This window comes from Rhinoderma darwinii, chromosome 1, assembly GCF_050947455.1.
Source record: "Rhinoderma darwinii isolate aRhiDar2 chromosome 1, aRhiDar2.hap1, whole genome shotgun sequence".
In the NCBI taxonomy this organism is placed as follows: Eukaryota; Metazoa; Chordata; class Amphibia; order Anura; family Rhinodermatidae; genus Rhinoderma; species Rhinoderma darwinii.
In genome coordinates, this window is record NC_134687.1 from 602,439,447 (window position 1) to 602,497,998 (window position 58,552).

The following is a 58,552-nucleotide window of genomic DNA, read 5'->3' on the forward strand; positions in this document are numbered from 1 at the left end:
CAGGGCTCCTTTATATCCGAGGGAGCAAGTTTGTTTATTTTATTATCAGAAGTGCCCGGAATTGAAGAGGACTGCGGGGCTACACGACGACTTTCACCGCTACACAGGTCACGTGGTCAAAGATCATTGTGACCATGTTTCCACACGCGGGTTGCCGCAACCGCAGCGCCAGCATGGCAGGCGCAAGAGATCTGTTCCTGCTGGACTTTTTGCGACTGTTGAGGCAACATTGACTTTCATTACCTGCGATGCAGACAGGGCAACCCAGTAATCATAGGTCGCACGACCTGTGTTGCGTCCAAAATCGCCGTGTAGCCCTAGCCTAAGTGACTGCAGGCTAGAGTCTAGTCTGAATTTACCCTGGGGGTTTGAATTCATTTTTGGGTGCCATGAAGGAGTCATATGTACTACTTGTTATTCAAACACGTTAAATTAGGGGCTTGTCATATAGAATTGGGGAGGGGGTTATATACTAAAAATGTAGCATGCCGCTTATCACACCACTTCTCAGAATCTCCCTGATGCTCAAATGTAGGCGAGTTTGGTAATGAGGCGCCAATGTCGTGTTGTGCACACATCACTGCGCCCACCATGCGCCACACTCAGCACTGGCTGCGGCAGGAGTACGCTCTCCTCTGCAGCTGAGGCCTGCGTCATGTTACCCTGGTTACAGAGTCCGGCGGCTCCGTCCCACCCCTTTCTGCCGGCAGCCACAGCGGCGCAGCCTGTGAGTTGCGTCACCACCCCGCCTTCTCCTCCTTGTTCCACAGTCCTCCAGCTGTGAGGCGGCTCCCTGCTTCGCTCTGCCCGGGGAATCTGCCGACATCCGCCACCATGGTGAGTTCCGGCGGGGAGGCGTCCAACTCAGCGGGAAGACGAGACCCCTCGGCTGTCAGAGATGCACAGATTTACGGCTATGGGGGAGGGTGGTCCGGAGATGTAGAAGGGGACCAGACTCCACTGTCTGTGATGCGGCCATTTTATACATAGATCACCTGTCATTTCTGTCTAGCACCGCTATTACTGGTCTGGAATAGAGGGGTGCATGCTCTGATCCCCATATCACCCGACACTGGAATAGAGGGGTGCATGCGCTGATCCCCATATCACCTGACACTGGAATAGAGGGGTGCATGCGCTGATCCCCATATCACCTGACACTGGAATAGAGGGGTGCATGCTCTGATCCCCATATCACCCGACACTGGAATAGAGGGGTGCATGCGCTGATCCCCATATCACCTGACACTGGAATAGAGGGGTGCATGCGCTGATCCCCATATCACCTGACACTGGAATAGAGGGGTGCATGCTCTGATCCCCATATCACCCGACACTGGAATAGAGGGGTGCATGCGCTGATCCCCATATCACCTGACACTGGAATAGAGGGGTGCATGCTCTGATCCCCATATCACCCGACACTGGAATAGAGGGGTGCATGCTCTGATCCCCATATCACCTGACACTGGAATAGAGGGTTGCATGCTCTGATCCCCATATCACCTGACACTGGAATAGAGGGGTGCATGCTCTGATCCCCATATCACCCGACACTGGAATAGAGGGGTGCATGCTCTGATCCCCATATCACCTGACACTGGAATAGAGGGGTGCATGCGCTGATCCCCATATCACCTGACACTGGAATAGAGGGGTGCAGTGCTCTGATCCCTATATCACCTGACACTGGAATAGAGGGGTGCATGCTCTGATCCCCATATCACCCGACACTGGAATAGAGGGGTGCATGCGCTGATCCCCATATCACCCGACACTGGAATAGAGGGGTGCATGCGCTGATCCCCATATCACCCGACACTGGAATAGAGGGGTGCATGCGCTGATCCCCATATCACCTGACACTGGAATAGAGGGGTGCATGCGCTGATCCCCATATCACCTGACACTGGAATAGAGGGGTGCATGCTCTGATCCCCATATCACCCGACACTGGAATAGAGGGGTGCATGCTCTGATCCCCATATCACCTGACACTGGAATAGAGGGGTGCATGCTCTGATCCCCATATCACCTGACACTGGAATAGAGGGGTGCAGTGCTCTGATCCCCATATCACCTGACACTGGAATAGAGGGGTGCATGCTCTGATCCCCATATCACCTGACACTGGAATAGAGGGGTGCATGCTCTGATCCCCATATCACCTGACACTGGAATAGAGGGGTGCATGCTCTGATCCCCATATCACCTGACACTGGAATAGAGGGGTGCATGCTCTGATCCCCATATCACCTGACACTGGAATAGAGGGGTGCAGTGCTCTGATCCCCATATCACCTGACACTGGAATAGAGGGGTGCAGTGCTCTGATCCCCATATCACCTGACACTGGAATAGAGGGGTGCATGCTCTGATCCCCATATCACCTGACACTGGAATAGAGGGGTGCATGCTCTGATCCCCATATCACCCGACACTGGAATAGAGGGGTGCAGTGCTCTGATCCCCATATCACCTGACACTGGAATAGAGGGGTGCATGCTCTGATCCCCATATCACCTGACACTGGAATAGAGGGGTGCAGTGCTCTGATCCCCATATCACCTGACACTGGAATAGAGGGGTGCATGCTCTGATCCCCATATCACCTGACACTGGAATAGAGGGGTGCATGCTCTGATCCCCATATCACCCGAAACTGGAATAGAGGGGTGCAGTGTTCTGATCTCTGTTACCTGGCACTGGAATTATTGGGGCACCTTTCTACGGTCTGACCTTACACAGTTGTAAGGAGCAGAGACTGGTGCAGTGCTGGTTGTATCATCCGGGGGGGGGGGGGCACAGCACTGCAGTCCGTCTGTACCCAGATGCAGTGTTTTCCCATGGCTCTGATGAGGGAAGATGATTCTGCGTTTTGACCCTTCTGTATGGGGAGGGGAGGGGGTCGCTACAGTCCATCTTTCTCCAGTGTGTCCGGTCACTGACCTGCTGTTTTCTGGATCTGTGAAGATGTAATGTTCTGACTGTTATCGGTCCTGTCCATGGTACTGAAATGCTGAACTGATGAAGTCATGTTACAATGTATCTGTATAAAGCCAGAGGCAAATGACCTTTGTAACATTACTTAAAGGGGACCTGTCATCTTACGGTCCAAGCTGCGGGCAGCGTGGAATAGAACGGAGGAGCTGAGCAGAATTCTATATAGTAACTGCGGGAAGATTAAATAAAACTTGTATTTAAAGTCAATCTGTCTAAGCGCAGTATAGTATGGGGACAGATCCGCTGCACGATTAGCCCCAATGGCGCAAAAAAATATTGTGGTTTTACTAGTAGCAGCTAGCAACTTAAAATTTCATAGATCTGATGTTATTTTTACACATTTCTCCCGGATTCTTCATTATTTGTGTCAATCAGGAGATCACCCAAGTCCAGTAAATGTTCTGAAAGAAAAGGCAGAGTTTTACTTTTAAACGCCAATGGTCCCCGCAATATCACTTAGATGCGGGGACCATTGATCCCAACAACTTAGCGCCCCCTGGTGTGTAATTAGTTACGTGGTGAATGTAGCGCATGTCGGATGTGTATATGGCTCCCTCAGTACCGGGTCTTGTCTGTGCTCACTTCAATATTTCAGTCAAGCTTTGTGTAGTCTGAATTGTCTGCCTGGCATCGGCTCCCATAAGAGAGGATGTTCCCCATGTGTCTTGGGCGACAAGGAAACATTACTCTTGCTATAGTTAAAGGGGCAATTTCCACAATTTATATTTATGGAATATCAGTAAGACCCCCACTGACCACCAAAACAAAGGGGCTATGGTCACACACGTCGTTTCTCAGGAGACACCTTGGAGTCTGAAATCTTCAGAGCGCTATTGATAGCGGGCCGCTAAGCTCACAGAAATCTACAGGGGTCTTTTGAGTTTTATTATCATAAACCGCCAACGATCAGCGGAACGACGGCCCCGGTCCTCTCTAGGGCAGTTGCCCATAGTAATAAATCAGATTCCGTAATTCATGTTCCACTTTTTAAGTTTCACTCGACCCTAATGAAAAAAGTTTAGGAGTGTTGCTAAGACTAGTTGTAAAGTGCACCAAATTATTTTTACTGCGTATACCTTTTACTTTGGCAAAATTACACATGTAATGTATGCCGGCCAGGAGTTGGCCAAAGAAAGTGTCTACAATGTCTGGCAAGGTGCGGCAAATTTCTGATGCCGTGTCTTGATAAATTTGGCATGATTGTCCTATATGGCAACATTTATATATTTTCTGGCACTGTTGATTAATCTCCCCAATGTGTTCTCATTTCTCAGTATTTTCAGCCTCTGTGTTGTAAACCATCAGTTTTTGTTCACTGACAGCAAACGGATAATGGTGAGAAATTGATACATTGTCTTAAAACGAAGTTCTAGAACTTCTCATTATGTAATGATTGCACCTTGTTTACCTCATCCATTCTCAGGCATGCAATTATAATCTATGGCTAATCTTCCGCTCTCTGGAGGAGCTGACGGGGTGCCATTCACTTCAGCAGTTTTGTTTTAGTGGGGGGAGGGTAAGAGATGACCTATGAGAATGTCTGCTTCAAGAAGAATGTCAACATGACAGACCTAGTAAAGGGTTATTTCCAACTCACACATTTATGGCATATCCACCGCATATGTCATAAATGTGTTATAGGTGGGGGGTACCGCACTTATTTGGAGTACGAGGGTCTCCTGCTCGCTTGCTAGGCCTTTTCTGGAACTCTCATAGAACTGAATGGAGAGGGACCTCTCTGCCTGAATGCGTCGGCTGCCTCGTCCCTGTTTTCCACGTAGGTGCGGGTCCTATTTATATGCCATAAATGTGTGAGTTGGACCTCACTATGCTACCCCAATTGGGTTGTACTATTGGGTAGAATTAGATACACTCAACCGCCCCCCGCGGGGCTGAAAAGAAAGTACTTCCTGCTACTATGGGGTCACATGTCCTCTTTTAGCCAGTCAGCAGCTCAGGAAAGGTCATGTAGTGCAGTCTGTGACTCCTGTTTCTAGCAGGGATCATGTGATACACCATGTGACTCAACAGTACGTGGAAGTGCTTTCTCTTCAGGCCACGTTTATCACTTTAGGGGCTGGATGCAATAATTTACCACTCTATTAGGGCATCACGTTAATGCTCTTATGTGGAGTCGTAGTGACCGCTTCTCTTTTAGCAATATTTACGTTGTGCTGGAAAACCCCTTTAATGGGGTTTTCTCCTGACAGACATTTATGGCATATGCCGTAAATGTTCGATAGACCCGGATCTCCCCTTTGGGACCCACACCTGGACCCTGGCGGCCGTCCTTCCCTCTAATTGAGGGTTTTAGCAGGTTTACGACCAGCAAACTCGAATGTGCAAAATCCATCCATAACACATCTGTATTCACTGCTATGGAAGGTCGTAACATGGTACAATAGCAGACGTTGATCCCACACATGTTTTCTATAGATAAAATAGTCATAGATATGGGTGTTCTTGGGTCGACAACGGTCACCTCCCGACTATTCACCAATTAGCGTTTATAGTCCGCTTACATGTGTTTTTTTTTTTAAATATGGGGTAAGTGGCTACAAGGCACGCATGGCAACGCTTATCTCCAGAGTAATGAAAGCGTCAAAAATGTTGTTTCAATTCTACTAGTCCTTATAGACAGGTTGGCAGTCAAGACATTTAATAGAGTATTACCATGTCCTGTGAATAGCGTGGGCCCAAACGGCGGTGTCTGCCTAAACATAGATTTGTATTAAAAGGTGGAGAACAAACCGCTTTGCTGCCCCCACAGAAGACCATCCCGGTGTCAGTGTCCCCCATATTGTAGAGAGCTTGTGAGCTTATTTCTTGCCTTTTTGTTTCGTCCCCATTATAGGTGAACTTCACGGTAGACCAGATCCGAGCGATCATGGACAAAAAGTCCAACATCAGAAATATGTCTGTCATCGCTCACGTTGACCATGGCAAATCCACTCTGACTGATTCTTTGGTGTGCAAAGCCGGCATCATCGCTTCTGCCAGAGCCGGAGAGACGCGTTTTACAGACACACGAAAAGATGAACAAGAACGCTGCATCACCATTAAGTCCACGTGAGTACCGCAGGACGTGTCCGCTAAACCCTGCACTATTCTGCTGCAGCCCCGTTACTTCTGCGAGTCACATTACAGACTATAGAGGGGGAGAAGGTTAAATAACCGTTCCCTAATGCTTCAGGGTAATAAAACAAATTCCCTATTGCTTCTCCACAGACTATAGGCCAGTTTTAAATGTTTTTCTACACTTTTGCATCCATTTATATCACTCCAATTTTTCAGGTAGTCTGGAGTAAAAAATCTCCTACTGCCTCAGTTTACACAGCTCAAAAGGTAGACCTCGGTCTCCATGGTTACAGACTACAAACCCTGTGTAGTCTGATCCTGCAGTTATGTGCTTTATTATGGCAATTGCTTTTTAAGTATTGTAAGAGGAGTTCCCAAAGAGAAGCTATATGTTGCATTACGATCTTACCCACTGTTTTTTCCTATTTGTCAGCTTATTACAGCATCATAAATGGGGGAGCTTCTCTCCTCTTGGGTTCTGTGCGGACGAGCTGCTAAATCAGGATCACTTTCCGTCACCCTGCCCTCTGCTGCATTATTGAGTATCTCCGTGTTCTAGGATACATTTCGCTCTTGTAAATTTATTTTTGTAGCTCCCCTCGGCAGGCTGCAGCCAGAGCAATGGTGTCCAAGGCAATAAACATCGGGTATTTTTAGAGACTACTTTCAATTACGGAAAAATTTCACAACCGGGGGCTTATGTATCCTATATCTAGCAGAGGGGTTTATCATCAAGTGTGTTTTTGAGCAGTTATGTATAGGATTCCTTTAATCCAGCATCAATAACGCCTAACAAATGCCAGATTATCAAATATTCCTTCTAGATTATCTGAGCTACGAAAGGCATAGGAAAGTCTATAAAATTCCTTTTGCAAGGGTAAAGACCCTTCAAGACGAAAGACAAAAATTAAAATGTTACCTAAAAAATTGGCCACTATCAAAAATTTCAAAAGAATTTCCTAATTGGTTCTCTGCTTAATTTTGCTCTTGTGATATTCCACATTAGATTGCAGTTCTTTGCTGAAAACAAGTGCCGGATTAAAGGAATTTCACTCTACGTGAGATAACTGAACTCCATTCATCCAATAACAGTAAAGCAAAGTTACTTTTTTTTTTTTCTTCTAGTTTTAAAGTGTGATATTTCTATAGATCTGATTTTGTGACATGTGTTTGTAACTCTTCTACAGCACTTTTCCCCCTTATGTACTGCAGTGTGATCATTGAGTTAAATTATAAAAATCTAGATGATTGTACCTGCCACTAGGGGGAGCTTTCTGTATAGAGTGTTGTACAGCTCACATGGAAATTGGTAAGACCCTGTTCACATCACGTATTTTGTATGTCAGGAAAGCTCCTGATGTACATGCGCTAACATGTTCATAGAGCTGTATTGTCAAACGGAGGCAAAATAGTGTGCTTTTGTTCTCTGTCTGGCAGGTATGCGTGAGTATACCACAAATAGAAAAAATAAAAAAAAAGTATGGAATAACCTAGAACTCCATCCCGCAGAGTCCTTCAACCCGTTCGTGAACGTCCCATAGTGTTTTTACGGAGGCCACTAACGGGCTTTATTCCGATGCAATAGCCTTTTTACAGCGATGCATCGTAATAAATAAACAGAGCAGGGAGCCGTTAAATCTCCCTGCCCTCAGCTGCCAGAGATAACTGGGGGCATCCCTGCTCTAACGGGTGAGATCGATATCAGTATCGATCTCACCCGTTTGACCCCTCAGATGCGGGTTTTGGAGAGAGGGAGGGCGCTGAAAAACCCACTTTTCCCCCTTACAAACTGCTTTATTATTCAAAAACAAAATCAAGTAAAAAAAGTTACACATATTCGGTATCGCAGCGTCCGTAACGACCCAAACCATAAACTTATTACATCATTTAACCTGCATATTGAATGTCGTAAAAAATAAAATAAAACATGCAAAAATTGCTGTTTTCTTTGAATCTAGCCTTAAAAAAAAAATTTGATAAAAAGTCGCATTTACTCCAAAATGTTACCAATAAAAACTACAAGTCGTCCCACAAAACAAACGCCCTTCTACAATTGCATCGGCGAAAAAATAAAAAAGTTATGCTCTTCAAATATGGAGACACAAAAACAAATAGTTTTGAAAAAAGTGTTTTCACTGTGTAAAAGTAGTAAAACATACAAAATCGATACAAATTTGGTAGCGTTGCAATCGCAACAACCCGCGGAATAACATTATTATGTTATTTATACCACACGGTAAACGGCGTAAATTTAGGACGCAAAAAAGTGTGGGGAAATTGTTGTTTATTTATATTCCCCCCCCCCCCCCAAAAAGTTCATAAAATTGAATCATTAAATTCTATGTACCCCAAAATGGTGCTATTAGAAATCACAACTTGTCCCGCAAAAAACAAGACCTTATACAGCTATGTCGACGCAAAAAAAGTTATAGCTCTTGGAATGAGACGATGGAAAAACGTAAAAAATGGCTTGGTCATTAACCCCTTAAGGACGCAGCCTAGTTTGGGCCTTAAGGCTCAGAGCCCATTTTTCAAATCTGACATATTTCACTTTATGTGGTAATAACGTCGGAATGCTTAAACCTATCCAAGCGATTCTGAGATTGTTTTCTCGTGACACTTTGGGCTTCATGTTCGTGGTAAAATTTGGTCGATATATTCAGTGTTTATTGGTGAAAAATTGCAAAATTTAGAGAAAATTTTGAAAAAAATTGCATTTTTCAGAATTTAAATGCATCTGCTTGTAAAACAGACGGTTATACCACCCAAAATAGTTACTAGTTCACATTTCCCATATGTCTACTTTAGATTGGCATCGTTTTTTTAACATTCTTTTATTTTTCTTGGACGTTACAAGGCTTAGAACATAAACAGCAATTTCTCATATTTTTAAGAAAATTTCAAAAGCCTTTTTTTTAAGGTACCTCTTGAGTTCTGAAGTGGCTTTGAGGGGCCTATGTATTAGAAACCCCCATAAAACACCCCATTTTAAAAACTAGACCCCTCAAAGTATTCAAAACAGCATTTAGAAAGTTTTTTAACCCTTCAGGCATTTCACAGGAATTAAAGCAATGTGGAGGTGAAATTTGCAAATTTCATTTTTCTTGCTGAATTTCAATATTATTCCATTTTTTTCTGTAACACAGAAGATTTTACCAGAGAAATACTACTAAATATGTATTGTCCAGATTCTGCAGTTTTTAGAAATGTCCCACATGTGGCTCTAGTGCGCTCGTGGAATAAAACACAAGCCTCAGAAACAAAGGAGCACCTAGTGCATTTTGAGGCCTCTTTTTTATTAGAATATATTTTAGGCAGCATGCCAGGTTTGAAGAGGTGTTGAGGTATGAAAGCAATGGAAACCCACCAGAAGTGACCCCATTTTGGAAATTAGACCCCTCAAGGAATTCATTTATGGTTGTTGTTATCATTTTGACCACACCGTTTTTTCACAGCACCTATTTGAATTGGGCTGTGAAATTAAAAAAATGATATTTTTTCCATTAAGATGTAATTTTTGTTCAAAATTTCTTATTTTCACAAGGAATAAAACACCCCATTTTGTTGCCCAATTTGTCCTTAGTGCGGCAATACCCCATTTGTGGTGATAAACTGCCGTTTGGGCCCATGGGAGGACTCAGAAGGAAAGGAGCGCTATGTGTTTGTTGGAGTCCAGATTTTGCTGGATTGGTTTTCGGGTTCCATGTCGCATTTGCAGAGCCCCAGAGGTATGAAAGCAATGGAAACCCACCAGAAGTGACCCCATTTTGGAAACTAGACCCCTCAAGGAATTCATTTATGGTTGTTGTTATCATTTTGACCACACCGTTTTTTCACAGCACCTATTTGAATTGGGCTGTGAATTAAAAAAATGATATTTTTTTCCATTAAGATGTAATTTTTGTTCAAAATTTCTTATTTTCACAAGGAATAAAACACCCCATTTTGTTGCCCAATTTGTCCTGAGTGCGGCAATACCCCATTTGTGGTGATAAACTGATGTTTGGGCCCATGGCAGGACTCAGAAGGAAAGGACCACCATTTGGCCTACTGGAGCTTTTCTTGTGCTAAGTCATGTAGGCAGAAGCCCCTGAGGTACCAGTACAGTTAAAACCCCCGAGAAGTGACCCCATTTTAAAAACTACACCCCTTAAGACATTCATCTAGTGGTGTAGTGAGCATTTTGACCCCACAGTTATTGTGTAAAAGGTAATGCGCAGCAGATGGTGCAAAGTGAGATTTGCAATTTCCTATGCATATATGCCATTTCAGTGTCTGATATATTGTGCCCAGCATGTGCCACTGGAGACATACACCCCATAAATTGTAATGTGGGTTCTCCCGGGTACGGCAATACCCTACATGTGGCTGTTATTAGCTGCCTGGGCACACGACAGGGCTCAGAAGGGAAGGACCACCATTTAGCCTACTGGAGCTTTTCTGGTGCTAAGTCATGTAGGCAGAACCCCTGAGGTACCAGTACAGTTGAAACCCCCGAGAAGTGACCCCATTTTAAAAACTACACCCCTTAAGACATTCATCTAGTGGTGTAGTGAGCATTTTGACCCCACAGTTATTGTGTAAAAGGTAATGCGCAGCAGATGGTGCAAAGTGAGATTTGCAATTTCCTATGCATATATGCCATTTCAGTGTCTGATATATTGTGCCCAGCATGTGCCACTGGAGACATACACCCCATAAATTGTAATGTGGGTTCTCCCGGGTACGGCAATACCCTACATGTGGCTGTTATTAGCTGACTGGGCACACGACAGGGCTCAGAAGGGAAGGACCACCATTTAGCCTACTGGAGCTTTTCTGGTGCTAAGTCATGTAGGCAGAACCCCTGAGGTACCAGTACAGTTGAAACCCCCGAGAAGTGACCCCATTTTAAAAACTACACCCCTTAAGACATTCATCTAGTGGTGTAGTGAGCATTTTGACCCCACAGTTATTGTGTAAAAGGTAATGCGCAGCAGATGGTGCAAAGTGAGATTTGCAATTTCCTATGCATATATGCCATTTCAGTGTCTGATATATTGTGCCCAGCATGTGCCACTGGAGACATACACCCCATAAATTGTAATGTGGGTTCTCCCGGGTACGGCAATACCCTACATGTGGCTGTTATTAGCTGCCTGGGCACACGACAGGGCTCAGAAGGGAAGGACCACCATTTAGCCTACTGGAGCTTTTCTGGTGCTAAGTCATGTAGGCAGAACCCCTGAGGTACCAGTACAGTTGAAACCCCCGAGAAGTGACCCCATTTTAAAAACTACACCCCTTAAGACATTCATCTAGTGGTGTAGTGAGCATTTTGACCCCACAGTTATTGTGTAAAAGGTAATGCGCAGCAGATGGTGCAAAGTGAGATTTGCAATTTCCTATGCATATATGCCATTTCAGTGTCTGATATATTGTGCCCAGCATGTGCCACTGGAGACATACACCCCATAAATTGTAATGTGGGTTCTCCCGGGTACGGCAATACCCTACATGTGGCTGTTATTAGCTGCCTGGGCACACGACAGGGCTCAGAAGGGAAGGACCACCATTTAGCCTACTGGAGCTTTTCTGGTGCTAAGTCATGTAGGCAGAACCCCTGAGGTACCAGTACAGTTGAAACCCCCGAGAAGTGACCCCATTTTAAAAACTACACCCCTTAAGACATTCATCTAGTGGTGTAGTGAGCATTTTGACCCCACAGTTATTGTGTAAAAGGTAATGCGCAGCAGATGGTGCAAAGTGAGATTTGCAATTTCCTATGCATATATGCCATTTCAGTGTCTGATATATTGTGCCCAGCATGTGCCACTGGAGACATACACCCCATAAATTGTAATGTGGGTTCTCCCGGGTACGGCAATACCCTACATGTGGCTGTTATTAGCTGCCTGGGCACACGACAGGGCTCAGAAGGGAAGGACCACCATTTAGCCTACTGGAGCTTTTCTGGTGCTAAGTCATGTAGGCAGAACCCCTGAGGTACCAGTACAGTTGAAACCCCCGAGAAGTGACCCCATTTTAAAAACTACACCCCTTAAGACATTCATCTAGTGGTGTAGTGAGCATTTTGACCCCACAGTTATTGTGTAAAAGGTAATGCGCAGCAGATGGTGCAAAGTGAGATTTGCAATTTCCTATGCATATATGCCATTTCAGTGTCTGATATATTGTGCCCAGCATGTGCCACTGGAGACATACACCCCATAAATTGTAATGTGGGTTCTCCCGGGTACGGCAATACCCTACATGTGGCTGTTATTAGCTGCCTGGGCACACGACAGGGCTCAGAAGGGAAGGACCACCATTTAGCCTACTGGAGCTTTTCTGGTGCTAAGTCATGTAGGCAGAACCCCTGAGGTACCAGTACAGTTGAAACCCCCGAGAAGTGACCCCATTTTAAAAACTACACCCCTTAAGACATTCATCTAGTGGTGTAGTGAGCATTTTGACCCCACAGTTATTGTGTAAAAGGTAATGCGCAGCAGATGGTGCAAAGTGAGATTTGCAATTTCCTATGCATATATGCCATTTCAGTGTCTGATATATTGTGCCCAGCATGTGCCACTGGAGACATACACCCCATAAATTGTAATGTGGGTTCTCCCGGGTACGGCAATACCCTACATGTGGCTGTTATTAGCTGCCTGGGCACACGACAGGGCTCAGAAGGGAAGGACCACCATTTAGCCTACTGGAGCTTTTCTGGTGCTAAGTCATGTAGGCAGAACCCCTGAGGTACCAGTACAGTTGAAACCCCCGAGAAGTGAACCCATTTTAAAAACTACACCCCTTAAGACATTCATCTAGAGTGTAGTGAGCATTTTGACCCAACAGTTATTGTGTAAAAGGTAATGCGCAGTAGATGGTGCAAAGTGAGATTTGCAATTTCCTATACATATATGCCATTTCAGTGTCCGATATATTGTGCCCAGCATGTGCCACCGGAGACATACACCCCATAAATTGTAATGTGGGTTCTCCCGGGTACGGCAATACCCTACATGTGGCTGTTATTTGCTGCTTGGGCACATGGCAGGGCTCAAAAGGGAAAGATGAGGGGGATAAGCTGTGCGGAGTGCATCAGGGTAAATTAAAAATCAAGGGATGTATGGTACATTTTAAAACAATCTTTCATACAGAGCCCTGGTTTTTCGGGACACGTGTCGCATTGGTATGTTGTGTCCTTCCTTATCCCCCTCTTATAGCACACTTTGCACCTCTTTTGACTTTTTCCCTTCTTGCCAGTTTGGGGAACTTCTCCTGGAAAGTGTTGCCCTGGTACGATGCGTGTGGCCTCGCTTCCAGAAGTACTGGGTGCCCCTCCTTCCTGGTCGCCAAAAATTAGGTTCTTTATAACCACCTCTTGAAATTCCAGGAAAGTTCCCCTCTGGCCTGCACATCGACGTAGCACGTACGCATTGTACAATGCCATCTGTATGATGTGCACGGCCAGCTTCTTATACCACACCCTCGATTTCCGCGTAGCGCTGTAGGGCTTCAGGACTTGATCTGACAAGTCCACCCCTCCCATGTACCTATTGTAGTCCAGGATGCAATCTGGTTTGGGGGTCTCTGTACTGGTACCTCGTACAGGTACATGGGTACTGGTGTGGCCATGTATTGTTGTCAATACAAGGACATCTCTCTTGTCCTTGTACTTGACACACAATATGTTGCTACTAGAATGTGCCCTGCTCTCACCCCTTCTGAGTGTTTGCCCAAGCAGTGTTTTAGGGAGGCCTCTAAGATTTTTTCTAGCAGTGCCGCATGCCGCAGTCCTTCTGGAAGCGAGGCACTTGAAGAGCGGGACGCTGGTATAAAAATTATCCAGGTAGAGGTGGTAACCCTGGTCCAGCAGTGGGTGCACCAAATCCCACACAATTTTTGCGTTAATTCCCAGTAAGGGGGGGCATTCTGGGGGCTGAATACTGCTGTCCTTCCCTTCATATATCCTGAATTTATATGTATACCCTGATGCACTCTCGCACAGCTTATACAACTTCACGCCATACCTTGCCCTCTTACTTGGCAGGTATTGGCGGAATTGAAGCCTCCCTTTAAAATGTACCAGGGACTCATCAATGGAAATACACTTCTCGGGGGTGTATGCTTGGGCAAACCGGGCACTGAAATGGTCTAATAGGGGTCTCAGTTTATATAAACGGTCAAAACTGGGGTCATCTCGGGGTGGGCACTGCTCATTATCGGCATAATGTAGGAAGCGAAGTATTGCCTCATAACGCATCCTGGACATGGCCATACGGTACATCGTGGTGTGGTATAGGATGTCCGTGCTCCAGTAGGTCCTAATGGATGGCTTTTTAAGAAGCCCCATGTTCAAGAGCAGTCCCCAGAACTTGCCCAACTCTGCTGCGTTTACAGGAGTCCACCTCTGGGATTGGGCATAAAATGAGTTGGGGTTCTTGGTGATATACTGTTGGGCATATAAATTAGTCTGGGTGACCATTAGCTCTATAAAGTTATCAGTGAAGAAGAACTTGAAAAAGTCCATCTCACTGAACCCTGCCGTGTTAAATTTGATGCCTGGGCTGCCCGTGTACTCAGGGATTTGGGGTTCATAATGGTCTGGTGTGGGCGTCCAAATGGGGTCACTTCGCTCAGGGGTATCACTTGTTGTGGGGTCACTTCTCTCAGGGATTTCTACTATGGTGGTGGTCCTGGGGCGTCTCCTAGGGGGTCCCTCCTCTTCATCGCTGGATGAGGAGGTAGACAAATAAAATAGTGTATCGCCATCCGACGAGTCTGTGTCGGAGGCCAGAAATGCATACGCCTCTTCAGCAGTAAATGTCCGTTGGGACATGCTTGTTGTGCGAAGACAAAATTTATATACTGCAAAAAAATAAATCCCTAACTGGGAGCAATAGGATAGCACAACTAGCACAAATGTGTGTTTTGTTTTTAGAGAGCAAGTGGACTTCCCTGACACTAAAGCTAACTAGGGCGAGGGTTCCTAACACTAAACCTAACTAAATTTTATGTGGACTTCCCTAACGCTAAACCTAACTACGGCGACGATTCCCTGACACTAAACCTATCTAGATTATTTCAAGCTTCCCTGACACTAAACCTAACTACGGTGACGGGTGCCTGACACTAAACCTATCTAATTATTCCGAGCTTCCCTGACGCTAAACCTAACTACGGTGATGGATCCCTAACGCTAAGCCTATCTACGGTGACCGATTCCTGACGCTAAATTCCCTGACACTATACCTAACTACGCTTTTTGACGGTTCCCTGACACTAACTAACCCTAATACTAAACTAACCAGTTAAATTTTCAAAATTGGCTAAACTAACTATTTTTTTTTGTTTCTTTTTTTTCTTTTTATATTTTTTTTTTGTTTTATGTTTTATATAGAAAAAAATGAAAAAAAAATCCCCAGGGACCAAGAAATGTGGTCCTGAAGACTGAAAAGTGGTCAGTGATAGGAGATCACTGACCAAAAAACGTGGGTAGAACTCAAAGAGGAAGGGAACAGGAGTGGGTAGTGGATGGGGTGGTGGGAAGCAAAAAAAACGTTGTTTTAGAAACTTTTTTTCACTTTTTTTCACTTCTTTTCTCTCTGACTCTCTGCTCACAACCGATCTCAACGCCTCGCTAACTCCAACAGGGCGTTCAGGGCGGTTGCAGCAGGATGTGAGGTCAGAGAGAGGAAGTGACGAGAATGATCGCTGCTATTGGCTAGTTACTCACTGACTAGCCAATAGCGGCGATCGGCGAGGCGGGACCATAGTAAATGGTCCCGGCCCATTATGCTGTGATAGCATGCTGTCAGAAACAGCAGCTATCACAGCTCAGGAACGCCGGGCTCGAGCACTGCTGTGCTGAATGAGACCGATCGCTGCTATTGGCTAGTTACTCACTGACTAGCCAATAGCGGCGATCGGCGAGGCGGGACCATAGTAAATGGTCCCGTCCCATTATGCCGTGATAGCCTGCTGTCAGAAACAGCAGCTATCACAGCGCATGAACGCGCCGGGCGCGCGCACCGCTGTTCTAACTGCAAGACGTACTATTACGGCATGGAGCGCGAACGATAGAGCTGCCATGACGTAATAGTACGTCGAGGAGCGGGAAGGGGCTAATACTAAACTAACCAGTTAAATTTTCAAAATTGGCTAAACTAACTATTTTTTTTTGTTTCTTTTTTTTCTTTTTATATTTTTTTTTTTGTTTTATGTTTTATATAGAAAAAAATGAAAAAAAAATCCCCAGGGACCAAGAAATGTGGTCCTGAAGACTGAAAAGTGGTCAGTGATAGGAGATCACTGACCAAAAAACGTGGGTAGAACTCAAAGAGGAAGGGAACAGGAGTGGGTAGTGGATGGGGTGGTGGGAAGCAAAAAAAACGTTGTTTTAGAAACTTTTTTTCACTTTTTTTCACTTCTTTTCTCTCTGACTCTCTGCTCACAACCGATCTCAACGCCTCGCTAACTCCAACAGGGCGTTCAGGGCGGTTGCAGCAGGATGTGAGGTCAGAGAGAGGAAGTGACGAGAATGATCGCTGCTATTGGCTAGTTACTCACTGACTAGCCAATAGCGGCGATCGGCGAGGCGGGACCATAGTAAATGGTCCCGGCCCATTATGCTGTGATAGCATGCTGTCAGAAACAGCAGCTATCACAGCTCAGGAACGCCGGGCTCGAGCACTGCTGTGCTGAATGAGACCGATCGCTGCTATTGGCTAGTTACTCACTGACTAGCCAATAGCGGCGATCGGCGAGGCGGGACCATAGTAAATGGTCCCGTCCCATTATGCCGTGATAGCCTGCTGTCAGAAACAGCAGCTATCACAGCGCATGAACGCGCCGGGCGCGCGCACCGCTGTTCTAACTGCAAGACGTACTATTACGGCATGGAGCGCGAACGATAGAGCTGCCATGACGTAATAGTACGTCAAGGAGCGGGAAGGGGCTAATACTAAACTAACCAGTTAAATTTTCAAAATTGGCTAAACTAACTATTTTTTTTTGTTTCTTTTTTTTCTTTTTATATTTTTTTTTTTGTTTTATGTTTTATATAGAAAAAAATGAAAAAAAAATCCCCAGGGACCAAGAAATGTGGTCCTGAAGACTGAAAAGTGGTCAGTGATAGGAGATCACTGACCAAAAAACGTGGGTAGAACTCAAAGAGGAAGGGAACAGGAGTGGGTAGTGGATGGGGTGGTGGGAAGCAAAAAAAACGTTGTTTTAGAAACTTTTTTTCACTTTTTTTCACTTCTTTTCTCTCTGACTCTCTGCTCACAACCGATCTCAACGCCTCGCTAACTCCAACAGGGCGTTCAGGGCGGTTGCAGCAGGATGTGAGGTCAGAGAGAGGAAGTGACGAGAATGATCGCTGCTATTGGCTAGTTACTCACTGACTAGCCAATAGCGGCGATCGGCGAGGCGGGACCATAGTAAATGGTCCCGGCCCATTATGCTGTGATAGCATGCTGTCAGAAACAGCAGCTATCACAGCTCAGGAACGCCGGGCTCGAGCACTGCTGTGCTGAATGAGACCGATCGCTGCTATTGGCTAGTTACTCACTGACTAGCCAATAGCGGCGATCGGCGAGGCGGGACCATAGTAAATGGTCCCGTCCCATTATGCCGTGATAGCCTGCTGTCAGAAACAGCAGCTATCACAGCGCATGAACGCGCCGGGCGCGCGCACCGCTGTTCTAACTGCAAGACGTACTATTACGGCATGGAGCGCGAACGATAGAGCTGCCATGACGTAATAGTACGTCAAGGAGCGGGAAGGGGCTAATACTAAACTAACCAGTTAAATTTTCAAAATTGGCTAAACTAACTATTTTTTTTTGTTTCTTTTTTTTCTTTTTATATTTTTTTTTTTGTTTTATGTTTTATATAGAAAAAAATGAAAAAAAAATCCCCAGGGACCAAGAAATGTGGTCCTGAAGACTGAAAAGTGGTCAGTGATAGGAGATCACTGACCAAAAAACGTGGGTAGAACTCAAAGAGGAAGGGAACAGGAGTGGGTAGTGGATGGGGTGGTGGGAAGCAAAAAAAACGTTGTTTTAGAAACTTTTTTTCACTTTTTTTCACTTCTTTTCTCTCTGACTCTCTGCTCACAACCGATCTCAACGCCTCGCTAACTCCAACAGGGCGTTCAGGGCGGTTGCAGCAGGATGTGAGGTCAGAGAGAGGAAGTGACGAGAATGATCGCTGCTATTGGCTAGTTACTCACTGACTAGCCAATAGCGGCGATCGGCGAGGCGGGACCATAGTAAATGGTCCCGGCCCATTATGCTGTGATAGCATGCTGTCAGAAACAGCAGCTATCACAGCTCAGGAACGCCGGGCTCGAGCACTGCTGTGCTGAATGAGACCGATCGCTGCTATTGGCTAGTTACTCACTGACTAGCCAATAGCGGCGATCGGCGAGGCGGGACCATAGTAAATGGTCCCGTCCCATTATGCCGTGATAGCCTGCTGTCAGAAACAGCAGCTATCACAGCGCATGAACGCGCCGGGCGCGCGCACCGCTGTTCTAACTGCAAGACGTACTATTACGGCATGGAGCGCGAACGATAGAGCTGCCATGACGTAATAGTACGTCAAGGAGCGTGAAGGGGTTAAGGTCTAAAATAGGCTGGTCATTAAGTGGTTAAAACGACCTATACATTATATGTATACTTTTTTTTTTTTTTTTTTTTTAATGTGGTACCCCATGGGTGATGAATGCCACTGCATGGCACCCGCCACTTGCATCCATTAAATGGATGCCATTATAGCCTATGGGTGACTGATGCCACTCTTAGGCATTCGTTACAGCTCACGTTTAATGTATGTCGGAAGCTTTTTCCAACGCAAACGTCAAAGCTAAGCCAGAAACGTGCGGTGAGCATGACCTAATGAATCACTATGGAGAGAGTTGCAGGGATTTATATATGGCTATACAGGGGATTTAGATCTGTATTAAAAATAAAAGTTCTGCCATCCTGAACCAAGGAGTTCTGGGAAGTCCAAATTAGGGTCCTATGACCCAACTGAAATTGAGTGCTGGTATTCTTAATATATAAGCCCACTTCTCGTACAGAAAGAGGTATAAAGCAATGGCAGATTGGCATCTGCCCCATCATCCCATGGACACAACTCTCATCAGGTTCTGTTTGTTTTCTTTGTAGGGCGATCTCGTTGTACTACGAGCTCTCAGACCACGACATGGCTTTTATCAAACAGTGTAAGGATGGCTCTGGTTTCCTTATAAACTTGATTGATTCCCCCGGGCACGTAGACTTTTCATCAGAGGTGACGGCCGCGCTCCGTGTTACAGATGGCGCGCTTGTAGTTGTCGACTGTGTCTCAGGTAAGGAGATGTCCTACAAATATTTGGTCACCGCTCAATCTGTTTGGAAGTTACCTGATCTTTTTTCCACTGATAGTGAATCTGTCCTAATAATGGAGACCAGCTCACCATGTACTTAGGCTTGTGCTCCTAAATGGTAACGAATCTAAACAAGCAGTGCTGCAGTGTAAAGCCTTGGATAGGGACAGAGTGCCAGCCTCATCTGCAACATAACTCCTGTCTGACCAGCAAACTTTTAGACTGCATAAACCAATTCAGGTCGACAAAATAAGCACCACTAATAGGAATCCTGGTTCAGTAGCCTTCTGCAGACCAAACGTTTGATGTGACACCAAACTTGCCATAAACCTTCGCTTTTAATGCCACAGCCCATTAATTTTGTCAGGGCACACTGACAGAGGATTGTCTGGACTGGATACAATTGAAGCAAACCCTCAGCTGTGAGAAGCCTAAGATTTGATGTAACCATTCTCTGTATTGTACTGACTGTATCAAAAGGACAGCCATTGGGAACTCCTACACCAGGGTTTTCAACCTTCGGCACTCCAGCTGTTGTGAAACTACAACTCCCAGCATGCACTGACAGCCAATGGCCTTATTATGCCAACAAAATTGTAGTTTCACAACCGCTGGCGTGCCGAAGGTTGCTGAACCCTATAGAGGGATACTATACCACCACCAGCCTTTAACCCCTTCAGGACACAGCCAATTTTTTTCAAATCTGACGTATTACTTTGTGGTAATAACTTTAGAATGCTTTTGCCTATCCAAGCGATTCTGAGATGGTTTTCTCATGACATATTGTACTTTATGTTAGTGAAAAAATTTGGTCGGTAAATTCGGTATTTATTTCTGAAAAACACCAAAATTTAGTGCAAATTTGCAAAAATGTGTATTTTTCTAAATTGAAATCTATCTGCTTGTAAAACCGATAGTAATACCACACAAAATAGTTACTAGTTAACATCCCCCATATGTCTACTTTATGTTGGCATCGTTTTTCATGTCCTTTTTATTTCTCTAGGACATTACAAGGCTTAGAACTTTAGCAGCAATTTCTCATATTTTAAAGAAAATTTCAAAAGGCTATATTTTCAGGAACCAGTTCAGTTCTGAAGTGGCTTTGAGGGCCTTATATATTAGAAAGTCCCCCATAAATCACCCTTTTGAAAACTGCACCCCTCAAAGTATTTGAATCAGCATTCACATAGTGTTTTAAACCTTAAGGCGTTTCACAGGAATTAAAGCAATGTAGAGGTGAAATTTAAAAAAAATAATTTATTTTTTGTTTGCCGAAATTAATTTCGAATACATTTTTTTTTGTAACACAGAAGGTTTTACCAGAGAAATGCAACTCAATATTTATTGCCAAGATTCTGCAGTTTTTAGAAATATCCCACATGTGGCCCTAGTGAGCTAATGGACTGAAGCACAGGCCTCCGAAGCAAAGGAGCACCTAGAGGATTTTGGGCCTCCTTTTTTTTTTTTGAATATATTTTAGGCACCATGTCAGGTTTGAAGAGGTCAAAACGGTGGAAACCCCCAAAAAGACATCATTTGGCAAACTACACCCCTCAAGGAATTTATCTAGAGGTATAGTTAGCATTTTGACAACATAGGTTTTTCGCTAAATATATTGGAATTAGGCTGGGTCCACACGAGCACATTACGTCCGTAATGGACGGAACGTATTTCGGCCGCTAATCCTGGACCAAACACACTGCAGGGAGCCGGGCTCCTAACATCATAGTTATGTACGATGCTAGGAGTCCCTGCCTCGCTGCGGCACAACTGTCCCGTACTGTAATCATGTTTTCAGTACGGGACAGTAGTTCCACGGAGAGGCAGGGACTCCTAGCGTCGTACATAACTATGATGCTCGGAGCCCGGCTCCCTGCAGTGTGTTCGGTCCGGGATTAGCGGCCGAAATACGTTCCGTCCATTACGGACGTAATGTGCTCGTGTGAATCCAGCCTTAGTCTGTAAAAATGAAAATCTACTGTTTTTCTGAAAAAACATAGAAATTTTTAATATTTACAAGGAATAACGAAGAAAATGCACCCTAACATTTGTAAAGCAATGTCTTCCGATTACGGCAATACCCCATATGTGGTAATAAACTGCTGATTGGACCCACAGCAGGGCTCAGAAGGGAAGGAGCGCCATTTGGATTTTGCTGGATTGGTTTTCGGTGTCATGTTTGCAACGCCCTGGAGGGACCAAAACAGTGGAAACCCCCCAAGTGACCCCATTTTGGAAGCACCCTTCAAGGAATTTTACTAGGTGTATACTGAGCATTTAGACCCCACGGGTCTTCTGCAAAGTTTATTAGAATTAGGCCGTGAAAATGAATATCACAATTTTTTTTCCACTAAAATGTTGCATTTTCACAAGGGATATAGGGGAGAAGTTGCTTTACAAAAATTGGTTGTTTTTTTTTCTCAAGTACGGAAATACTCCACATGGGGTCATACGTTTTTTTTCATTAGAAATGAATTAACCCTTTCAGGACTGATACATTTTTTGCTTTATTTTCGTTTTTCACTCTCCGCGTTCCAAGAGCCATACGTTTTTTTTTTTGTTTTTTTCTGTGAATAGTGCGGTGTGAGTCCTTATTTCTTGCGGAAGGAGTTGTAGTTTCTATTGACACCATTTAAATTACCATATAATGTACTGGGAAACTGAAAAAAAATTATTTGCGGGCTGAAATTGGAAAAAAATCTGATTCCATTTTTTGGGGGGGTTTAGTTTTTACAGCTTTCACCGCAATCGGTCGCCGCATCTATGGGGTTAATTGCCGAAATCAGCGGCGATGGACTGCTGACCGGCAAGACTGGAGTGTCAGCTGTCGGGGACAGCTGACCTCCCGGTTCCCGGACACTGTACGTTAAGACAGTGTGCGTTGGGAACCGCTCCGCAACTGTACGTCCTGGTGTGGGAAGCAAGCCCTCTGCAGGACGTACAGTTGCGGCGCAGCGCGTGAAGAGGTTAATATAGGTTTTCCTGGTAATTCAGAATTGCTGGAAACCTTTTCCAAACCTCAAAGTAAATTCTCGCCTATTTGTACATTGACTTATCTACTAGGGAATTTCCCTCACATCAAATCCTTAAAATGGTTGTGCGACAGGGCATAAAAGTGAGTTAAGTGGGCATCGGACATCACGACCTTCACCATTGCTGAGAAGGATGAGGCCTGTTCTCAACCAGACAGGAGGATGAGCATAGGCTGTCCCTCTCCATAGAGAGGTCAATGGGAGAGTCCGAAACAGGCGAGGGAGCGTACCAACGCCCCCAGAAGTGATGAGTTCTTGCCGTCTTATCAATGCTGACCATCTGGGTCCAGACTCTGAACCCTCCTGTTTTCGTGTCCCTTCTCTTTTAGGTGTTTGCGTTCAGACTGAGACGGTTTTGCGACAAGCAATTGCTGAGCGGATCAAACCGGTCCTCATGATGAATAAAATGGATCGAGCGCTGCTGGAGCTTCAGCTGGTACCTGAAGAGTTATACCTGACGTTCCAGAGGATCGTAGAAAACGTCAACGTCATAATCTCTACGTACGGGGAGGGAGAAGCCGGACCCATGGGCAACATTATGGTGAGGAGACGTGAGATGTTCCCTCCTGGCAGAGTTTCTGTTTGCACATATCACAATTTGTATGCAGTAAATGACTGTAGTGAAGAGGATTTAGAGAAATGGCTTTCACACAATGTACAGGAGTTGCGCTTTGGGTTTGTTTGGTGTTACACTTGACTATTCGGACAGTAGCTTATGTAACAATTTCCTGATTTTCTTTCTTTTAGCACATACGCACTCAATAACAACGTTTTATTGCGGTGCGACAAGAACTGGAGGATCTTTTTTTTTTTTCTTTCTATGCCTCCCCGTTGCTGCTCACCCGCTAATTAGACAGCCGGCTTAATTTTACAGCAGTGTGAGAAAAAGTGTATATATATAAAGCGAGAAAAAGGTCCTAAGGTTGGACAGAAACGTTTCATCCTGTTTTGTTGTTTGAAATAAATCTCCTTTATTTGCCTTACCGGAGTGCTGCGGGATTTCTTTCTATATACATTCATTATCCTTGGATCAGGATTACCTGCCGGGCACACTTATCCATTTTGGAATTTATCTTTGAGTGCTGCTTTTTTCTATTTTTGGCGCCTTCATCAGACCTAATACATGAAGAATCACAAACCGTATGGTATATAAACATAAAAAAACCGCCAAAATGCCCCATGAGTGACAGGGGAAACAGCCAATCCGAGGTGAACAGAAGTATAATAAAGAAACCAATGAAGTTTTAAAACATTCATCTCAAAACTTTTAAAAACAAAAAGCGCGGTGTACAGTGGAACAATTTATTTATACACACCTTTATATATGTATGTGTATGTATATATATGTGTGTGTGTGTGTTTTACTGTAAATTGCTTTATTTAATTGATTAAAAGATAATAATAATGAAGGGTATAAGTTTGTGTATTCAGCGGAGGGACAGAAGGAGAGCGGTTATATCGGAGTGCGTTTCTACCTCCCCCCACTATTTTGCCTCGGCTTCTTTGTCTCAAGCGTAATTTTACAACAGGCAGCCTGCAGTCCACCAGTATGGCTGCCATCTAGAGGGTGGAAATTTTGATAAAGGCTCTGTACATTCGAATAGCTCATTTTATGAAGCTAATGCAGCAATTTATCAAAATGGAATCCGCAAAGTTTAGAGAAGAAACTTGTATGTTACCTATATATTCCCTATACAATGGTAATGTTGTACTTCCTATATAATGGTAATGTTTACGTTTTTACAGAAGGGCAGAAACATCTAATGTTGTAACCCTCCATTTCTTTACTTCCATAGATTGACCCAGTGATCGGCACAGTTGGCTTTGGTTCTGGTCTGCACGGTTGGGCCTTCACGCTCAAGCAGTTTGCAGAAATGTACGTTGCGAAATTTGCTGCCAAAGGCGAGAAGGCGCAGCTCCCTACGGCTGAGCGAGCAAAGAAAGTGGAAGACATGATGAAGAAATTATGGGGAGACAAGTATGTACTGGTATAATGAGATGGGGGGCATTATTTGTCATGTTGGCGATCCATAAAATACATCTTATAGGAACCACCAACAGGCAGCGGTCACCGACGGGTCCACCCTGAACTATGGCATCTTGTGGGTGCCCTTAATTTATGGTCTGATATAATGCAGTCCCTGGTCTGGTTTATAGATGATCAGGCAGCGCTGTGTAGTCTTGTCTTGATGAATGATGCACCCGCTCAGCGCTGTGTAGTCTTGTCTTGATGAATGACGCACCCGCTCAGCGCTGTGTAGTCTTGTCTTGATGAATGACGCACCCGCTCAGCGCTGTGTAGTCTTGTCTTGATGAATGACGCACCCGCTCAGCGCTGTGTAGTCTTGTCTTGATGAATGACGCACCCGCTCAGCGCTGTGTAGTCTTGTCTTGATGAATGACGCACCCGCTCAGCGCTGTGTAGTCTTGTCTTGATGAATGACGCACCCGCTCAGCGCTGTGTAGTCTTGTCTTGATGAATGACGCACCCGCTCAGCGCTATGTAGTCTTGTCTTGATGAATGACGCACCCGCTCAGCGCTGTGTAGTCTTGTCTTGATGAATGACGCACCCGCTCAGCGCTATGTAGTCTTGTCTTGATGAATGACGCACCCGCTCAGCGCTGTGTAGTCTTGTCTTGATGAATGACGCACCCGCTCAGCGCTGTGTAGTTTTGTCTTGATGAATGACAAACCCGCTCAGCGATGTCGGCTGATTGAGACCTAAGGCTGCAATAACACGGACATATTTTCCGATCCTTTATAGTTGTTGCTAAAAATAAGATTCTATCGGTGATGGAAGAAATATTTTCCTCCTTTAGGCAAGAAATGCACATAGTGTTGTGACTAGTAACGCTGCCCTCTTTGTCTTTAACATGTGAAACTTAGTGGACATCAACTAAATACTGGCATCTATGCATTTGGATTTGACATTTAGGCAATGTTTACCTTTTAAAATGCCTTTGTATTCCAGTTTACAAAAAAGGCTTTGTTCACATTTGTGTTGGAGGCTACTAACGGACCCCATTGCCTTATGATCGAGAGCGTCGGGTTTCATTGCTAATTTTTTTCCGATTTGACGGGAAGAATAGGGCTACATGCAGTGCTATTCTCTCGTTAAACCAAGGGAACCCAAGTCAAAGGGGGACCCAGCACTACGTCATGGCTTTCATTCTAAACGGTAGCCACAGCGCAGATGTGAACTGATAAGTGTAACATTTACAGATTTAGATTTTTATCTGGTGCTGATGCTGAGTTACAGCCTGTATTATGCTCCAGAGCTGCATTCACAATTCTGCTTGTTTGTTACTGAAAACAGTCAACCAGATTGCTTACAGACACCCCTTCCCCCCCCCCCCCCATAAAAGCTTATACCTACCTTACATGACAGTGACTTATGTAAAGATGCTGTGCTTCCCAAGATGCATAACGTCTGTGCATACAGATCTTCGATCTGAAGCCTGCAGAATTGTGAATGCAACTCTGGAGTATAATACAGGCTGTAATACAGGATCAGATCATGTATTTACAAAGTGACTCCACTTTTTATGTAGATTCATTCTATATGTGAACTGTAAGATGATGTGGACATACGCTTCAGATTCAGTCTTAAATATTCCCCCCACCATCTGTTACATACATAGGAGACAAATCTGCCATATAAACTGTGCAGGGTTAATGAAGCGCCATCGTTCTCCAACTGATCGTCTGCACTGTCCTTATAACTTAACCAGGACCAAGCAAGAAAGTCCTACTATTCCCGGACTCCTGTGTTGAGTCCTGAAACTGTATGTCCTATCATTATGCTCCAGTGTCTGGGTCCGGATGGTCATGGGATGGCTTCTCTTGCCCAGGTCACAATAGTTGTTTTAGTATTGGTGTCTTGTGTTTTATCTGATAAATATGCGAAGCGCTGAAACCTTGTGAAATATTTTAGGTATTTTGATCCGGCCAACGGAAAATTCAGCAAGTCTGCAACCACTGCTGATGGCAAAAAGCTGCCGCGTACATTCAGCCAGCTTATACTGGACCCCATCTTTAAGGTAACGGATATGTTTCCATTCCGTTTCATTGCAAAGTGTCCTGTACCTCCTGGATACTGTGTGACCACTCATAGTTTGTACTGTAGATATTTGACGCCATCATGAACTTTAAGAAAGAGGAGACGGCCAAATTGATTGAGAAACTGGACATCAAACTGGACGCGGAAGACCGAGATAAGGAAGGCAAACAGCTTCTTAAGGTAATATTTTTTTCTACTGGAACGTGGTCGACATAAAGAGGCTCTGTCACCACATTATTTAATACCACAACAAACGTTAACGAAGTGCAGGGATTGTGAGTAGACATCCCGTCCTGGCTGGAAGGAATATCTATTCACTGTCTAAACACTTCTGTAACGTTAATACGTCAGTATAAGACCGCACATAGTGAACAACGCAGTGTCACTATGCACTGACTAAATGAATGGAGAGAAGTGCATGACGCTGATTGGTCACTGATTGGTCAGCGTCATACACTCCTCTGTACAACGCCCACTTGGTCTAAAGTAAAAACACGCCCACTTGGGCATTAAGAAACTAATTAGCATAAAGCTAAAATCGCTCCTAACGTGGTAAAAATAAATAGTTTTTCTAAATAAAAAGCACTGCTGTCACCTACATTATAGCGCTGATCTCCTTATGTAGGAGATAGGGCACTTATAATGTGGTGACAGAGCCTCTTTAAGGCCCTTTTTACGTGGGCCAATGATCGGGTAAACGAGCGTTCGTATGAACACTCATTCCCGATCATTGCCCTGTACCGCCACAGATCACTGTGTAAACAGAGGTAGTGTGCTGCTCGTTTTTACGGCTAACATTGCCCGGTATAAAAGGACGCTATGGTCAACGCCCCATTTATAGAAAACAATTAACATTGAGCACTATCAAGTACTAATCCTGAGTTACAGCCTGTATTATAGTTCTGAACTCTAAGGCCTCATGCACACGAACGTATTTTTTCCCACCCGTAAATACTGGCGTAAATACGGGTCCGGTGTCACACGTATTCCACCCGTTTTGCACCAGTATTTACGAACCCGTGCCCGTAAATATGGGTCCGGTGTCACCCGTATTCCACCCGTATTTACGGGCACGTTTTTGGCGGCAAAATAGCACTGCACTAATCGGCAGCCCCTTCTCTCTATCAGTGCAGGATAGAGAGAAGGGACAGCCTTTTCTGTAATAAAAGTTAAAGAAATTCATACTTACCCGGCCGTTGTCTTGGTGACGCGTCCCTCTCTTCACATCCAGCCCGACATCCCTGGATGACGCGGCAGTCCATGTGGCCGCTGCAGCCTGTGATTGACCTGTGATTGGCTGCAGCGGTCACATGGCCTGAAACGTCATCCAGGACGTCGGGCCGGATGTCGAGAGGGACGCGTCACCAAGGCAACGGGCGGGAGACCGGACTGGAGGAAGCAGGAAGTTGTCGGTAAGTATGAAAGTCTTTTATTTTTATTTTTTACAGGTTTATACTGATCGGTAGTCACTGTCCAGGGTGCTGAAAGAGTTACTGCCGATCAGTTAACTCTTTCAGCTCCCTGGACAGTGACTATTTACTGACGTCGCTTAGCAACGCTGCCGTAATGACGGGTGCACACATGTAGCCACCCGTCATTACGGGAGCTCCATAGACTTCTATGGACTGTCCGTGCCGTTATTACGGCCTGAAATAGGACATGTTCTATCTTTTTCAACGGCACGGGCACCTTCCCGTGAGAAAACGGGAAGGCACCCGTCGCCAATAGAAGTCTATGAGCCCGTTATTACGGGTCGTAATTACGACCCGTAATAACGGGAGTTTTTACGGTCGTGTGCATGAGGCCTAAATGCTTAAGAGCAGAACTCTCCCAGCATCAATGTTTGTAAATTTCCAAAGCAATATCTGTGCATTTTACAGCTGACCGTATACTGATGTACGAAAAACTAACTGCCCCTGCGTTATAAGATATCGGCCAAGATGTAAAGGGTTTGTCTGCCACAGGCTTGACACAGTAGTTCAGATGCAGCACTCGCCACAGTAGTATGGGCTGTAATGCACGTTACCATAGGGATGGATAATTCTCCTATAGATAATCCAGGAAGGCAACAGCACACAGACTCCACTTTCAAAGGTCGTCTGGTTTATTCACTACATGGGAACACACAATATTTTTTGCTCCGTGCAAGATAAGTAATGTATGTACACAGTGACTCCACCAACAAGCAGAAAAGTGAGTGCAGCTCTGGAGTATAATACACGATGTAGCTCAGGATCAGTACATGATATGTAATGTATGTACCCAGTGACTCCACCAGCAGAATTGTGAATGCAGCTCTGCAGTATAATACAGGATGTAACTCAGGATCCGTACAGGATAAGTAATGATGTAACTCCGGATCAGTAATGTATGTACATAGTGACTCCACCAGCAGAATTGTGAATGCAGCGAAAGGTTAATGTTTTTATAAAGTAATTAAATAAAGAGGAGTCTCTGCTGTAATGAATTGGCTGGCCTTTACATGATATAGCAATGATGACCTGCTGCTTAAGCGCTGTAAGTGGTATCCGCCTCATCCAAAATATTGTGATCAATGAACCACCTATATACTCCTGTAGCTGTACATTGCTCCAGTCTGTAGTAGAAAAAAATTAATCTGCAGTTCTTACAACTATTTCATTGTTGAATCCTGTTTCTAGCTGGCTATGACAATTCTTCATACATGCACTTACTTGGAAGCCATACTTTTTATTTTTTTTATTTTTTTATTATATTTTTTTAATTGCTCCACTGCATCTTAAATAAAATATAAAGCAACTTAGCAAATCTTGATTTAAAGAGGCTCTGTCACCACATTATAAGTGGCCTATCTTGTACATGATGTGATCGGCGCTGTAATGTAGATAACAACAGTGTTTTTTATTTAGAAAAACGATCATTTTTGACGGAGTTATGACCTATATTAGCTTTATGCTAATGACTTTCTCAATGGACAACTGGGCGTGTTTTACTATATGACCAAGTGGGCGTTGTACAGAGGAGTGTATGACGCTGACCAATCAGTGACCAATCAGTGTCATACACTTCTCTCCATTCATTTACACTGCAGATCGCAATATAGCTATATCGCTATGTGCTGCCACATAAACACACTATAACGCTACTGCAGTGTCCGGACAATGAATATATATTACATCCAGCCAGGACGTGATGTGTATTCACAATCCTGACCACTTCTCTGCACGTCTCTGTGATTTACAGCAGAGCAGGCGTAGTCTCGCGAGATTACGCTGTAAACTGTCATTTACAGCGAGTTCGTGCTGTGCTGTAAATAACAGAGAAGTGGTCAGGATTGTGAATACACATGACGTCCTAGCTGGCGGTAATGTATATTCATTGTCAGGACACTGCAGTAACGTTAGTGTGTTTATGTGGCTTCACATAGCGATATAACTATATCGCTAGTGCTATGTAAATGAACGGAGAGAAGTGTATGACACTGGTCACTGATTGGTCAGCGTCATACACTCCTCTGTACAACGCCCACTTGGTCATATAGTAAAACACGCCCAGTTGTCCATTGAGAAACTCATTAGCATAAAGCTAATATACGTCATAACTCCATCAAAAATGATCGTTTTCTAAATAAAAAACACTGCTGTAATCTACATTACAGCGCCGATCGCATCATGTACAAAATAGGCCACTTATAATGTGGTGACAGCCTCTTTAAAATCTCCTACCGTTTTGTGTATACAGCTCCTATTTGTGTCCATAGTTAAACTTTAAACAACCCTGATCCTGCAGTCATAAGTTAGTTTTTTCCTACTGTTTGAAGGTTACCAAGAGGGGGCAGAAGATGGAGAGTAAACACAAGACTGCAGGTTCAGACCACGCACAGGGGTTGTTTATGATCTTTATCTATGGAAGCAGGTCTGCATAGGAGCTGTATACACAAAGCGGTAGGACGTTTGTAGTCCGTACTATTTACAAAGTTGTTTCACTTAATATTTTAGATGCGTTGGAGCAATAAAAAAAAAGTATACATATTGGGCAAAAAAAAGTTTATAGACCTGTTCTGTGTGTTACTTCAACTGTCCTCTTTCAGTCTTCCTTCACCAATGAATCTGGGGTTGTCCACAAAAACCACAAGGATTTACATGTCACCAATCACTTAGGTCTCATGCACACGGCCGCATTGGTTTTGCGGTCCGCAAAACCACGGGTCCGTTGCGGTCCATCGGACCACAAAAAACTTGTTGTGCATCCGAGTGTCATCAGGACTCCGGGATCCACAAAAATGTTGCCAGTAATGGTGAGTCTGTAAATCCAGACTGTAAAACGACCTGAGTTTTTGCGGTCTGGACTCGTGGCCCCCACACGGATCCGTGAAAACCACGGCAGTGTGCATGGGGCTATAAAAATGAATAGGTCCGCAATTTGTCCACAAAAATACAGATAAATTGCAGCCGAAAATGCACGGTCGTGTGCATGAGGCTTTATGCTAAATGCCCTGTTGATCATAAAGAAAGGATGTCCAATTTTCTTATTTTTTTTTTTCTCCCCTGAAATATTTGTTTTTCTCCCCTCATCTAGGAAGACAACAGTAATAAGTCTTAGTGACAGGCAGAAAGCCATTTTATTTCAGGCTCTGTTATTCCCGAGTGTCCGCAGATGGGAAATGTAAGCAGACGTCGCCCTCCTATTCAGCATCACAAAGGTGTGACCATATTCGACTAGTAGGTTGCAGCGGTGTTATTTGGTGGGGGGCAAATTCTTACCTCGTTGTTCACTATACATCATAGATATAACTCATGGCTAAAAGCTGTTTGGTTGCCAGTTGTCAACCCTCTCCCCAGAAACCACGTCATGCCTGTCCATTGGGGTGTCTGGTATTGCAATTCAATCCCATTTACTTGAATGGGGATAAGTTGCAATACCAGACATGGCCATGGACAGGTGTGGTGCTGTTTCTGGGCAAAAAAAGCAAAAATGTTTTTCTAATACTGGGCAACAAACGGTGAGGATACGGCCTCTAGGGACACATTTCTGTTGGTTGATCATTATCCCAGGTCTGGCAGGCTCCATTACGACGCATACAATCTGTGTAGAGTGGCTGTCAGGTTTAAAGGGAAGCTCCACTTTCTCTCCCCCATTGACTGGAGAATAAAAGGCATTTTGTAATCTATATCTGTTACACAAGCGCCTTCATGTTTCACTGTCGGATAGTTGCGCATCATTAACAATTGTTGAATTTTTTCTCAATCCTCTAAATCTCTCTTCAAATCCAGCTCTTCTTTTCTTTATGTGGACACGGAAGATTGTTCTCGCTCATTTCTGTCGTCTTTGGTAAGAGCGTCAGGTTTCCGGCACTAACGTAATGCTGCTTTCCCGTGCTGCAGGCAGTGATGCGTCGCTGGCTGCCGGCTGGAGAGGCCTTGTTGCAGATGATCACCATCCACCTACCCTCCCCCGTCACGGCGCAGAAATACCGCTGTGAGCTGCTGTATGAGGGGCCACCTGATGACGAGGCTGCTATGGGTAAGAGTCTCACCAGTCGCGACACTTTTTTGATGTTCTTTTATTTTCTGTGGTGATTGACTTAAAGGATTTGTCCAGGCACGGACAACTGATGATGTGTCCACAGGATAGGTAATCAGTATATTATCGGTGGGGGTCTAACACCCAGGGTATGCAGTGTTCGGAGCCGGAAGCAGATGGCTGCGGTCACAGAATAGCGTCAGTATAGGAGCAGAGTTGCTGTTCTGCAGCGATGCAGAGTCGGAGCCGGAGCCATCTGCTTCTGGCTCCGAATACTGCATAACATCCGGCAGCTGATCGGTGCGGGGTCCAGGTGTTGGACCACCACTGATCATATACTGATGACCTATCATCAATTGTCCATGTCTAGACAACCCCTTTAATATATCTTTATAGTGGTTGGGGCTCTCTTTCTCCGGTGCAGAGCTCACAATCACTGGCATTCGGCCTAATTCACACGAGCGTGTTCGATCTGTGATATATACGGACTGCACGTCGGCCTGCATTTCCCGTATGTATGAAGCTAGGTGTCCTTGCCTCCCCGCGGAACTACTGTCCCGTGCTGAAAATGTGATTACTGTAAGGGACAGTTTTCCCGCAGCGATGCGGGGACTCTTGGCATCGTACGTAACTGATGTTAGTAGCGTTCCTCCCTGCACTGTGTTCCGTCTGGGAAATACTGCCGACATATATGAACCGAACATGCTTGTGTGGGAGGCCTTAGACATAGAAAAGATAACATGTTGATTACCTGCAGCCACCACTAGGGGGAGCTTACTGTACTTTGTTATTATGGAGTTCAATTCATTGATGGTATGCACTCAGCACCTAAGCTCCCTCTAGTGGTGGCTGCGGGGGCACGGAGAAGGGCATGATCCGCCATTGAGACTTTCTGGTTTCGGCAGGGACTATATTTGCTGCAGACAGAAAGATCAGAATCTGCTTTTAGACTTTTTACTGACATTTTCCGGTTAGGGGTGTTTTAAGGTTTCAGCCTCTGGTGACATGGGATCAAAAGGAGCTGAATGCATAAAACCAAAGGCACGCAGAATTTGTGGGACTTGTTGACCGGAGACAATCTGTCAATACGAACGATCATAACAATGAGTAGATCTCAGCACACTGTTTGTTTTGTATTCTAACTTTATAGGTGTGAAAAGCTGTGACCCCAAAGCCCCCCTGATGATGTACATCTCCAAGATGGTGCCGACGTCTGATAAGGGGCGTTTCTATGCCTTTGGTCGTGTCTTTTCTGGAATTGTATCAACCGGACAAAAAGTGCGGATTATGGGACCCAACTACACTCCAGGGAAAAAGGAAGATCTTTACTTGAAGCCTATCCAGAGGTTAGCGCTCCTCTTCCTGGTCCCATTCATTTTAATGGATGGGGGAAAAAATAAAATTTGTCACCACTGAAGTCGTTGCGACAACATATTGTGTATTTACGCTCAAGGTTTGGTAACTGGCTCCTCTCTCGTCTTCCCTTGTAGGACTATCCTTATGATGGGACGTTACGTAGAGCCCATTGAGGAAGTGCCTTGTGGCAACATAGTCGGCCTTGTTGGAGTTGACCAGTTCCTGGTGAAGACCGGAACGATCACCACTTTTGAGCATGCCCACAACATGAGAGTGATGAAGTTTAGCGTTAGTCCCGTCGTACGTGTCGCTGTGGAGGCAAAGAACCCTGCAGATCTCCCGAAACTGGTGGAGGGCTTGAAACGTCTGGCCAAGTCTGATCCAATGGTTCAGGTAAGCTGCTTGTCATATACGACTCTGAACCGTGGTTTTACAGAGCTGGACACGGTTCATATTGACCAGAATAGGAGGCAGAAACAGACAGCAGAGAGGTGCAAGACTTCAGACTCCAGTTTAGAGCAGTCTGCCAACGGCGCAGAGACTCCAACCTGATGTGAATCTGGTTTAGTATGGAATCCGTAGGCAACTTCGAATATTCTTAGAAAAGATGAGTAAGACCGAGAGTGCAAGAGTTTGGGAATTCTTGAGTTGGTGAATTTCCGACCATGGAATCGTAACTTCCCCGTTTTAGCTTCCATTGTCTTATAATGAGGAAATCTCGTTCCACGACAAGAGATAAAGCCTTTAACCCACAATTTGCTCATCTCCATCCCTGAGTCGATTGAGAGAACTCTGAAATCACTCCTGTCAGCTCCCAGATACATCTAGCAAAGGGCAATTGAAGCAGTTTTCTAATATTTTCTGCAATGTAATTTCAATATAAAATGTAATTTTGTTTTTAGTGTATAATTGAAGAATCAGGAGAACACATCATTGCAGGGGCCGGGGAGTTGCATCTAGAAATCTGCCTTAAGGACCTTGAGGAGGATCATGCCTGCATCCCCATTAAGGTAAGATGCCGGTCGTTGCTGAAGAGGTTGAAAAGTCTGATCTGATTCGTTTATGTAATATAAGGTTACCCCCTTCTCCGAATTGTTTTTGAATGGGGCTGAGATGCAGTACCAGACACAGCCACTACCTAATGTACAGAACTTTGACTGGAAGGCACTGAAGAGGTCATAGCACTTACTGGAGTGCCGTGGCCCCTTCGATCATCTGATTGTGGGGGTGCCAAAAATCCGCCCCCATACTGGTCTGATATTGATGACCTATCCAATAGCAAAGTCCTGGAAAACCCCTAAGGTATGCATGTATATTGACTAGAGATTAAAGGGATTGAGTCGGCCTTGCACAATCCTTCTTAGAATAGTTCCCTGACCATAAACTGATAACAGGGTTCAACGCTGTTGGGACTCCCAGCTGTTTGCTGTGATCTATGGGGGAACTCTGCAATAAGTGTTAAGGGAAAGTTAAGAATGAAACAGTGGCCATTAAAAATCAATGCTCAGGATGTGTAAATAAGGATCTAGATGAGGGTCCTGAACAAAAGAAACCTTCCCCGTCTCTTCTATTCATTCCAAATTCCCTAATGAGGTATAACAATGGGTCTTCTAAACCATACTAACAAACCCTTTTAAAGAGCATATGCCCCCCCTCCCCCCAAAAAAAAGAGACCCTCTTGATCATATGTATTTTCCTCCCTTCATTGTTTTATTCTTTCCGTTAAAAGAAATCGGACCCTGTTGTGTCATACAGGGAGACTGTGAGTGAGGAATCCAACCAACTCTGCTTATCCAAATCCCCCAACAAGCACAACCGTCTGTACATGAAAGCCCGGCCCTTCCCCGATGGCCTGGCTGAAGACATCGACAAGGGAGACGTCAGTTCCAGGCAGGAATTGAAGCAGCGTGCCCGTTACCTGACAGAGAAGTATGAGTGGGATGTGGCGGAGGCCAGAAAGATCTGGTGTTTCGGTCCCGATGGAACAGGGCCCAACATCTTAGTTGACGTCACAAAAGGAGTCCAGTACCTCAATGAGATCAAGGACAGTGTTGTGGCTGGATTCCAGTGGGCCACCAAAGAGGTATGTATCTCTGTAATATTCCGACACCCTTCATGGCAACTTACACAAATCATGGCTGCCTCCCACACCCCATTGTGGAACCAACTGTGACTTGTGAGTGGCTGCACTGAAAATTAGTGTGTTCACTTTCTGTTGAATGATCATTAAAGTGGTTGTCCAGCCACGGGATTGTTTTTCATACTGATGACCTATCCACGGGATAGGTGGGGGTCAGCTGCCTCCAGGCACCAGATGTTCGTGGCGGAAGCAGAAGGCTCCGGTCACAGTATAGTGGCTGTGCTGCAGTACTGCAACTCTGCTCCTATTCAAGTGAATAGGAGCAGAACTGCAGTAACCTAGCACAGCCGCTATACAGTGACCGCTTTCTGCTTCTGGCTGCCTCCAGGCACCGGAACAGCTGATTCGTGTGGGTATTGGACCCCCACTGATCATATACTGATGACCTATCCTGCGGATAGGTCATCAGTATAAAAAAACAGTCCCATGGCCGGACAACCTTACCGGGACGGTACTCGGCGAGTAAGGGCCTCAACTACTTGGGTCAAATATTCCCTGAATCTGCAGCCTTCCGCACCTTCGATTCCCTACAGGTTTTCTTTGCGGTGCCCTTCTTGGCATTCTTTCAATACCTTCAACTCAGGCATGCTATAGTGGGTCAACTTGGTTCTCTTCAGGTGTCCCTAACTTCCTCTAAGTTGGAGATACTCTGAAAACCCTTTATCTAGCTAAAGCATTGGATATGCGCTGATGGGTACTGGGAGGAATTTATTTTCTAATCGCAATTTGTGCAAATAATGACTACTTTTCATGCGTATACCCCGCTCAAGGAGTTTTTCTGAAGGGGGCAGGGCTTAGTGGAAGGGGTGTGGCCTATTGCAGACAAACAAATTTTCTTAAATTTAAGCCACAAATTTCTTTTTCAGGCGCATGGACAGCCAGAGATACGCCTAATTTTAAAATAGGCGTTCACGTCTTCATACATTAGGCGCATCTTACTCTAGCTATCTAGTCTAGAACGCCAGTCTTGATAAATTTCCTCCCGCTTTTCGTATGTTTGAATGTGTTCGTTTTGATTGGTTGTAACTTGGAACAACTCTAGCCTGACTATTTCTGTGCAGGGAGTTCTGTGTGAAGAAAACATGAGAGGCGCCAGGTTTGACATTCATGATGTCACATTACACGCTGATGCAATTCATCGTGGAGGTGGACAGATCATTCCCACTGCTCGGAGGGTGTTGTACGCCGCTGCTCTGACAGCCCAACCCAGACTAATGGAGCCCATCTACCTGGTTGAGATTCAGGTAGGTCATGGAGATGGTAAAAATAGGATTGTCTGGATAAATGTTATTTTATTTCTTTTATGGAGTTTCTTCAGCGTTTTATAGAATTTGACATTCACCTTTTTATTCACAGTGCCCAGAGCAGGTGGTTGGCGGCATCTACGGTGTTCTGAACAGAAAACGAGGACACGTCTTTGAAGAGGCTCAAGTGGCCGGTACACCCATGTTTGTTGTGAAAGCCTATCTCCCTGTCAATGAATCCTTTGGTAAGTTCTTCCCCTTTAATTTTCAAAGGGGTTTTCCACTTTTAGAAAACTAGTATTTTCTGGGGAATTAAGTTATACAATTTTACAATATAGTTTCTGTATTCATTTCTGATCGAATTGAGATCATTTAACCATCTAAATAGCCAGAAAAGGAAAGCATGACGTCCTTAGGTTGATATGAAACGGCTTTCCTTGGCTGGAACGTACAATGATAGGGTCATGGTGACTAAAAGGGGTTTTCCCACAAACCTATATCCCCACAGGATAGGCAATACATGTGTGATCGCTGGGGATCTCAACGCTGGGACCCCCAGTGATAAGGTGAACAGGGGACCAAAAGTTTGACCAGCGCTCCATTCATTTCTATAGAGCTGCCAGAGACTGGTCCCAGAAGTCCCATAAAAATGGAGCACTTTGGGGGGACTTCGGTCCCCTGATCTCCTCATTTCTGGGGGTCCCAGCGATCAGAGCCCCAGTGATCAAACATGTATTCCCTGTCCTTTGGTAAAACACCTTTAAGGGACGTGGATTAGGCACACTCGCTATTATTCACATTAGAGTTTGTATGTGTGTCACATTCAATATGAACGATTACTTTGTCACTAATATGGCAGCACAATAGGTATTGTTGTACGATGGGGTAGAAGACCAAATGTAGTTTCACTCCAGGTCATTCTGTTACTGATGTCTCCTCTGACAGGTTTCACTGCTGACCTCAGGTCCAATACTGGAGGACAGGCCTTCCCCCAGTGTGTATTTGACCATTGGCAGATCCTGCCTGGAGATCCATTTGACACCACTTCTCGCCCATGCCAAGTGGTGGCAGAAACCCGAAAACGTAAAGGGTTGAAGGAAGGAGTCGCAGCCTTAGATAACTTCTTGGACAAATTGTAACCAGTTCCTTCAGAGCCCTATTTCTCATTAAACCAAAATCTCTACATGATAAAGAGGCCATTTCTCTCAGCTGAGCCGAACACCATGCACATTGATTGTTCCCTTCAACAAAAAAAGTAAAAAAGACACTAAATAAAACATAAAATCTGTAAATGTGTATGGTGTCACTTGTCTCCTGTGTAAGCTATAAAAGGGGACCTTCAAGCCAAGAACTAAGATGTCACGTTGCTCCAGAGTTCACACATGTAGTAAGTGTAAAGTCTTTTTCTCAGATTTGATCGTCTTTTGGGGCTGCAGTTAGGCTGAGGAGGTGACCACCCATGTGATCATGTTCCCCGGGGGGCCTCATGTCTGTCTGTTTATGCTCTACCATTGCCATGCTGCTCTGTAGTGACGTCATTGAGGAGGAAGGTCCTGGCAGGGCTCTGAGTATTTACTATTACAATGCCTGCAGGAGTCCTGGAGCCAAGGCCCTCAAACACAGGACAGAACTTCTTTGTACACCATGTAACAAACACTGGCCCGTATTTGTCAATGTATTAGTGCTTTTTAATTAATTTTTTTTAATGCGCTTTTTCCTCAAATCATATCTAGTCTGCTGTGCAACATTTATTAACCATTTGTGCAAGAATTTAGTGCCATTGGATATCATGCACGAGTTTGTAAAAACAATGTACACTGGGCGTGGCTTTCTTTTTGGCCAGGATTTAGACACATTCATGAAATGCAAACTAATCGCGTTTCCTCCCCCACACAGACACCTATGCCATAAAGGTGGCGTCATTTTAGCCAATGGGAAAGTTAATGGCAGTGACGTACAGTATGCTGTGACAGATTTATCAAATGTATTGCAACATGCGCTATATGGACAAAAGTATTGGGACACCTCTTAATTATCAAATTGAGGTGTCTTTCAGTCCCTTTGCCACAGGTGTATAAAATCCAGCACTAGCCATGCAGTCACTTATACAAACATTTGTGATAGAATAGATAGTTGTAAAGAGGGTTTTCCCATCTTGGACATTTATGGCATATCCACAGGATATGCCATAACAGTCCGATAGATGCAGGTCCCACCTATCTCTAGAACGGGGCCCCTAAACCTAGTTCTAGCGTACTCGGCTCTACTGCCTCCCGGCTACTTCCTGGTTAGGTGGTCGGGAGTTACGGAAACAGTGGAGTGCTCGCTGAGCTACAGGTTCCGTAACTCCCATAGAAGTGAACGGGAATTACTGAAACAGCGTAGCATGGCCAGCTACACTGTTTCCGGAACTCGGTAGCTAGGGAAACAGCGTAGCTCGCCGAGCTACGCTGTTCTTGTAACTCCCATTCATTTCTATGGGAGTTACGAAAACATAGCTCAGGAGCTTGGCTTTTTCCATAACTCCCGACCACCTAATCAGGAAGTGGCCAGGAGGCAGTGAGAGCCAAGTAAGCTAGGACGGTGTTTAGGGGGCCCCGTTCTAGAGATAGGTGTGGGACCCGCGTCTATCTGACTTATGACATATCCTGTGGATATGCCATAATTGTCCAAGATGGGAAAACCCCTTTAATGCTTCAGCACACAAAGACATTTTAGACAATTGTCACTTCCAACTTTGTCGGAATGGTTTGGGGTTTGGCCCTTTTTTGTTCCTCATGACTGTACCCCAGTGCACAAGGTCCATAAAGACACGGGGTGAGTTTGGTGTGGAAGAACTTGACTGGTTGCACAGAGCCCTGATCTCAGCCCCAAACAACACCTTTGGGATGAACAGGAACAGAGATTGTGAGCCAGGCCCCCTCCTCCAACATCAGTGTCTGACCTCACAAATGCTCTTCTGGATAGATTGGAGTGTGTGGAATTTTTTGCCAATCTTGTAGAAAGTCTAGAGGGACTAACTCCATAGTAATGGCTATGGATATATAATAGGATGTCATAAAAGCTCCTGTATGTGTCACAATACGTTTGTCCATATAGTGTATGTCAAAGTCGTCTAGTTGTAACTTGTGGGTCTATATTCTGCACTTAATATCCTGTTGGCTACCTGGATAAGAAACATTACCTGATGTAACCTCAAGATGTAGAATTGGTAGGCAATCTGGGTGAGCTAAGGATCTACTATAATAATACAGATGGATGTTAAAGAGGCTCTGTCACCAGATTTTGCAACCCCTATCTGCTATTGCAGCAGATAGGCGCTGCAATGTAGATTACAGTAACGTTTTTATTTTTAAAAAACGAGCATTTTTGGCCAAGTTATGACCATTTTCGTATTTATGCAAATGAGGCTTGCAAAAGTACAACTGGGCGTGTTGAAAAGTAAAAGTACAACTGGGCGTGTATTATGTGCGTACATCGGGGCGTTTTTACTACTTTTACTAGCTGGGCGTTCTGACGAGAAGTATCATCCACTTCTCTTCACAACGCCCAGCTTCTGGCAGTGCAGCACTGTGACGTCACTCACAGGTCCTGCATCGTGTCGGCACCAGAGGCTACAGATGATTCTGCAGCAGCATCGGCGTTTGCAGGTAAGTCGATGTAGCTACTTACCTGCAAATGCTGATGCTGCTGCAGAATCAAGTGTAGCCTCTGGTGCCGACACGATGCAGGACCTGTGAGTGACGTCACAGTGCTGCACTGCCAGAAGCTGGGCGTTGTGAAGAGAAGTGGATGACACTTCTATACACAACGCCCAGCTAGTAAAAGTAGTAAACACGCCCCGATGTACGCACATAATACACGCCCAGTTGTACTTTTACTTTTCAACACGCCCAGTTGTACTTTTGCAAGCCTCATTTGCATAAATACGAAAATGGTCATAACTTGGCCAAAAATGCTCGTTTTTTAAAAATAAAAACGTTACTGTAATCTACATTGCAGCGCCTATCTGCTGCAATAGCAGATAGGGGTTGCAAAATCTGGTGACAGAGCCTCTTTAAGATCTACCATGATAAAGAAAAAAGTATTTTTTCATACTGAAGAGAAGTGACCCTGTTTAGACCATAAACTTTACTTATACAAGGCTTTAACCCCTTATAGACCGGGCATGTTTGTACCTTAATGACCAAGCCAGATTTGTCAAATCTGGTATGTCTGACTTTATCAGAGAATAATTCTGTGAAAGTTTTGAATATCCAAGTAATTCTGACATTGTTTTTTCGTCACATGTTGTACTTTATTTTAGTGGTAAAAGTAGACTGATACGATTTGCGGAAATTAATTAAAAAATAGAAAAATGGAAGAAGTTTTGTAAAAATTACCATTTTCCCCTATTTTTAACTGCAATATGTCACATATGTACACACATACTGTACAATTTTTTTAATTAAATACCGTATATGTCGGCGTATAAGACGACTGGGCGTATAAGACGACCCCCAACTTTTACCCTTAAAATATAGAATTTAAGATATACTCACCATTTCGTGCAGGAGCGCTTCACTATGGCCATCGGCGGCAGGACCCAGGACTCTCTGTCTCTTTGAACTCGCGCATGCGCAGATAGGCTGCTTCATCGCGCGAGATCTGAGAGGCAGGGAATGAGAGGAAAGGGCGGGCCAGAGGATCTTACAGAGATGTTCCCTGGCGGCTAATACCGGCTTCCCTCAGATCCGTGGAGGATTCCGTGCATCCCGGGAGCCTGTGTACCGGACTGCAGGCTCACAAGGTAACACACAACCTGTGTGTAGACTAGGGATGTCACGATACCAGAATTTGGACTTCGATACCGATACTTCGTTTAGTATTTGCGATTTCGATACCAATTTCGATACTTTTGCCAACAGTAATAAAAAAAAAAATCTTCAGTTTTCTGATGTGAGGCGCGACGTGTGATGAATTTTGAACGCGCCTCACATTAATAGTAATTAATCCCATCGTGTTTCTCAGTCATATTGGGTTAATGTGCGAGGTACATGATGGGGTTAATTACTATTAATGTGAGGAACATGGAGGGTAAATTCATCGCACCTCGCGCCTCACATTAATAAGTGAATGAAAGCCGTGTTTATTTCATTTTTTTTACAGCGTACACATCATAAATGATGCAAAAACATTGTTGTCCGCGCCATTACTGAATGTGTGTATTTTATGTATTGAGACTTATTTTAATGTTTATTGTAAAAAAGGTGAATGTGTATTTTTTTTACAATTTAACAATACTTTGTTTTTACTTTATTTTTAAACTTTAATGTACTGACATATATCAGATATGTGCCAGTACATTAACCTGTGGACGGATAATACACAGGCAGTTGTTAGGACATACTTGGGTATGTCCTAACAACATGAAATATGGTAAGACAGCCCTGGGGTCCGTCAATAGACCCTGGGCTGTCTGCCCATATATGGTATGGCCCTCGATCGCGTCACAGGAATTCCCTGTGACGCGATCCAGGGGCATCCCCCCTTCTCACTTTCCCCTGAATGCTGCAGTCAGCTGTGATCGCAGCATTCAGGGGAATAACGGCGGAGATGAGCGGTTTCTCTGATCTCCGCCGTTAGGAGCGGGGCAATGGCTGTATTACACAGCCGCAGCCCCGCTCTATGACAGGAAGTGCGCGGTCAGCATGAGGTGATGCGGCCGGCGCTGCACTAATGAGCGGCAGTTCAGGCACTGAAGACAGAACATGGGGGTGTTTTGTAGCGCGCCCGCCATGTTCTGTCTCCAGTGCCGCCGCTCATTAGTGCAGCGCTGGCCGCATTGCATCATCCTGACCCCGCGAACTTATCATGACTCAGGAGCGGGGCTGTGGCTGAATTACACAGCCGTAGCCGCGCTCCCATACAGTCATGTGTTACTATACTGAGCTGTGCGGCTGCAACGTGCATCCCTAATGTAGACAATATCCGGCATATAAGACGACCCCACACTTTTGACATTTTTTTAAGGGTGTAAAAAGTCGTCTTGTACGCCGATATATACGGTATATATTTCTATCTCTTTACTCTATTTTGGCAGCACTTTTGAAAAAATAAAATACATTTTCAGCAATTTAGAAGACTTACAAATTGAATAATAATTTTATACATTTTGAATTACATTTTGTTTTCCTGCACCAAGCCAGGTTTTCAGAGGCTCATAGGTCTCAGAGTGATGGAAAACCCCACAAATGACCCCATTTAGAAAACTAGACCCCTTAAGGTATTTACCTAAGGGTATAGTAAGTATTTTGACCCCACAGTTTTTTGTTAAATTGAATACATAGCAGGTGAAAAAAAAAAAGTCACTTTTTTTCATAAAAGTATCAGTTTGAAAACCAATTTCTTTGTAAAGCGACCATGAGAATGAAGAAACACACCCCAAAATCTATCACCCTGTTTCTCCTGTTTTCAAAAATACCCACATTGTGGCCCTAATGCGCTGCCTGGACACACGGCAGGACCCAAAAGGAAGGGAACACCCGGAGGCTTTCAGGACTCATATTTTGCTTGAAAATGTTTTAGGCCCCACTGTACATTTGGAGAAGATTTGAGCTGCCAGAACGATAGAAACTCCCCATAAACGACCCCATTTCGAAAACTAGACCCCTTAACCCCTTCCCGACATCCGCTGTATATATACGGCGCTGTCGGGAGGTGCTTCCCGCAAAGCGCCGTATATATACGGCGCAACGGGAAACGGTCATCGGTGCTAATTGCACCGTGACAAAGTAAAGATGGCTGCTGTCCATGACAGCAGGCCATCTCTACTACTCGCCCAGGGTGCCGTTTCGGCCCCCCCCCCCCCCCCGCATCGGCGATCTCTGCTATTGGCCAGTCAATTCTGACCGGCCAATAGCAGGGATTTTTGTTAAAACTGCGCCCTGGAGTCACAGGGCACAGTTAGACAGTGGCGATTGGTGCTGTCTAAGACAACACCCATCGCCACTAACGTCACCTAGGGAGGTGGCAGTGATGCCACCTCTAGGAGCGACCGGATTGGTCGGTCGTTACAGACCGACCAATCAGTGCACCAGGCAGTGTTGTGAACATCGACACTGCTCTGCACGCCGCCATTCCAGTTTGAGGCAGCGTGCAGAGCGGTTGAGAGTGTCTGCTGCGGATTTTCTGGAATTTGTAGTGCGTCCTGCACTACTGTGTAAAAAATAAGAAAGCCCTTTTGCTGCTTCTGTCCACCTTTTTTTTTTTTTTTTTTTTTTTTTTTTTTTTTTTTTTTTTTTTTTGTGATGACAGATTTTTTTGGGCCTGTCCCTGTCCCAATCTACCCCCTCCCTGTCCCAATCTACCCCACCCCACCCCTGTCCGAGTCCTGTGCCCACTGAGCGCTGATCAGTGACCACCATCACTGATCAGCATCTGTGCTCAATTTTTGGCACAGGATTTTATTTTTTTCAATTTGCACCATCTCCCTGCGTGCGCCCTGCGGCCACGAAGTGCTGGTTAGTGAGCGCCATCACTGATCAGCATCCGTGGTTCTTTCTTTGTGCCTTTTTTTCACCCACACCAATTACCTGTGTGGGTCCTGTGACCGCTGATCAGTGACCGCCATCACTGATCGGCCTTTGTGCTCAACTTTTGGTCCAGGAATTTTTTATTTTTGTAATTTTTTTCCAATTATAAATTTGCACCATCTATCTGTGTGCACCCTGCGGCTACAGACTGACGATTAGTTATCAGCATCTGTGGTCATTTTTTTAGGTCTTTTTTTCACCCGCAGCTTTCCATAGTGTGCGTAGCAAGTTAGTTAGACTACAGGTTTTTTTTAGTAATAGATAGCGTCAGTTACTGACGGACGTTCAGTTGTTTTTTTCTAACTGACGATCGTACAGTAAATTCTATTTTTTTTTCCTTTTCTTCTCTTCTTTATCTTCTAATTTCTGTTCACTATACACGTGTAAAAACACCACACATACACACACCCCTGTGTAAAAATAAAAGTTGATTACACGTGTAAAAACACCACACAACCCCCTGTAATAAATCAAAATGTCTCAATCGTCCAGAAGGATGTATTCAGTCGAGGAGGCATACGCCATCATTGCCTCTGACACTGAGTCGGCCAGCGAGGGAGAGGAGGAATATGCCCCACTCCTTTTAGTTTCCTCCTCTTCCTCCTCCAGTGATGAGGAACCCCCCCCAAAGGCGACCCAGGAGAGCAGCTGAGCCAACCCCAATGATTGATCCCGTGTGGACTCCACTCCCTGAAAATTATGAGCCTCAAATTCCTGATTTTATAGGCAGCTCAGGAATTCAGTTTGAGACTGAAGGCCTCACAGAAATGGACTTTTTCAAGGTCTTTTTCTCTGAGGAGTTTGTTAATTTAATGGTGGCCCAGACGAATCTGTACGCCCAACAATTTTTAACCCAAAATCCCACTTCATCATTTGTTAGGTGGACCCCAGTAGATGCAGCGGAGATGATGACATTTTGGGGCCTTGTGCTGCATATGGGACTAGTGAGGAAGCCAGAGGTTAGGCAATACTGGAGTGCGGATATTTCGTACAACACCCCAATTTACTGCATGGCCATGACCCGGAATCGCTTTGAAGTCATTTTAAAATTCTTGCATTATAATGATAATGCACAGTGCCCGCCCCAGGACGACCCCACATTTGACCGTCTTTTTAAAATTAGGCCACTCATTGATCATTTCTCCACCAAGTTTTCACAAGTGTACACCCCCGATAAATATATTTCCATTGAGTCCCTTGTTCATTTTAAGGGGAGGCTTAAATTCCGCCAATACCTGCCCAATAAGAGGGCAAGGTATGGAATTAAATTGTACAAAATGTGTGAGAGTACATCTGGGTATACACACAGGTTTAGGGTTTACAAAGGGAAGGACTCTATTATTGAACCCCCAGAATGGCCCCCCCCCCCCGTCCTGGGAGTTAGTGGGATTTGATGCACCCATTGCTGGACAAGGGTTATCACCTTTACGTCGATAACTTCTATACCAGCATCCCACTATTTAAGTGCCTTTCTGCCAGAAGTACTGTAGCATGCGGTACTGTGCGCAAAAATCAGAGAGGCCTCCCTAAAACACTGCTTAGCCAAAGCCTCAGAAGGGGTGAGAGCAGGGAACTATGCAGCGAGAACATGCTGTTCGTCAAATATAAGGACAAGAGGGATGTCCTTATATTGACCACAATTGATAGCAGCGGCAGCACCCCTGTCCCTGAACGAGGTACCACCACAGTGACCCAGAAGCCAAATTGCAAATTCCTGGGCTACAATAAGTACATGGGCGCGGTTGATCTCTCTGATCAAGTACTGAAGCCTTAGGTTATGTTCACACGACAGCGTCCGTAATGGCTGAAATTACGGGGATGTTTCCGCCTGAAAACATCCCCGTAATTTCAGCCGTAACGGCATGTGCAGGCGCTTGAACGCCGCGTCCATTACGGACGTAATTGGCGCTGCTATTCATTGGAGTCAATGAATAACGGCTCCAATTACGGCCAAAGAAGTGACAGGTCACTTTGACGCGGGCGTCAATTTACGCGAGGTCATTTGACAGCGGCGCGTAAATATACGCCTCGTGTGAACAGACAAACGTCTGCCCATTGCTTTCAATGGGCAGATGTTTGTCAACGCTATTGAGGCGCTATTTTCGGACGTAATTCGGGGGAAAAACGCCCGAATTACGTCCGTAATTAGTGTGTGTGAACATACCCTTATAGTACCCTACGGAAAACAAAGACATTGTACAGATGGCAATGTATAATGCTTACGTACTATCCCGATGTGCAGGCCGGACAGGGACATTCCTTAACTTCCAAGAGGTGGTGATCAAGGCACTTCTATTTGGGAACCAGGCAGGGGAGGGCCCAAGCACATCTGCTGGTAGCGATACTCCACGCATTGTACCAGGGCAACATTTCCCCAATGAAGTGCCCCAAATTTCGAAGAAGGGAAGGACACAAAAAAGGTGGAGTGTGTTCCAAAAGGGGAATAAGAAAAGACACTATTTACCCCTGTGAAACCTGCCCCGAAAAACCAGGCCTGTGTATCAAGGATTGCTTCAAAGTGTACCATACATCCATAAATTTGTAATTTCATGATTCATTAACCCTTTTATTATGCCAAAAGCAACATTGCGTCCACACACATATCCAGCTAAATCCTAGTTCCAAAAGTCAAATGGCGCTTCTGAGCCCTGCCGTGTGTCCAAAAAGCCGTTTATTACCACATATGGGGTATTGTTTTACTCGGGAGAAATTGCTTTACAAATGTTGTGGAGCTTTTTCTCCTTTAGTCCTCGTGGAAATGAGAAAAAATTAGCTAAACCTACATTTTCTTTGAAAAAATGTCGATTTTCATTTTCACTGCCTACTTCCAGAAATGTCTGAAAAAAAACTGTGGGGTCAAAATGCTCACTATACCCCTAGATAATTTCCTAAAGGGGTGTTGTTTCCAAACTGGGGTCACTTGTGGGTGGTTTCCACTGTTTTGGCACCGCAAGAGCCCTGCAAACTTGACATGGTGCCTAAAATATATTCTAATAAAAAGGAGGCCCCAAAATCCACTAGGTGCTCCTTTACTTCTGAGGCCGGTGCTTCAGTCCATAAGCACACCAGGGCCACATGTGGGATATTTCCTTAATCTGCAGAACCTGGGCAACAAATATTGAGTTGCGTTTCTCTGGTAAAACCTTCTGTGTTACAAAAAAAAAAGGGATTAAAAATGAAATTTGTAAATTTCACCTTTACTTTGCTTTAATTCCTGCGCAATATCTAAAGTTAAGAAACTTTCTAAATGCTGTTTTGAATACTTTGAGGGGGTGCAGTTTTTAAAATGGGGTGACTTATAGGGGGTTTCTAATATCTAAGGACCTCAAAGCCACTTCACAACTGAACTGGCCCCTGTAAAAATAGCATTTTGACATTTTCTTGAAAATGTGAGAAATTGCTGCTAAAGTTCTAAGCCCCGTAACGTCCTAGAAAAATAAAATGATGTTCAAAAAACGCTGCTAAACTAAAGTAGACATATGGGGGATGTTAATTAGCAAAATTTGTGTGTGGTATAACTGCCTGTCTTACAAGCAGATACATTTAAATTGAGAAAAATGCTAATTTTTGAAATTTTTCGCTAAATTTTGGTGTTTTTCACAATTAAATACTGAATGTATCGGGCAAATTTTGCCAGTAACATAAAGTCCAATGTGTCACGAGAAAACAATCTCAGAATCGCTTGGATAGGTAAAAGCATTGCGGAGTTATTACCACATAAAGTGAAACATGTCAGATTTGAAAAATGAGGCTCTGTCAGGAAGGTCAAAAGTGCCCAAAGAGGGAAGGGGTTAAGGTATTTATCTAGGGGTATAGTTAGCTTTTTGACCACACAGGTTATTCACTAAATATATTGGAATTAGTCTGTAAAAATTAAAATGTACTTTTTTTCTGAAACATAGAAATTTTTATTATTTACAAGGAATAACGAAGAAAATGCACCCCAACATTTGTAAAGCAATGTCTCCCGATTACGACAATACCCCATATGTGGTAATAAACTGCTGTTTGGACCCACAGCAGGGCTCAGAAGAGGAGGAGCGCCATTTGGATTTATGATTTTGCTGGAATGGTTTTCGGTGCCATGTCGCATTTGCAATGCACTGGAGGGACCAAAACAGTGGAAACCCCACCAAAAGTGACCCCATTTTGGAAAAACCTTCAAGGAATTTTTCTAGGGGTATAGTGAGCATTTACACCCCACGGGTCTTTTGCAGAGTTTATTAGAATTAGGGCGCGAAAATTAATATCAACATTTTTTCCACTAAAATGTTGAATTTTCTCATTTTCACAAGGGATAAAGGAGGAAAAAACAACCATTTTTTATAAAGCAATTTCTCCCGAGTACGGAAATACCCCACATGTTGTCATACGTTTTTTCATTAGAAATGAATTAACTCTTTCAGGACTGATCCATTTTTTGCTTTCATATTTTAGATTTTTCACTCCCCGCTTTCCAAGAGCCATAACTTTTTTATTTTTCCATCAATAGAGTGGTGTGAGGGCTTATTTCTTGCGGGAGGAGCTGCAGTTTTTATTGGTACAATTTTTTGGTACATAAAAAGTGATTCAAAAGTTGTATTACATTTTTTTTTTAGAGCGAAGGTGACAAAAAAAAAAAAACAGCGATTTTGGCGGTTTCAATTATTACATTTTTTTAAGGTGTTCACTGTGCATATTAAATAATGGTATATTGTAATAGTTCGGCCTTTTACGGACGTAGCGATACCAATTTTGTTCATTTTTTTACATTACTTTAGAAGAAAAATTCGAAAAGATGTTGGTTTTTTTTAACTTAAAAAAATAAATTTCTCACTACTAACTATAATTCTTCTACACATTTTATTAATCAATCCCCTTAGGGGACTTGATCCAGCGATCATTGGATCACTGGTACAATATACTGCAATACTAATGTATTGCAGTATATTGTTATTCTTACAGGCTTCTGTAACAGAGCGATCGCTGTTCCTGTCCGTTAGTACCGGTTGTCAGCTGTAATACACAGCCGACAGCCGCAGCGTATGGAGCGGGCTCAGAACGTGAGCCGGCTCCAGACATCAACCGCCGCATCATGACGGGCAATTAAGTCATAGTGCGCAAAGGAGTTAGTGCACAGCGGATGGTTCAAAGTGAAAATTGCAATTTTCCACTGATATGCCATTTTAGTGCATAATATGTTGTGCCCAGTTTGTGCCACAGAAGACAAATACCTCATAAAACGTTAAGCGGGTTCTCTCGGGTATGGCGACGCCATATGTGTGGGCGCAAACTGCTGCTTGGGCACGCTGCAGGACTCAGAAGGGAGGGAACGCCATTTGGCTTTTGGAGCGCAGATTTTGCTTGGCAGTAGCTTTGTTTGGGGTTTTGCTGGTGTTTCAGTTTATAATGTGGGGGTATATGTAATCTGTGCGGAGTACATCAGGGTATAATAAGAGGGTACAATAATGCGGTAAATAAATAATATTTCATAGATATGTGCCCGGTGTCGCACTGATAAATGGTGCCCAATCTTATCCACTTTTGGAACACTGCACATTTTGCATCGCCATATTCTGGGAGCCAGAACTTTTTTATTTTTACTCCACCGGAGCCGTGTGAGGGCTTATTTGTGGCGGGACAATCTGTAGTTTTCATTGGTACCATTTTGGGGTACGTGCAATGTTTTTTGATCACTTTTTATTCAATTTTTTTGCAATCCTGAGCAAAAAAACGGAATTCTGACACCGTTTTTTAGGTTATCTTTTTGCAGCGTTCACCGTGTGCTATAAATGACATTTTTACTTTATTCTGCGGGTTGGTACGATTACGGCGATACCATATGTATATAGGTTTGGTCCTTTTTTTTAGCGTTTGCACAATAAAATGACTTATTTATATAAAAAAAAAAAATTCTGTGTCACCATATTTTGAGAGCCGTAATTTTTTTTATTTTTTAGTCAAAAAAGCTGTGTAAGGGCTTGTTTTTTGCGGGACGGATAGAAGTTTTTATTGGTACTATTTTCGGGTACATGCGACTTTTTGATCACTTTTTATTCTTTATTTAGGGAGCGGTGGTGACCCAAAAAATTGCGATTCTGTCGTAGTTGTTTATTGATTTTTTTTGGGGTGTTCATCGTGCGGGAAAAATAACATTATAGTTTTATAGTTGGGGTCGTTACGAACGCGGTGATACCAAATATGTGTACTTTTTTAACGTGTTCATTTTTTTCTATAATAGTCTTATAGGAAAAAAAAGCATTTTGTGTTTATCACTTAACTTCTTTTTACACTTTTTTTAAAACATTTTTATTACTTTTTTTTACTTTTTTTACTTGTCCCACTAGGGGACACTTAGTCTTGCAGCTCTGATCGCTGCTGGAGTACATTACACTATACACGTAGTGTAATGTACTCTAACTGTCATTGTGATGTAACTGTCACACTGACAGGAAGCAGAGGAGGACCGGCCGGAGGCTGCTCCTCCGAGGCTTCCGTACATGGCAACCCGGAGGTCATTATCTGACCTCCGATTGCCACGACAAGCATCGGTAGCCCCCACGATCACTTCGTGGGGGCTGCCGATGTGCTTCAAACCACTTAAATGCGGCGACGGCAATCCGTCGCCGCACTTAAGGGGTTAATTGCCGAAAGCAGCGGCGATGGTCCGCTGCCCGGCGAGACTGATATGTCAGCTGTCTAGGACAGCTGTCAGCGCGCGCCTGTCACTCTGTGTTTACACAGAGTGACAGTTTTAAATACTGACGAAAATGAACGTCCTGGGGCAGGAACTAGCAGCCGACCAGGACGTTCATTTTCGTCCTTGGTCGTGAAAGGGTTAATCATTTCAAAATATTTCTTGACCTTCTTTAAAGGGAATGTCTCGCTAGAATTTTTTTTTTTTTAGTTAAACAATTAGTATTTAAGTGATTACACTGTTTTAACCGGTTGTCATCACAAATTATTTTTTTATATGTTAAAGATGTTAGTGCTTTATTAAAAACGTTTATATTCATTTGTGTGTTTGTGTTTTACTTTTTCTTATTTTTACACTTTTTCTTCCCTATGGGGGCTGCCATTTTTTGTTCCATTTCTGTCTGTGTCGATTAACGACACATACAGACATGGAATACGGCAGCCACAGTCCCATAGGGACTGCGAACGGCTCCCGTCCCATTGACTTCAGTGTACGGCGTCTGTGTGGGAACTGCGCATACGCCGCTCCCACACAGTCCAATTCGAAATTGGCGCCGTCCGGCGCCATTTTCCTGTGGACCGGAAGTCGCGGCCGGACAGTAATATTACTACTTCCGGTCGCGGCTTCCGGATTTGTGCACTTGGACCAGCGGCAGCAAACGGAGCGGACGGGCCGGAGGGAGCCGCGGCGGCAGGAGCAGGTAAGAGATTTCAATGTATGTTCGTGTTTGTGTGTGTTTACTACTGTATGTAAACCTACTAAGCTGTGTGTTAGCTCAAAAAATGGCGACACACAGTGTAGGAGGTTACACCGTTCAAACCCCTCGTTTATCCCGGAACTAGCCAGGATAAAGGAGGGGGGGATGCTGAGAGCTCACTAGAGCGAGGGCTTTTTACCCAATTTTGCAAAGCTGCAATTTTGGGAAGAGCTCCATCTAGTGACCAAAAATGGGTAGTATTATAAATTAGAATTAATTTATAATATTTCCTGACTCGTGAAAAAAATAAAAAAAATTTGAACAATGTTTAATCACCCACACACTAAATGTTTAATTTTAAAAAAAAAAAACATGTTTTTCTGGCAACACATTCCCTTTAAGGACTAGGCTGTTTTACAGCTAAATGACCAGAGCAAATTTCACAATTTTGCTATGCGCTTCTTTAGATGACTATAACTCTGCAGGTGAATAAAGTTCATCTTTGAATTTTACACTCTTTTTAAAGGACAGATAGGGCTTTGTTTTAGTGGCATTTGTCAGTATATATCATTTTTATTTTTTTCTCTAAAGTGGGCAAAATTGGAAAAAAATGCAAGAATTTAGCAAATGCGTCAGTTTAGGCTAGTATTTTTCACACACGGTATAGTCCACGGACAAAATTCATCTCCTTTCACATTCTTCCACTTCTCCCGTGCATGGGGATACCAAATATGTGTGCCTTATTCACTGTGCGGGCATGTGCCAGGGCTTGGCATAAAAGGAGGCTTTTTCGCCTTTTCGGTCCAGGAATTTTGCATTTCATTTTATAGCCGCATACTGTTTTCTGGGGGGTGTAATGCTGCTGAAACATTAGAAACACCCCATAAATGACTTCATTCACACAAGTAGACCCCACAAGGTTTTCTTCAAGGGGTTTATCATATTTTTAGACAGTCCAGTTTTCTTCTGAAAGTTTCTTGAATAAGATGGATCAAAATAAAATTAGCAATTTTTTAGCAAATGCGTCAGTTTATGCTAGCATTTTTCACACACGGTATAGACCACGGTCAAAATTAATCTCCGTTCACATTCTGCCACTTCTCCCGTGCACGGGGATACCAAATATGTGGCCTTATTTATCACATAGAGAAGTAGGAGGGCGGAGGATAGAAGAAGATTATTTCACAAATCGCTTTTTTTCAAAGCTGGTTTTACAAAACTCAACAGCGTTTCTAACACTTCCAAAATATCTGCTCTTGAAGCAGAAATCCCAAAATATTCATCTAGGGGTATAATGGGAATTTATTTTTTGGGGTTTTCTAAAATAAGAAATTGCAGGTTAATGCAAATGGAGCTCTCCAGCAGATGAACTTTAGAGAATATGCAAACATGACATCCACCCCCCCCCCCCCCCATTCCCTCCCTCACCCTTGGAGTAAAATCAGGGGAAAAATAAAAACGTAATGTAGGGCAAATATATTTTCAACAAATTAACTAAAATCTAATAATTCAGAACAGTGTGGTATTTTTTAAAACATGGCTCAATGCACAGGCCTGGTTGTGAGGGACATGAGGGACAGAAATATCGGGAATCTTTGCGGTGCCCGTCTTTTCTGCAGACGCGGCACTTTTTCTGAGGGTTGCTTCTGGTTGGTGTTGGGGGAATCCGACTGATGAAGTGTCTTTCAGTCAGTCGCGTGACATCCTCAGACTGGGGGCATTCTCGGGTGTCCTGAACATCAAAAATGAGGCCTTCAATAATTTTCTCCTGGAAATCCAGGTATGTGTCTCTGCCTCTGTTTTTTTTGTAGAGCACAAATGAGTTGTGGATGGCCACCTGTAACAGATAAATGGCCACTTTTTTGTACCAGGTTTTAGTTTTGCGTTTTACTAAATAGGGCTGTAAAACCTGGTCGCTTAAATCCACCCCCCCCCATGTACTTGTTATATTCGGACACGCTCACTGGTTTGTGCTTGTCCGATGTTGCCCCTCTTTCCCTCACTGCCACTGTTCCTGCGGTATGAATCGTGCTTAGCACATACACGTCTTTGCGATCCCTGAACTTGACCGCCAGCAATTCTTCAGATGCATAAGCACAGGAGTCCCCCTTTACCATGCGCTTCCCCACTAATTGCTGTGGAAAACCAATTCTGTTTTTGCGCATGGTACCACATGCCCCAGTCCTTGCAGCATGCAAATGCCTAAACGGGCACACTCGAATAAAAATTATCACAGTACAGGTGGTACCCTTTGTGAAGCAGAGGCTGCATTATCTCCCACACAATCTTACTGCTGGTGGAAAGATCAGGGGGGCATCCAGGAACATTTATTGTGCGGTCCCGCCCTTCATAAATCCTGAAGGCGGTGGTATATCCTGACCCGCTTTCACACAATTTGTAGAGCTTAACGCCATATCTTGCCCTTTTGGAAGGTAAATATTGGCGAAAGCTAAGTCTGCCATGAAAGTTGAGGAGGGATTCGTCCACACTTACATTCTGCTCAGGGGTGTAGAGTTGCAGAAATAAATTATTCAGGGAATTTATTAGCGGTCTTATTTTGAACAACCGATCCCGGTTTGCATCGGTACTTGGGGGGGCCTGTGCGTTGTCATTGAAGTGGAGGAACCTCATTATTGTCTCATAACGAGACCTGGGCATTACTGCAGAATATACTGGGGTGGCTTGGGCGGGTCTTGTTGACCAGTAAGACCTAATGGAGGGCTTTTTGACAATACCCATATTTAGGGTGAGCCCCCAAAAAATTTTTAATTCCTGCAAATTGGTGGGCGTCCAATCTCTGGCATGGGTGGATGAAGGTTTCTGCCTTATATATTGCGTGGCATATAAATTTGTTTCGTGGACAATCTGATTTAGGATGTCGTCCATTATAAATAAATGGAAGTAATCCATTTGGACAAAATTTGTATTGTCCACGGTTATGCCAGGAGTGGCCGTAAATCCGTGGATTCTAGGCCCAAAAGATGGGGCAGGTGCCCATACAAGAGCCTGGACTGGAGGGACCAGGCTGTCCCGTGCTACAGCGCTACTTGGCCCTGCGCTTTCATGTTCTGCAGTTTCAACTGCATCAGGGACAACGTCCCCTGAAGATGAACCTGAAGTGACGCTGTCATCGTCACTACCTAAAACAGGTTCCATCTCGGACGCCATCTCTGATGCGGTCTCCGACTCAGACCACAGCATGGCGTATGCCTCCTCGGCGCTAAACAACTTCCTCGCCATAACGTAACTAACACTAACACTAACTAAACAAATTTTTTTTTTTTTTTTTATAAAACACACAAACTAACTGCTATATATATCTACACTACCGCTAACAAAAAAATAAACCGCTATTGCTATATATATTATATATATGTGGATATATATATAATTATATACTCCCTACCTGCCTATTCTAATAGAATAAAAGAAAGAAAGGTAGATAGATAGAAAAAAAGATAGATGGATAGATAGATTGTATAGATAGATAGAAATCTATCTATACAGAGAATGTTTTAGTGTAACTGTATTTTTTTGTAACTGTAACTGTAATCTTCTGGCAGCAATTCTCCCGAGTCTCTTCTTCTCCTCAAACTGAAACAATGTTTGAGGAGAAGAAAAGAGGCAGGAGATTTACTGCCAGAAAAGTCAAAATAAAACAAATGTGGTCGCTGTGATAGGTTTTCACAGCGACCACATGATCAGGGACCATCAGATTGGTCCCTGATACTCTGCCCAGTGCCCAGAGCTGTTGGTAACAGCGTGGGCACAGGGCTGTGTGCACGCGATCGCGTGCACACTGTTTTATAAGCAGGAATGCATGTGATCGCTGTGATTGGTTGTCACAGCGACCACATGTTCAGGGACCATCAGATTGGTCCCTGATACTCTGCCCAGTGCCCAGAGCTGTTGGTAACAGCGAGGGCACAGGGCTGTGTGCACGCGATCGCGTGCACACTGTTTTCTATGCAGAAATGCATGTGATCGCTGTGATTGGTTGTCACAGCGATCACATGTTCAGGGGCCAAAAGATTGACCCCTGACATTCTGCCCAGTGCCCATGGCTGTTAGCAACAGCCAGGGCATAGAGCTGTGTGCACGCGATCCCGCGTGCACAGTCTCTGAAGTGCGGCCGTATATATACTATACGCCGGACTTTAGAGACCCTGACCGCTGGCCGTATAAATACGGCCAGCGGTCGGGAACCTGTTAATTATTAATTTTTTCACACGTCAGGAAATATAAATTAGATTCTAATTTATAACATTTCCATGTGCTGGCCACTAGAGGGAGCCGTTCCCAAAATTGCAGCATGGTCAATGTGGTAAAGAAACCTCATTGATGTATGCTGCAAATTTGGGGTGGACATACTCTCCTCTGGTGTGCTCACAATCCCCCCCTCCCTTATTCTGGCTAGTGCCAGGAGAAGGAAGGGTTTGAAGACATTTTCTGAGCGACTGCACAGTGTAGGAGGATTAGATACAGGGCTCAGACGACACTATCACAAGAACATACACGAAAATAAATTACCTGCTCCTGCCTCGGCTGGTCTACGCTTGTCTTCCTTGCGCCTTCGCTTCGTTGAACATATGGCCGGAAGCTGTCATCTTACGGTCCACATAAAAATGGCGCCGGATTTTGTTCTACGAACGAGCTTCGTTTCGGTCTGTGTGGGAGCGGCGCATGCGCCTTTCCCACACAGACGGCGTACGCTTCCGAGAATGGAACGGCTACCGTTCGCATTCTCTATGGGGTTGTATGTGCCGTATTCAATCTCTGTATGTGTCATTAATCAACACATACAGAGATGAAAAAAAAAATGGCAGCCCCCATAGAGGTCAGAAAACATTAAAAAGTAAAACATGAGAACACAATTAAATAAAATATTTGAAAATATATTAAAAGCAATGATTAAAACAAATAAAATTCATGACACCGTCCCTTTAAGGCATTGTGCCAAAGGTAATATTGCAGACAAGTCTGCAATTTTTTTTCTCAAATAACGAAGTAAAAGCAGCATTTTTGGAGAATATTTACCTCTTATTGCAGAAGAACTAATCCATTGGAACAGAAGAGGGAAGGATGTGTTTGTCAGCATGGTTACAGAAACAAAGGCCGTCCCATTGACTAGGATAATAAATGACGCATCCTCGTTCTTGTCCCGAGGCACCAGTAAACGACTAGTAGATCCCAATCTACTGGTTGCCTGGCTAGGAGCGTTTCACACAAGTTGACATTTTGCTCATGGAAAATGGTTCTACTACATCACCAATGCCCTTCCCCCACTTTATCTAGGGTTTAAGTAGATAAACAAGGTGCACTGTGTGATTGTACATTTGCTCATCCATTAGGCTGGGCTCTCAATTTGCAGATGCCCCGTTGTCAAAACTCCAACGACATGTAGATTGGCACAGTTTTTCTAAATTGACTGCAGGTAAAAGCACTTCCAGGCCCCCAGCACACAAAACAGGGAATTTCAGCTGAACGTCTGCACCAAATAGTGTTTGATTTGATGTGGACTAGTGGCTGGATTTGCCGACACCGGATGAGGGGAGCAAAAAAGTCAACACTAACCACCCCCCGGTCCCCGATAGCGACGCGTCAGTCCTTCCAGGGCTGGTGTCGGTGTTGCAGGCCTCCTGGGATGACTTTTGCAACCTGTGATTGGCTGCAGTGCTCACATGGGATGACATCATCCCAGGAGGCCAGCAGCACGGAGACCAGATGGTGGAGGTGTGAGGTTTTGCTATGGGACCGCCAGGAGCGGTGAGTAGACGTTTTTTTTTTAATTTTAAAATGGAACATTTAACTTAGTTTTTGTTGCGAATTAGCAGATTTTACGCAGCTAAAATCGCAAGACTTGCTATTTGTTGCAAAAGTTAACTATCCCATTGAGAAGAACGTGGAAAGTCTGCAACAAATATGCAACTATTCGGCAGGATCATCTCATCAACTATGCAAATCTGGACGAAAAATCTGCAGCAATTCCGCTGTGTGTGTAGGGGGCCTCATTGTTAATGGCCACGAGGTTATGTAGTTTACTACTTGGCCATTAATAACGAAAGTGCTTTTACCTGCAATCAATTCGAAAGCTGCTCCAATCTACAAGTCCGCATGGTTTGAGCTGGACTATAGTGCGTCCGCAGCCTGCGAACACAGCCTGAGAAGACTCACCTAGAGTAATGCAGTTGCAGGATGAACATGACGTCAACACCTTAGACTAGAGGGTTTGTCTATGTAGCACGGACTAATGTAAATGTAGGGCCCTCAGTCTATAGATCACTGTACAACTGGCCGCAGCTATGGGACGCTTATTCACCACAAGGCTGTACACCGTACATTAAAGTATAACGTGGTCCTCAACGCAATAACTGCGGCTCCAAACCACAGCTATACATTATATTGGCGCAATGTTTTGCGAAAAACCAGTGACAATACATTGACAAATGTGGGCCTTTGCATGTAGTGTTAGCATGTAGCATCAATAGCTGTGAATAGAACATTTTTTTTAAAAGCATGTCACAAGGCACACGCTGTCCGATCTGCATGTTGCAGGGCAGGAGCAGCTTGACGTACTATAGGCTGACATGTCCGGGTCACACAATGATTGACAGCGATCTATGTATGAGCGTGTATTTATGAGCTGTCAATCACTAAGTGACTCCACCCCTCCAGCAGAAATAAATGACACGTTATCACAATTCTTTTCCCACAAAATGATATATGGATATGCTCCGCTCCTCCGGCTCTGTGGCAGGCCCCCGCAGCTAGAGAGATTATTCAATATGACAAATGTGCTGTAAAGTACCAAGCACAGGACGGG

General features: G+C 44.3%; 1 protein-coding gene across 1 annotated transcript; it reads left to right on the top strand.

Moving 5' to 3' along the window:
* Positions 1-652: 652 nt before the first annotated feature.
* LOC142662449 (elongation factor 2-like) lies at positions 653-38,078 on the top strand. Its single transcript, XM_075840657.1, has 15 exons — positions 653-837; positions 5,858-6,072; positions 19,245-19,426; positions 22,809-23,020; positions 24,276-24,457; positions 26,415-26,520; positions 26,607-26,720; positions 31,904-32,042; positions 33,193-33,388; positions 33,533-33,791; positions 34,301-34,408; positions 35,128-35,481; positions 36,600-36,782; positions 36,895-37,027; positions 37,728-38,078. Exons 1-15 carry the CDS (start codon positions 835-837, stop codon positions 37,919-37,921), a joined length of 2,580 nt encoding a protein of 859 aa, XP_075696772.1. The 5' UTR covers positions 653-834; the 3' UTR covers positions 37,922-38,078.
* The last annotated feature ends 20,474 nt before the right edge of the window (positions 38,079-58,552 follow it).

What these genes read in the sequence shown, in the direction of transcription:
- LOC142662449 (XM_075840657.1), top strand. An exon ending in TACTGGACCCCATCTTTAAG is followed by an intron (nt 26,521 to 26,606) that starts GTAACGGATATG and finishes TTTGTACTGTAG; the next exon opens with ATATTTGACGCCATCATGAA. An exon ending in TCTACCTGGTTGAGATTCAG is followed by an intron (nt 36,783 to 36,894) that starts GTAGGTCATGGA and finishes TTTTATTCACAG; the next exon opens with TGCCCAGAGCAGGTGGTTGG.